Source organism: Glycine max, chromosome 8, assembly GCF_000004515.6.
Source record: "Glycine max cultivar Williams 82 chromosome 8, Glycine_max_v4.0, whole genome shotgun sequence".
Taxonomy (NCBI): Eukaryota; Viridiplantae; Streptophyta; class Magnoliopsida; order Fabales; family Fabaceae; genus Glycine; species Glycine max.
In genome coordinates this window covers 37,092,114-37,164,202 of record NC_038244.2, presented here as the reverse complement: position 1 = coordinate 37,164,202, position 72,089 = coordinate 37,092,114, and the positions used below count along the sequence as shown (strand labels likewise).

Here is a 72,089-nt window from a genome sequence, read left to right as displayed (position 1 = left end):
GTAGGTAATATGATAAGTGGCTCAATAATGAATTTAGGATAGACTCTCTTATCATCTTACAATTTGAGTTTAAATCTAATTTAACCTTAAAAACTAGCTTATAGAGTGAGGGTTGCAACTTATCGAAAACAGATAAATAAGGATTTACAACAATCCGGGCAGCTTGCTCAACCAACTGAGCTATATCACCTTAACGCGAATTTTTTTTTTTCAATTATTATGATTGGATAACAATGTAAAAACAATACTTAAAGTGCATTTTAATTAAATTCTAAATGAAATTACCAGGAACCAATTTTTCTTCGCCTGATCCTATAATACAGTGTGGTGGATAAGGGGGTTCGGGTTTGTCGGGGTGATGGCAATCAAGGAAAGCAAAAATTGGCCACTTTCTCTCAGAGAATGCTTTGGACAGCCTCAGAGATTCTTTTACCATCTGAGAAATTCGTTCATCTGGTTCTTTCGGCGCCTACACAACACCACAAGTGACAAAAACGAAATTGTATCACATCACATAATATGCAATACCAATATAATAATTAATTAAGTACATAAAAAAATGCCAACGAAAACAGACAAAGGGAGAATCGTGGTTTTGGCAAGTTACAAGAAAATAAAAACAAAAAATGAAGTTGTGTATTTACCAAATTGCCAGCTCCAACGGTGCAGAAGCCATTGACAACATCGACGAGTACGAGGCCGGTTATGATGTCTGCAGACAAAGTCAGAGGTTGTTGCTTCACAGGAATCTCCTCTCTCAGCAGCTCGGCAGTGTTGGAAGAAACCATGTTTGTTCTGGGGCCGTGTTGTTTGAGCCTAGATTAGATTCCAAATAAGACCTTGACCACAGAACATTATATAAGATGATAATCTTTAATTAAATATTAATATTTATAAACCCTTGTTAGAAATATAAGTTAAAACGTCAGCTTTAGTTTATTATGTTTTAGTATTTTTTATTTTAATAAAATAAAAAAATCAAAATAAATTTTTTAAAATTTTAAAAATTAAAATAAAACTTTTGAAAACATAAAAAATAAAATATAATTACAATAAAATATTCTCCTATTACATTTATTTTCATGTGAATATTCTCTTCTTAAGCTGTCTCGTGAGATGGTGGTGAGCTTTATTTTCCTATCATGCATTTCATATATCTTTTTGTACTTTTAATATGAACTGTACAGTTTATAGCTACAATAAAATATCATATATTTAATCTTGCTAAACTTGTTTGCAATCGAAACTATTTTCAAACATATAATTCGTCTTTAAAATTCCAACACATAGCATGTACTGATATATTCTCTTATACTTTTAAATAACTTAATTATTTAAATTAACATTTATCTATGTTTAATTTATCATTTTTAATATCGTTAGTTTTAACTTGAGTTTTACTATTTTATATAATATCAATAATTAAAAATATTAATGTTGTTTTATAAAATATTTATCATAAATATAAAATGTAATTTATAAGTACAAAATATTTATTAATTACATATTTTAGTTATAATATAATTTATATATTTAAAATATTTATTTATTATAAATTTTATTTGCACAAAATAATCATTTATCCTGTGAAATGTAGGTGCTAAAATATTAGTTTTATAATATTTTTTAACAAATCAATTTCAAATTAAGTCTTTTGACTCTTAAAATTTCACTTACCTCGAGCCATTTTCCATTGGTACGTTAAGTCTGTATTTTAAAAATCAGGCTGACAATGTTAAATGATTTCAGTATTTCACAACATGGTGTCTGTATTTTAATATGTTGATTTTTTTATTACATAATTATTGCATTTTATAATTTATGAGGTTGTTTAATTGTTTCACAATAGGTTTTTTAGTACCAGGAATATAGGATGGAAAAAAAAAATTCTAGCCTACATTTATTATGAAGTAATGAAATAATTAATCTCGAATATACTTTTTTTACTTGGGTAAATTATAATCTCACCTACAACTAATATTTAATCCAGGTGGGGTATCCAACATTTATTCATATTGAAGAGACTAGAGGTTGTGAAATGCTTGAGTGCTTAACCCACTCAGCTGATTTATATTTATATAGACTTAGGGAGTAAATACAATGTGAAATTTACAAGAATATTAATGAAGTTCTAGTACCTATGTACATGCATGTGAATTCCTAGATACATGAATATGTGATTAACTAGGTACATTAATAACTATTCTTTGTTGGAACAAGTACCCATACAATGTGTGGAACATCTACCCATACAATGTGTGTTGGAACAAGTACCCATACAATGTGTGGAATAACTACCCATACAATGTGTGTAATTCCAACACTCCCCCTCAAGCTGGAGCATATAAGTCAAATGCTCCAAGTTTGGAACAAATATTTTGAATTCTAGGTCCCCTTAGAGATTTTGTAAAGATGTATGCTAGTTGATCATTAGAACTAACAAATTCAATAATAACTTCCTTAGAAATGACTTTCTCCCGGACAAAATGACAATCAATCTCAATACATTTAGTTCTCTCATGGAATACTGGATTAGAAGCTATATGTAGGGCTGCCTGATTATCACAACATAGCTTCATTTGTTGAGTATTTCCAAACTTCAATTCTTGAAGAAGTTGTTTAATCCAAATGAGCTCACATGTGGCTACAGCCATAGCTCTATATTCAGCCTCTGCACTAGACCATGCAACAACATTTTGCTTCTTACTCTTCCATGAGACAAGATTTCCTCAACAGATACATAATATCCTGAAGTGGAACACCTATCAATGGGTGATCCTATGCAATATGTATCGCAAAATCCAACTATTTGAGTGTTTCCTTTGTCTTCATAGAGTAGTCCTTATCCTGGGGTCCTTTTAATGTATCTCAAAATTCGAATTACTGCATCCCAATGATCATTATAAGGAGACTGTATGAATTGACTCACCACTCCAACTGCAAAGGAAATATCTGGCCTTGTAATAGTGAGGTAGATAAGCTTCCCAACCAATCTCTAATATCTTTCAGGATCAGAATAAGGCTCCCCCTGATTGGGTAGCAATTTTTGACTTGGATCCATGGGACTATCAATTGGTCTATAATTTAACATACCAGTTTCTTTAAGTATGTCTAACGCATACTTCCTTTGTGAGATGATAATCCCATCTTTTGACTAAGCAACCTCAATTCCAAGAAAATATTTAATTTTTCCCAAATCCTTAGTCTGAAAATGACTAAATAAATGTTCCTTCAGTTGAGAAATTTTTTCTTGGTCATTTCCTGTGATGGCTATATCATCTACATAGACCACCATGTAAACACATCTACTCAATAAGGTATGACAATAAAAAACTGATTGGTCTGCTTCACTTCATTTCATCCCAAATGTCTGAACAACTAAGCTAAATTTTCCAAACCAAGCTCGGGGGGATTGTTTGAGTCTATAAAGAGACCTTCGAAGTTTGCAAACCAAGCTAGACTCCCCCTAAGCAACAAATCTCGGTGGTTGCTCCATATAAATCTCCTCTTCTAATTCCCCGTGTAGGAATTCATTTTTAATATCCAACTGATACAGTGGCCAATGACAGATGGCAGCTATGGCAAGAAAGAGTCGAACAGAAGTAATTTTAGCCACAGGGGAGAAAGTATCTCCATAATCTGAGTATAACCTTTGGCTACCAATCAAGCTTTGAGGCGATCAATCTATCCATTGGTCCCAACTTTTATAGCATATACCCATCGACAACCAATAGGTTTCTTGCCTGGGGGAAGAGGAACCAGCTCCCAAGTACCATTATGCTCTAAAGCCTGCATTTCATCAGTCATGGCTTGTTGCCATCCCGGATGATCAAGTGCTTCACAAAGATTTTTAGGAAGAGAAACAGAAGATAAAGAGGAAAAAAATAATGGTACAAAGAAGAAAGACGATGATAACTTGTGAAGTTATAAATAGGATAAGGATTACGTGTAGACCGAATATCTTTCCTAAGAGCAATAGGCAAGTCAAGATTCTCTTTGGGTAGGTCCATGGTCGGGTTGTCTACTGGAGTAGGACATGATTCAGCTGGTCTTTCATTACCTTCAAGTTCTGCGTTAGGAATTCGAGGATGACATCGATATACGATGGGCGATCTTTGAGTCTGCTCAAGTGGAAGATTGTCAAAAATATCTATGGTAGAATCTACAGTTGACTCTAATTCTTGCAAAGAAGGTGATGGACCAAGATAGGGAATAGGAAAAACTTCTTGAAGAGTATTGGACTCAACCTTGGAGGGAGCAAAGTATGGCTTTTCTTCAAAAAAAAAAGTTACATCTGCAGAGATATAATAACAATTGTGAATAAGAGAGTAACATTGGTAACCTTTCTATAATCTGGAATATCCAAGGAAAACACATTTGATGGCTTGAGCAGCAAGCTTATCAAGACCTGGAGACAAGTTATGAACAAAACAAGTGCATCCAAAAATACGTGGATCAACATGAAACAATAGTTTTTTAGGAAACAAAATGGAATGTGGTATTTTATTTTTAATAGAGGAAGAAGGCATCCGATTTATCAAAAATTAGGTTGTCAAAACTGCTTCACCCCAATGTCGGATAGGTACATTGGCAAGAAGTAATAATGTCCGAGCAGTCTCAACAAGATGCCTATTATTCCTTTCGACAATGCCATTCTGTTGAGGAGTATGAGGACAAGATGACTGATGGAGAATGCCCTACGCTGACAAAAAAGAAGAAATAGCAGAAGAAAAGTATTCTTTTGCATTATCACTCCTAAGGATGTTAATTGTCTTACCAAACTGAGTTTTAATTTCATTAACAAAAGAAGTGAGAATGGACAAAATTTCAAATCGTTCTTTCATTAAGAAAACCCAAGTACATCGAGAAAATTCATCAATGAAAGTAACGAAATATATATAACCCATAGATGAAACACAACTAAGACCCTATATATCAGAGTGAATAACCGAAAAAGGGGAATCAACATAACTTTCAACATGCCTAAAAGAAGAACGAACATGCTTTCCTAGTTGACATGACTCACAAAATAGGTCCTTTGTTTTTTTAAGACTCGAAACCATTATTTTTAATTTAGATAAATGTGGGTGTCCCAAACATTCATAAAATGAGCTTTGGTGATGTGGCACTGCAAACCCAAGAAATATTAGGCTTGAGGTAGTAAAGACCATGAGATTCATGTCCTACGCCAATCGTCCAACCCGTACCACGTTCCTGTATGACAAAGGAGTTAGCATCAAATGTTACCGAATAATTACGAGAACGAGTAAGCTGACTAAGAGATATTATATTGAAAGGACAACTAGGTATAAGCAAAACAGAGTTTAAAGACAAAGAAGAAGTGGGTGATACATGGCTGATTCTTGTTGCTGCAACTCTAGAATCATCGGCTAAAGTAATGAAATGAGGAATTTTAGGAGGAGAGAGGGATGAAAATAAAGAACTATTACCAACAATGTGATCAGAAGCACCTGAATCAATTATCCATGGACTTTGATTATTACCAGATTAGGAAATGCAGGCAGAGGAGATATGACCACTTATAGTAGATGATGTTAGAGATTCCTTGGTAGCTTTTAGCTGGAGATACTCTTCATAGTCAGCCTTCGAAAACTTTATCTCAGATGTTTCAGACTTTGAAATATTCATCAATTTTTCAAGGAATTCGTGAATAGAATAAAAAGTGTCTTGTGTGTGGCCTACTCTCTTACTATAAGAACATTGAGGGCGACCTCCTCTTCCAGCTCGTCCTCCTCGGTTTCCTCAACCACCTTGTCCCCCTTGATTAGATACCATGGCAGGAGTTTAAATACTGTCAACTGAATTTCCTCCTATTTTTGGTGAGGGGACTCAAAGGAGTCGGGTAATTAAATTCTCTAGAGAAGGAACTTCTTGACCAGTTAAGACTTGGTCACGAATATGATCAAAATTTGGATGCATCCCACGTAGTACCAACACCATATATAGATTATCAAGTTTTGTCTTTATGTCTTCAAGTTTATCGGCTTCCAATGATAATTTTAACTCCTCCACTACAGATTGGGCTTCGAAACATAGGCAACCATGTCATGATCAGTTTGTTTAAGAGTGGCCAATTTCTGAGCAGCATCATACAATTGTTGAATGTCATTAGCAAAAACACTTTGTGCCTTTTTCCAGAAAGAATAACAAGTTTTGAAGGCTCTAAAATTTGTTAGTATAGTTGGCTCAGCAGACTGCCACAAGAGAACATAAAGCTGATAATCAAGTTTCTTCCACTACTCGCGTTTGTCTTCTTAAATCTTTTTTGAGGATTGCTCTAGATGTTCATGATAACCTTGGCCAAGAAACCAAAGTTCAATAGAGGCTGACCATGCTAAATAATTTTTTCCATTCAATTTTTTTGAAGTGAATGTTGGTGTTCCAGAGATAGAGAAGTCAGGACCATCAGTTTTCTGAGAGTCTGAAGTCATTTCAACACTTGTCAAGGAACTGTCTAATCGAAGAACTGATCACCTAGGAAGGAAGAGGAAAGGCCGACGATTTTTGGTGAGGGTGACCAAGGCGGCCTTGGATAATGGGTAGGTCGGTGGAAGAGACTTTTGGATATTGAGGTTGTTGTTTGGACAATGGGACAAAGACGGGACTTTAGGTTCTGCTAACCAGATGCAGAAACTTTTAAAGAATAAACAAGGTGGCTCTAGATATAATATTGAAAAGACTAGAGGTTGTGAAATGCTTGAGTGCTTAACCCACTCAGCTCTTCTATATTTATATAGACTTAGGGAGTAAATACAATGTGAAATTTACAAGAATATTAATGAAGTTCTAGTACCTATGTGCATGCATGTGAATTTCTAGATACATGAATATGTGATTAACTAGGTACATTAATAAGTATTCTTTGTTGGAATAAGTACCCATAAAATGTGTAGATCAACTACCCATACAATGTGTGTAATTCCAACACTTGGAACAAGTACCCATACAATGTGAGGAACAACTACCCATACAATGTGTGTAATTCCAATAATTCACGTGGACAAAAACTCCCTTGTGAGTAAAAATACACATATACCCTCCTCTTACCTACTATCACACTATCCTCTCAATGATTCCTTCATTTATGTTTTCTAATTTTTTTTTTCATTCTCAAAATTTTCATTCATGAGCCAATTTTATATATATAACCAATCGTATGAATTCTACCCACAATAATTTTTTGTTCATGGTTAGTTGTTCCTTGCATGTCTGATATGGTACAAATAGGTATATCTATACTATGGGTTATACTCTAATGAATAGTAAGAAAGATTTTATCATGGAAACGTGAAATGTATAACATTTTCAGTATAATTTATTTGTTATTTGTTGATCTCATAATAAAGTTGTTTATTTTATGAAAAAATATCATCTTTTACATAATAAGAATATTTTAGTAATTATAATATATATTCCCAGGAAAAAATAATTTAACCAACATATGTCTTAATCATTCCCAAAAATATAAAAAATATTTTCAACCAATTTTAGTTAACCAAACACATTTTTTATTAAACATCCAAGAATTCATTGGCCATGGCCTCCATATTAAACATGTTGGTATCAACTTTGCAATTAACAACATGGACAAATTAATATGCCTTCCTCCAAAAATTCAATACTATAGTATTCACGAGAAGTAAAGGTAACGAGACCCACCAAAGGGATCCTTGCGCAAGATTGACATGTTAGCAGCAATGATACACACACTTTAAAACGTTGGTGAAAGATTTGAGCAAGGAACAAAATGAGAAGAAATAACAACATTAAAGAAACACGATGAATTTATCCAACAAAGACTTCGACATAGTTGATATAGAAATGAATCTTCATATTGGTTGATAGTAATGGAGGAAAACATGGCAAAGGTGTTGATGGGCAGCCACAAAGAAACGAGGAAGAAGGTTACATAAAAAAGATGGAGGGAAAAAGGTTACGTCGAAAAGATAGAGGAATATATGTGTTGGAGTATAGATATGAGGTGAAGTCTGTCGCAACCTACCCTTTGATGGAAGTGCAGGCAAAAATCCAAAGCAACATCTCCCAAAAAGGAAAATACGTAGGAGTCGCCACCAACGTTTATTCGAGGAAAATGTTAGAAAAACCAAAAAGAGGTCTGTGAATTTTGAAAATAAGGGTTCGGGAGTTGTTCACGCATGGGGAAGGTATCAGCACCCCACGCGTTCGTCACAAGGGATAGTAGCCTTTAATCAGGTGTGCATAACGTGACTTCAAAATTATGTATTTTCCCTTTTTATATTTTTTTACTTTTTGGGGTTGACAAGGGTGTTGCCCTTGCTCCTATGTATCCTCAAGTGTGATGAGGAATTCAGACCTACGTAGTTCTTTAAGTCTGAATGTTTGTATGTTAAATTGATTTTATGTTTTTGGAAGATTCATTTTAATTGCGAACAAAAAGTCGTTTAAGGCGTTGGACCTTGAAACGATGTTTTAAATTTTGAAAAGCGAAGAGAATCCTTAAGACGTTGGATCTTGAAACGATCTTTTAAATTTGAAAAATGGAGAGAATCGTTAAGGCGTTGGACCTTGAAATGATCTAAAGTGATATCTGATAAAAAGAAGTTAGTTATGAGTTGGTTTTATCTTGGTTTTGTTCATTAACTTTCAATTTTTTTAAAGACAACTTTACAACACTAGTGATCGGTTAAGATTAAACTTTACAAAGAAAAACGAAATCGTCGATGATAGATGGAGAAGATGAATGTGCACATAATAACAAGGGGGAACCCTAAGGATACATAGATCACATTCAAATCTTAAAAACAAAACTAACCGAAGGTCGCACGAAGAACACCGAACAAGTAACAAAGTAGGAATTGATCCCAGTCACGATTCGGTAGCGCCTCGACTTCGTTTCATCTTCTTTCTTCTTCTTTTTTCTCTCTTCTCTCAATTCTCTCCACTTCTGAGCCTTGGAACCCCTTCCTCAACTCCCCTTCATTCCTATTTATAGAAAAAAAAGGGCACTTGGGACCATGGTAACTCGCCCAGGCGAGTTGGAGGCTTACTCCTGAAGTACATGGCTCGCACAGGCGAGCTGGTTCCTTCAGGCTGAAGTAATTTGGGGGCCCAGATGAGCCAGAGGCTAGCCTAGGCAAGCTAGGGTCCAGGAAACTCAATAAAAAGACCCTTTTGCCCCTCCTTTTGGTACCTTTTGCATTCTTGATCATAATATAGAATGATCTTTCGTCTTGTGTGGTAACTGGTGTCGAACAACGCAGTTCGGCTAGCGAGAATCCAAACATTAGTGAATAGTAGTCTCCGAACAAAATTAGGATATGACAGTTGCCTGTCTTTACTTATCTTATATTTCAAATAAAAGGGAAGTAAAGATAAGGACACTAATTTCGTTCGAGTGACCTTGCTATTTGACTGGGCAATTAGCGAAAACCAAAGAAGTAAAACTTGTAAAAAAAAAGGACATTGAAGTCCTATAAAACGTAAAATGGAGGACATTGAATTATTTTTTTTCAAAGCATAGAAATAGAGGACATTGAGTCCTAAGAAGCACAAAGACAAGGACATTGAGTCCTATAAAAGACAGAAGATGTTGAAGTCTTATAAAGTGTAAAAGACAGAAGACATTGAAGTCTTGTAAATGTAAATGAAGACATTGTAGTCTTTTGAAAGCGTAAATGACTGAAGACATTGAAGTCTTTGAAATGTAAATGAAGACATTGTAGTCTTTTGAAAGCGTAAATGACTAAAGACATTGAAGTCTTTGAAATGTAAATAAAGACATTGTAGTCTTTTGAAAGCGTAAATGACTGAAGACATTGAAATCTTTGAAATGTAAATGAAGACATTGTAGTCTTTTGAAAGCATAAAGGTAGAGGACTTTGAGTCATATGAAAGATAAAGGCAAGGACTTTGAATCCTATGAAAGGTAACAGCGAGAACTTTGAGTCCTATGAAAGATAAAAATAAGGACTTTGAGTCCTGTGAAAGATAAAAGCGAGGACCTTGAGTCCTGTGAAAAATAAAAGCGAGGACTTTGAGTCCTGTAAAAGATAAAGGCGAGGACTTCCAGTCCTATGAAAGATAAAAATAAGGACTTTGAGTTCTGTTAAAGATAAAAGCGAGGACTTTGAGTCCTGTGAAAGATAAAAGCGAGGACTTTGAGTCCAGTGAAAGATAAAGGCGAGGACTTTGAGTCCTGTGAAAGATAAAAGTGAGGACTTTAAGTCATGTGAAAGATAAAAAGCAAGGACTTTGATACCTATGAAAGATAAAGGTGAGGACTTTGATTCCTGTGAAAGATAAAAGCGAGGACTTTGAGTCCCATGAAACAAGCCAATAGGTACTAGTACCAAAGGGCTTAACCTTATGAGAAAGCAAGAGGTTGACTCTTTGAGAGGGCCTCTCATCCTAAACTCCAAAGATAGGACATTAAATTTGGGAAATTGGTATATAAAGAGAAATCTATGCACTTATAGCCTAATATGAACATGATTTTTGGATGCAGATGCATGGAACCTTCATCTCGAAATGCATTAAATGTAGGCTTTGTATCTAGTAATGCAAAATGTTTCAAATCATGAAAATTGTGTAATGCTCATGACATTCTTTCCTATTTTGTGATTTTGATTTAGATTTGATTTTTTTTTCTTTTTTTTTTTCTTTTTGTGGAAAACATAGATTGACTGTTTCTTTCTGAAAGACGTGATAACTCATGAGACCTCATCCTATCTTTTTGCTAATCTTTTCAGGGACTCCCTCAGAGTTTATGTTTTGTTTGATTTAGTCACTTGACAATTTTGGAGTGACGACAATGGAGTCGTTTGACATTTAATCAATCAATCGAAATATTGATCCTAGGGTTTTTCCCTTTCTTTTTAAAAAACTTTGATTATTTTGCACAACAATAAAACATAAGGCTTTGGGATCGATCATGTGCCCTATTGAAGGATGGTAATGGATTGTCATACTTTGGTATGTGACCAAGTGAAACTTTCCCGATTTAAGAACGTAGACTGATGCCAAGGGTCTATCGATCCCGCTGAAACTTGATGACATGGGTTGATCCCGAAAGAATTTATACAACAAAGGTCACCCTTGGATTCAAAAGGAATCCTAAGGATTCTGTATGAGCGACTAACATCAAAGGTACCCTACTATCACAATTGTCTTTGAGCATTTTCCATGAGCTCCTGGTCGAATGAGTTTTCTTCTCAAATGTACAAGTGCGAAACCTCGAGGATTCTTTTATATATATATATATATATATATATATATATATATATATATATATATATATATATATATATATATATATATATTCAACAATCACAAGCATGTGTGGGTTTCATTCCAGAATCCTAACTTAAAATCAAATTAGTCATTCCTTGATCCACATGGGCTTTATTGGGCTTGTAACGTGGTCAGGGGTAAGAGGGCTATGAAAGAAAGGATTAGAGAGGCTCAAAGAGTGTTTAAGGGTTATATTGAGTAAGAACCTTGAGGGCGTTGCTTGTACTTTGTTCATTTCAACTCTTGGGTTGGGCTCTACTCCTTTTGTCATATACATTAATCCTTCTTGCACTTTTGTGTCTTTCTTGTAAAATTTGGAGATCTTTTGTCTCTCTCTTTTTTTTCACTTGAGGCTCATGCATGGTGCCCCTCACTGCCCCAGTGTAGGGCACTGAGGTATCTATTACTGTCTTTTGTCATGACCTTGTAGCAAGGAAAAAAAAAAGAAACTGTGCAGGTTCTCGAAAATGAATTTTCAAGGACGAGAAATATTTACAAGATTTTCAATTGACATATTAAGTTGAATGACTCTTGTTCTTGACAACTCACTTTTCTCTCAAAAGAAAACCTTTAAGAATGATAAAATGAGGTCACATGAATATCTGTACTTTTTATTTTTTATTTGAAACATAGTCAATCAAACATGTTTTTTTTTTAACTTTTTACTTTACTCGTCGTTTACGGCACCCTCACCAAATCTGGAGAACAAGCAATTTATGATTGAACAGACTTGGAGATCAACTCAGTATCGCAGGTCACTTGAGCAAATAAACCAACAGCTTACATTCACATTCTAGTGAAAGTTAAGAAAGCAAAGATGTAATTGTGAGAGAATGAGAGATTGAGGAATCTTTGCTAGGATTATGGCTACCATTGCATTATTGAGTAGATATGAGAGTAAGTTAGCGTACGACACTGAAATCGGGGTGAATTCTACAGACTTCTTTTCTGGAAATTCCTTCCCTGGTTGGTGTTTTGGTTCGTGGTAAGGGTGGTGTTTGGTATCGAATGTACGGAAGACGAGCTTTATGGCTGATTTAGGGGTGACCTTTATGGATGATTGAGTGTTCTTGGCTAATAGGGTGATGGGTAATGAAAAGGGCTGATATTGGCTGAGTATTGATATTGTTGAGCTGGTGGGAAATTTGGCCATGTAGGAACGACACTTACAACATGGGTTCCTCCCCCCTTCTTATTCTCTCCATTTGCCCCAGGCTTCATATTCATCAAAGTAGGATAATCAAATTTGCCTCTTCTCAGACCCACTTTGATCATTTCACCGGCAAAAACTAAATCGGAAAAGCTTGAAGGTGTGTAACCCACCATCTTTTCATAGTAGAACACCGGCAATGTGTCTACTATCATTGTTATCATCTCCCTCTCCACCATTGGGCGTACTACGTGAGCTGCTAGATCCCTCCACCTTTGGGCGTATTCTTTGAAAGATTCATGCTTCTTCTTACACATGTTCTGTATATCCGAAGCCATATCAGAATTGTACTGATACTGCCTAATGAAGGCAACCATTATGTCCTTCCAAGAATGGACTCGAGAAGGTTCCAAATTAGTATACCAAGTGACGGTTGCCCTAGTAAGACTTTCTTGAAAGAAATGCATCAACAATTTTTCATTTTTTGAGTATGCCCCCATTTTCCTGTTGTACATCTTCATGTGATTCTTAGGACAAGTAGTCCCCTTGTACTTATCGAAATTTGGCACCTTGAACTTCAGAGAGATAACGACGTCGGGCACTACGCACAGTTCTGCCATGTCAGAAAAGGCATAATCTCTGCCTCCTTCAATAGCCCTCATCTTTTCCTGTATATGATTAAATTTCTCCCTTTCCACCATGGCAGGAGGTAGTCTTTCCAACGCAAAATGGAAGGATTGTGGTTGTGTTCAATACTGAGGTCCCCCCAAAGTGTTTGGTAGGGGTATGCCACCAAATGCTTGCCCCTCAGTGGCATATCCGGGGTGAGGCTCGAAGTCGGCTAGAGTGTGGTCTCAGGGTACTTTATGTGGTTCCCCCATGGGTTGAGGGACCTGTGCATGAACAGATTGGGGTTGTTGGTTCTCAATGGGTATAGGTGCGGAGTTGTCGACATTCTCATAGGGAGTGTGTGCAACATTGAGTGGTGTATAATTGGGAGGAAAGTCATATAGTGGGAAGGAATGCTTGTTCTGAACCTGCACAAAATGGAGGCCGCCTGCACTTCCCAACGCTTTGCCTCCCTAACCTACCATATCCGAGGCTGGATGATTTACTTGATTGAAGCCAGATGGGTGAGTCAGGTCCACTTCTATGGCAGTACTTGCGGCAACAACTGTAGCCGCATTGACCTCCATCATCCTTCTCATACTCATCATGACTTCCATCATTGTGGTCATTTGCTATTTCATGGCCACCATGTCAACATTCATATGCTCTTGCACCTCTTCTATTTCACTCATTACTCTAGCTCTGGCACGCGTTCGGTAAGGGCACCGTAAAGCGCATTCTTTCCTTTTGATTACAATGATTACAGTTTGACTTCAAGGAAAGAATGCAATGAGCAATGCAGCCAATGTGAAAAGAAAAAAAAAACATGGATGTATGTGAATGATACATTGTTGAAGTATTGAAAATTTTACACAGGACATTCAGCAGAACATAAGGTCAAATCAATTCAGATTTTCATTAAAGTAACATGGTTCATCACATCTTGTCAGATTCAAAGTGAAAATGGAAATAAAACATGGACATCAATAGTCCTCAATTTTGTAAATTATTTAGCTCAATCATGTGTTGGCAGCAGCCAAAGAAGCTATGTAAACTCGATCTATCTTCTGCCCCAACTTGTGCAAGCTGGTTACTTCCATACTTGACCTTGACTTGATGAAACCCTTTTTCTTAAAAGCATGTGCTTGGTTCGACTCTATAATCCAAGGAATACAAAATTTTGATTGTCAATACTTTGACAACATATCATAGAGATGAATGACTAGGGCATACTTATGCTACACATGAAAAAATGTAGTTATAAGATCCTCATGAGACGCCCGAAGAACCATCATTTCCTGGTTAACAATGCATTAGGTACCATGTTCACATGATTTTCAATCATTTTTTAAGAGAAATGATTGTATAATCCCGACATGGTTGGTTTATAGCTATCATCATGGTACCCAACACATGTAACTAAGAATGTGGTGTAAACTTTCACGCTTCATTGTGACTTTCTTTTGTTCTTTTTGTTTTTTTTTTTTTTGTTTTTTTTTCATTTTTTTTGCAGAGGAAAATGCAAGGATCATCCATGAGTGAACATAACATGCAAACGATGAAAATAGAATGTATGTAGTTGGCAGAACAAAAGCATGCTAAATGAAGATGTATGGCAATGCAATGACTTATGCAGATGCAATGCATGAATATGATAAATGATAAATCTAGGAATGATATGTCCATTATGATGCCATGAAGAGATGCATGATGCAATCAAGGAACAAGCCAGAGTGAGTTTACTCTGTGCCCCTAATTCATGAACCTAATGCAAATGATCCAAAAGTTCCCTTCTAGTGACAACTCCCAAGGGTGGTTTCATGTAACTTTACTAGCTTCTAGAGATATCATCCTCTTAGGTAATAACATTGTGGCGGTAGGGACTACCAGCGACAATGCATTATCAAAAGAGGTAAACTCTAGATGAGGCTTCATTGTTATCAAGCGAGTCGGAGACCCAGCATGACCACAGATCGACCTCCTCTCCCTATGTCTCACACAAACCCGAGTATAGGGACTAATATCTCAATGTGTATGCAAAGGTGTAAGTTTCATGTGTGCATATAACAAAAATATTTCTAGCTACAAATGTAATAGATAGGCAGACACACACCAACACAATCACATAACAAAGTTTATACACAAATATGGACAAAACAAAAGATAAAAGAGAAGAGGGAGCATAAATAAAGAAGAAATCACGATAAAACATTGTACACTGATCGAATGGCCTAACTCTCTATCAGTCCCCAGTGGAGTCGCCATTTATCGCAACTTACCCTTCAATGGGAGTGCGGGCGAAAAACCAAAGGAGCATCTCCCAAAAAGGAAAACACGTGCGAGTCGCCACCAACGTTTATTCGAGAAAAATGTTAGAAAAACCAAAAAGAGGTATGCGAATTTTGAAAATAAGGGTTCGGGAGTTGTTTACGCATGGTAAAGGTATCAACACCCCAGCCTTTAATCGAGTGTGCATAGCGTGACTTCAAAATTATGTATTTTCTTTTTTTTCTTATATTTTTTTACTTTTTTGGGGTCAACAAGGGTGTTGCCCTTGCTCCTATGTATCCTCAAGTGCGATGAGGAATTCAGACCTATGTAATTCTTTAAGTCTGAATGTTTGTGTGTTACATTGATTTTATGTTTTTGAAATATTCATTTTAATTGCGAACAAAAAGTCGTTTAAGGCGTTGGAACTTGAAACAATGTTTTAAATTTTGAAAAACGGAGAGAATCGTTAAGGCGTTGGGCCTTGAAATGATCTTTTAAATTTGAAAAGTAGAGAGAATCGTTAAGGCGTTGGACCTTGAAACGATTTCAAGTGGTATTTGATAAAAAGAAGTTAGTTATGAGTTGGTTTTATCTTGGTTTTTTTCATTAACTTTCAATCTTTTTAAAGAAAACTTTACAACACTAGTGATTGGTTAAGATTGAACTTTACAAAGAAAAACGAGATCGTCGATGATAGATGGAGAAGATGAATGTGCACATAATTACAAGGGGAACCCCTAAGGGTACATAGATCATATTTAAATCTTAAAAACAAAACTAATCGACGGTCACACGAAGAACACCGAACAAGGAACGAAGTAGGGATTGATCACAATCGCGATTCGGTAGCGCTTTGGCTTCGTTTCCTCTTTTTTCTTCTTCTTCTTTCTCTTTTCTCTCAATTCTCTCCACTTCTGAGCCTTGGAACCCCTTCCTCAACTCCCCTTCACGCCTATTTATAGAAAAAAGGGCACTTGGGACCATGTCAGCTTGCTCAGGCAAGCTGGTTCCTTCAGGCTGAAGTAATTTGGGGGCCTAGGTGAGCTAGAGGTTAGCCTAGGTGAGCTAGGGTCCAAGAAACTCAATAAAAAGACCTCTTTGCCCCTCCCTTTTGGTACCTCTCGCATTCTTGATCAAAACACTGAACGATCTTTCGTCTTGTTCGGCAACTGGTGTCGAGCAACGCAATTCAGCTAGCGAGAATCCAAACATCAGTGAATGGTAGTCCCCATGCAAAATTAAGATATGACAAAGTCGTATATCGAATAAGTTTGACTTGGTGAGTATCTCAAGCAAGTAAGATGACTCGTGGTGTTTACTCTCCTGAATTCCCCAACAATGTGAGTTTGTATTTTTCAAGAAGATATTTGATTAGAAACATATATTTGACTTTTTAAGGTGAATCTTTTTATTTTAATTTGGTGTAAATTTTTTATTGGTTGTGCCATCTGTTCCATAGAAGAATTTTTTGTTATGTAATTAATTAAAAATTTAAATTAATCTTTGAATATTTTCTAAATACAACTCTTTTACAATAAGTTTACTTTGGATTTTATCATTAAAACCTAAATTTTAAAGCTTATTTTAAATTGTTATTTTTATAGTAAATTATACAAATAATACTCCTGAATTTTGGTGAAATTACACAAACATCCACTTCTTTTATCTAATCCTACATAACCTCCATTAGTTATTTAAAAATATACACTGACACCCCATTATACATTACATTAATTCCTCTTAATTTTTTTTGTAAAATATACATTAACCCTTCCTTAAATATTTGAAAAACATTATTTCAAACTCTCTTGAATGAAGATGAGTGTAAATGTTAAAAAAATTAAAAATGTTTGTATAATTTTACAAAACCTCAAAAAAAAAAGTTGTAATTTACTCTATTCTTTAATAAAAAAATAGACATAGATTAAGTGATTTGTTCAGCACGATTATGCTATGGGTCTGTCTACACAAACATTATTTTACTACTTAAACATGTTTTCTTAAGTGTCAATGTGTCATACACAAAAGTTAGTTGCTCCACTTGTTTGATTCATACAAAAGTTTGAGATTGTGTGTAGGGTCATTGGGGCGATGTTAATCGTTTTAGTACTCGAAATCTCATAAACAAGTCTCACCATGTTTATGGTATGATCTAAAACAGTGAAAAAAGTTGTTGACGGGAAAAAAAGATATTGGTACTGATATTAGTTGGTTATCGGTAGTGTTTATTTTCAACTAATTTTAATTTTCTCCTTTTATTCTAAATAATTAATTTTTAAAATATACAATCAACTCTTACAAATATTCTATTTTTGTATTAGATGAACGCTTTACACACACAAAGAGACAACGTAACGTTATCTCACAAAAAGTCCAAATATACCTATTAATGCCCAAGTAACCCTCTTGAAATAGGGTAGTTAAACCATTCAATGATTCAAAACTATATAACTAACAGATATAATAATAATAATAATAATAATAATAATAATAATAATCCACTTGAATGTGATACTGAATTTGGCTTCTTTTTCCAACAACGCCAATTGGATTGGGACCTAATAATTAAATTCCACCTCATAATCATCATTGTAATAATGTAACAAAGCAATTAAATTACTCCACTTCACTCCTTGAGTACTCTCCCCGAAAAAAATACTGCAAAAGAATAAGAAACTTCAATTTGAAGCAAAGTGATTCAATTCACACGCATTTAGTTTTCCTTCGTCATTAATGAGATAAATAGTCACTTTTATCCTTAAATATGTAATTTGCTGACAAATGTATTTTTGTAAGATGAAAATAAAAAATTTAGTCTTCAAAAATGTAAAAAGTGCGATAAATATATCTGATCATTAACTTCTGTCCGTTACCATTAACAAAATAGTCTATGTGGCACAGAAGGATAAATTTGTCATTGAAATGATGATCAACGTGGTCATCTTTAATTGTCAGTATAGGGGTATATTTGTCATATAACATTTTTTACTTTTCATCTTTTCACTCCGCTGACAAATGTATCCCTAAAAAATGAAAATACAAAATTTAGTCCCTGAAAATGTAAAAAGTGCGACAAATATATCTAAACGTTAATAATAGATTGTTGTGACTAATTATTATAATTTTGAAAAATTTATAATTATTACGACAAAATTTTGGGAGAGTTATACCATATCAGTAAGTGTCGGTTTTCGTTATATAATTCTTAAGTTTCATCAACGGTTGAGACATGCATAAAATATTACTAATGGAAGTGAACTTTTATTGCTTTGGCGAATTCTTCTTACTTTTCTTCAACTACAAAAAAAATTAATTTTTTTGTTGTTAACTCTTGAATAAATGCTATCAACATAGGAAAGAAAAGAAATTTTACCATAAAGCGATAAGAAAATCATTGTTTCTATTTAATCAAACACTATTTATTTAATTGTTTTTTTTTATAAATTTTCATAATAAAATATGAATGTCTATTAGTATATACAATGACATCAAATTACAAATTATAATAAAAATTTGTTGATTTTTATTTTTTTTAAATAATACATAATTATATTTTATTGACTGGTCATTTAAAAAATCATAACCTTAAAAAAATCATTCCAAAGGAGATGATTGTTTTTTACAAAGTAAAACATTGCAATTACAATTTTCCCTAAACATTATTCATGGATTTAATTTAACTATAATGCTTTACAATAAGTATTTTTTTACTTGAACCTTTTATCAAGCATGAGTGTGTAAAAAAATTATTTATAGTTTATAAAACGAGTATTCTTTTTTCTTTTAGACTCAATTTAATTTACGAATTTGTTAAAAAAAAATTTTTGCAATCATTATAGTTTTTTTAAATTATAATAATTAGTCACATTCTATTGTTAACATTTGGATATATTTGTTGCACTTTTTACACTTTTGGGGACTAAATTTTGTATTTTCGTTTTTCAGGGACGCATTTGTGAGTGAAGTAGAAAGACGAAAAGTTAAAAAAATATTATGTGACAAATATGCCCTTATGCTGGCAATTAGAGATGATCACCTTGACAATCATTTCACGAATAAATTTGTTCCTTTGTGCCATGTACACTATTTTATTAACAGTGATGGACAAAAGCTAACGGTCAGATATATTTGTCGCACTTTTTACACTTTCGGGGACTAAATTTTGTATTTTCATCCTTCAAGGACGCATTTATCAACAAATTACACATTCAGGGACAAAAGTGACTATTTACCCTTATTAATTCCTTAAATAATATTAGGAGAAAAAAGCACACACAAAAAAATAAAATTAATGAAGGTTCAACTTGCAAGATTGTTATGTAATGTTACCTTTCTTCACATTTGAAAATTCAACTTCAAATTTTGCTGGCTAGGTCCTTTGTTAACATCAAGAAGCCATGCCAGAGAGAAGTTTATGTGATTAAGGTCACACACTCACATTCACGCTTTCTTTTGAAAGCAACTTGCGAGTTGCAATGAGTTAAAGTGAAGATAAGATATGTCTCTCTGAGTCAATGTGTTTCATTGTTCTTCCTTCAACACTAATCGCTAATCACTACACCAATGCACGTTATTGTTGTTGTTGTTGTCGTTGTGATGGTTTTCATTTCTTTCCTTGTCTTTTCGCCATATATTGTTCCTTTGCTTCTATTCTTTCACTCTCTGGAGTTTGGCTCTTTGTTGTGATGTGAAGTGAAGCCTCTATGTTGGTTCCTTCACCTTGCAAAGTTTTCATCTTTTTTCTTTGTACTATATTGCGTTGAATTGAACTTGTTTGGATTGTAAGTGTGGGTGTAGAGGGTGTCCAATTTTGAAAGAAAGCAAAAGAAGAAAAGTGAAAGAAAATGGTTCAATGGAAACCGGGTCGAGTTCGGAGTTCTTAGATAAGGGGAAAGCTATGAGGGGTGGCACTGGCAAGAGACATGATGTTGTTAGTGATACAAAAGTTGAGCCTTTTGTGGCAAGAAGTGATCATAATCCTAAAGAGTTGAAGTCATGGGCAAAGAGAACTGGGTTTGTGTCTAATTACTCTGGGGAAGTTGGGACTAGTGCCAGTGAGAATTTTGATAGTGTTGGGTTTGACGTGAAGAATGTTGATTATTAGAGAGAAGGACGGTCCTCTCCCAAGATAGAGATTGATCCAGTGCTGGGGTTGGTGAGGCCTAATCGAGACAATGAGATTGAACCGATTTTTGTGACCAAGCATGGAGACATGAGGGGTGAGAATGAGAGAGTTTTAAGGTCAAAGGATGCGTGGAATGGTCTAGTGGGGAGCTAAAACTAAAAGAGGAAAATTGGGGATGAGGCTGCTTTGGTTTTGGTTGGTGATGGTGATAAGAAAATTGGGTTAAGAGTGAATGGTGATGCTTATGGAATGACGGTGAGTACAAATCGCAATATTAATAGTCATGGAGTTTCTGCAGTTGCTCCTTTGCCAGAGCAGAAGAAGGAAAAAGAAGGGATAGTTGAAGACGTCAAGGTGAATCATTTTCCAGAGGGGGAGGAACCTGCTAGTAGAGGGTGGCAGGGAGCATCTGGATTGAAGTAGGGATCACAGAAAATCCAAATCTTGGTTAGTTTCAGATTAATTTTATGTTTCTCACATCTAAGTTAGAGTGCTAATTTTGAATAATTCTAAAATAGTCCCATTGGTTTAACGTGAATTTGGTTACTAAAATTCAATGTCTTAATAGTTATGCCTTAGCCTGATGGCAATATAGTATATTCTAATCAATTTCATTAATCATATGATCTTTGAATGGCATAGTATTATTTTTTTTGCATTCTAACTTTCTGGTATGTAGTAATGTTACTAGCTTCTGTGTTTGGGTATTCAAAAATCACAAGATCAATAATAGTCTGTTCAATTATAAGCTGGAGATTGATCCTCAAGTTTAAGTCCATGCATTATGAATTTTATGATGGAAAAACAAGCTACCACAATAACAAACTCAATAACAGAGTAATAGGCAACAAAAATAAATTCTCCAAAACTCGCAAGAACCTGTGAGGAGCACCAATAAAAATAGAACGCAAAATAGAAATAAAAAACACACAAGAGACACAATTTGTTTAACGTGAAAAATCCCTCAATGCAAGTGTAAAAACCATGAATCATCCAGACCAAAAAAATAACTCCACTATAATCAATAAAGATACAAGAGAGTCTCCAGCAAGTGTATTGAAACGTGCTACAAACAGACAAATCAAAACAGAGCCCTAATGCTTATAATAGAGACAAGAAGATCAAACCCTAAAAAGTAGAACAGAGAATGCAAAACACTTATCTTTGTCTCCAGATATCTTTTTGACAATCCAACCGAACAATTTGAAGTATCACGTGTGTAGAACCTGCTGTCAAAAAATCATCTTAATCCAACGATGAAAGAATTCGCAGTTGTAATCTGAAAAACACTCTCTGGTGGGTGTACGAAAATCACAATGATTTTCCCTCTCCTTTTTCTCTCAATGTTTTGTAACTATTTTTTCCTCTCAAATGAGTCTCTCTCACATTCTAATCTGACCTCTCTCCACTTAAATAAGTGAGACAAAATGAATCTTTTCATTTGGACCTTTATTCCAAATAGGAAAGGAGTCTAAAAGACCCAACATTTTAATAATTTAATTTCATTTATTTTGATAAATTAGTTTGTTGACGATGCATAGCATCTGTTATTTGGATTTGAGCATGGATGCCATCAAATTGGTTTGAGTACTTTTCAAAATAACAGGATTAAGACAAGTAGAGTAGTAATTTATGTGGAAGAGGGAGAGAGGACACATCTCAGGCCATTTATCAAGTTTTGTTTGATGAAGGGGCTTTGTGAATCTCCTCCTTCCCCATTTTTATTAACAAATCACCTTCACTGTCACTATATTATCTCATAAGTAGCAAAGTTATCTGGCTAAATTCTGCTTCTATGACTTACTAAAGAAGTTGTTACTTCTTTTGATTTACCTATCTTTAACTGCAGTACCTCTTATCTTTACGGCTTGTAGCACTACCTTTCATTGATTGGCTCGCTAGTATTAATCCCATTAATCATGGTACTAACCATGGGTGGAACAGATGTAAGATATGCCTTTATGCAATGACCCAAGGAAAATTGATATGTTAACTTTTCATATTCATATATATTCACTTTCACTCCAATGATGACAGAACGATACTGCTAATGTAATTTCCACAATGCTGTTTCTTTCCGGTGTCACAACGATACTGCATTGCTACTTTGGCACCCAACTATCTTTAGTTCAAGGGAGCTCGTTCGTGTATTTGGCACCGGCATTGGTTATCATAAATGCTGAAGAATTTCGTAATCTCACACATCATGTAAGTTCAATGACAGACACAAAATGTTCATTCATTGTCCTTAAGCTCTTTATGACTTGTACAATTACATCAAGTAATCTAAATCCTGGTACTGCATTATTTGAATCACCATATTTTTCCTTTTTGCTTCTTTGTGCATTGGGGCCCCTATCAGAGTTCTACCCAGTGAAGGGAATTTTTGGTTCACTAGTCACATTTAACTTAGATTAATCTTCTTCGGGTTGGTAACTATTTCCAGTTTCCATATTAATGCCTGCTTATAACTGCAGAAATGTAGGCACATAATGACGGAACTCCAGGGAGCTATAATTGTTGGCTCAATATTCCAATGTATCCTGGGACTTAGTGGTTTGATGTTTCTTCTTCTCAGGTAACAAGAAATTACATGTTATCTTTCTCGTGTTCATCAGAGCTTGATAAATTTCTGTTTCGAATGAAATATCTTTCATTTTTTCATTTTCTGTTTAAAATATCTTTATCTTTGTTAGTTCTCTAAGTTGCTACATTGTTAAATAATTATATAAAGGTGTATGTCATTTGTTAACATATTAGATAAATAGATGAATAATCTCATTTTTCAATGTTTCTTGTAGAATAATTTGAATTTAAACTTTAAAGCCTTTATGTTAATATTTTCTGTCATGGAATTTATACAGTTGCAGTAAAGTTCAATTAAGATGAAAATATGCATATCTTTAGCTTCTGCAACAATTTTGCATATATTCCAACGGGCTAGAATAGTGACATGACCACCACACTCTGCTTCTCTTCTTCAGAAATCTAGTTACGTAATACACTCCTTGCCTTGGCAATGCATGCAACACTGAAGCCTCATTTTTTGTTATTTAGGTGGCAACCCTTAAATTGCAAATAAATCATATTTTGTGCAACACGATTAGCCAGGCACGTAAAATTGACAAGTAATTAAACTTTCTGTTATTTATTTATTCTCTCTTACATGGCTCTTTGAATATGTAGCACAGTTTAGACATCTAGAAAAGAATAATTAGGAATAGAATATGTCTATGCAATTATAGGGGGCATTTGATAGAGTTTTGTTTGGCTTATAAATGTTTTATATGACATTATAAACTCAATTTAACTTATTTAAATAAATATTAATAAGAAACTTCTTAAAATAATCGCCTTTAAGTTAATTTCAGAAAACATCACAGTCAAGCTTATGAATAAGCCCTCATGTGATGAACTTTTAATAAATGAGTGCTTAATTAATTTGTTTATTCTAATGTGTCCTTAAATCACTTAGTATGGTGTGAGTTTATGCTGGTGAATGAAGTGAACACAAAAGCTACTGAAATTTTATCTGAGGAAAGCTATTAAGACTTGAGTCTAATGTGTTAATTCTTTGCAATTTTATAACAATTTGTTATAACTTCTAGGATAATCAACCCAATTGTGGTGGCTCCAACTGTTGCTGCTGTAGGTTTGGCATTCTTCAGCTATGGCTTTCCACAAGCTGGAACTTGCATGAAAATTAGCATTCCGCAGATAGCATTAGTTCTATTATTCACACTGGTGAGTACTAAGAATTTCAAGCAGCACTAATATAGATTAATCCGATGCATTAAAAGTTTTTGCAATGACTGTAAATTTCTTTCTTGACATATTAAAAAGCCCGTCTGTGTTTGTCTCTTACAAAAAAAGTTATTGGCTTTTGTCCTTAAATGGTTTCAGTTGTTTTCTGGAACTCATATCTTTGTTTTTTATTTCTTATTTGAAGCATCTTCGAGGAATATCTATCTTTGGCCACCACACATTTCGAATTTGTGCTGTAAGTATCTTGAATTTATATGTTCCTTGTTTGATTTTGACTTTGACTTTTTAAGACACGACGTACTACATTATGTGCTTTGTAGTTTAGATGATTCATAAACAATATAACTTGTCGTGCTGGTAGCTTGTATGTTGAATGTAAAATTCTATTTTTCGTAAATAAATTAGAAATGTTTTTAGTAAAAAAATAATAATGAAGTTTTAGAAAATGATGAGATTTTTATAATTAAATAAATAAAGAAAAATAGTTATATTAAAATAATGGTTTGAAGAAAAAAAAAATATATTTAATTTATTCATTTGATAGGAAATAAAATAGAGTTACTTTTTATAAAATAATAAAAATAAATAAATAGAATAAATGATAAGTTATAAGTGTCCTACAGGCGTGTTAGGTCAGTTTCACAACGACGATTCCTCTCAGTTTAGTTTTCCCCTCTCCTCTTCTCAAAACCCTCACATTTCTCGTATATCATCAAACCTGTTCTAGAAAAACGACGATCTTGGACTCATTTACGATTGGATGGTCGTGAAATTTAAGCACCAGGTTCGTAGCTCAATTCTGAGCATTCTCACCGTTGGAAATTATGAAAACATGTCGGAGCTGAGAGAAATATCCATCGCATTGTAACTTTTTCCTTTTCCGTAGAAACCCAAAACTGTCTCGATAAAACTAAGATCCCAAATTCTTTAACCGTTGGATTGTCATGAAATTTTGATATGTGGTTCACGACTCATTTCCGCATGTCTTCACCGTTGGTATTTATCAAATAATGTCTATGAAGGGAGAAAGATGCATCGCACATAGGACCATGGAATGGAGGCTTCAACCCCTTCTCTTTTTCGTTGACGTTTTGGGAACCCTAACAGAACAACCGGAAGAGGAGTTTTAAAGAACACCAGAAACATCCGAATTGATAACGGAGAACGCTTGAGTGACTACATCGAGGTAAGGGATGAATTATTCACAATTGGACATTAGTGAAAACATGTGTAGAGATCCTTAGAGTATCAATTGGAATGGGTTTTGGGGTGTTTCCATAATTTTGATTTTATCCTTATAATTATAACTGTGAATTATATACGTTTGATGAACCAATTAATGTCCCAATGAGAAATTGCTATGAAATTGATGTGTTCTTGTGTTGAGTGTGAACCCTACAAATTGAACCTTTTTCTAATTAGCGTGAATTGATCGATGATGAAATTAAGTAAGGAGAGATTTAGCGTAAGAGGGAGTGAGATATTGATTTTGTATTTTCTCCTTTTCATGCTTTTTAGTTTTTTTTTATAGTTTAAAATTAATATTATATTTGAAATTGACCAAAGATTTCTAGTAGACTTTGTGTTGTATTCTTAGATAATATATATGAATTCTTGTATACTTATATATATGGGAAAGTGTTCATATAATTATTTAGAATTGGTACATTGAAAGCTTACTTTGAAATTCATGATCCAATATGATGTATGTTGCTAGTCTTATATATATATATATATATATATATATTATATATTTAGCTGTATATTTATTTATATTAATAATTTATGTAAATAATATTGTAGTGTTGTTATAATATGATTCCAAAAATTATTCAAGTGTTGGAATTTGAGAATATTATGATTAAATTTGATGTACATGTGTATGTTGTACCTTATGAATATCATTATGAATGTTATGAAGATGCATAAATAAACATGAGGCGCAATGATACACCATTTTGGGATTATGAAACAAGATGTTAAATTGTGGATATGATATTTGGTTGTGAATAAGTGTGTGTATTTAACACTTATGTGACAATAATTATGTTGAGTTGTGAATTATACAATAACCCGACCAGTGTAGATATTGAGAAAATGTTTATGCGCGGTGTTAAAGAGAAAGTGTAGGTTTCCTATTTAGGAACCAGCGTTAAATTGTAACACAATGTGTTGAACGTGTTTAAAATATGAGTGTGAGATCTTGGGTATTGTATAATTCATGAGTAGTGTTTATGAATGAAATATGTGATGAATTGTGAAATAACATGTTATTTTGAGATTATAGTATTGTTATTGAGATTGAGTATAAGTGCAAAGTTGAACATGTGTTAATTTGTGAGATACGTGTAAACATGTGATGGTAGATTGTGACATTATGAGATGTGAAATTGTGAATGAGTTTTGGTTGTGAATAAGTGTGTGGTTAACACTTGATGTGACATTACTTGTGTTGTAAGCTGTGAATTGTACAATAACCCGATCAGTGTTTATCTTGAGAAAAGTGTTGATGCGCAGTGTTAAAAAAAAGTGTAGGTTTCCTATTTAGGAACTAGTGTTAAATTGTAGCCCAACGTGTTGTATGTGTTTAATATACGAGTGTGAGGTCGTGAATATTATATAATTCATGAGTAGTGTTTGTATGCAAAAATTGTTTTAGGGGTTGGACCTGAATTAGGAGGGAGAGGCCCCGACGGACTCTTCGGAGTGTAAGTCTTGGGGGTAAATACACACAGTTTGAATGCTCCTTTAAGCATGTGTCAATCCCACATAGTTAGAGCATTCTTGCAAAACAGCGTGACCCTGACTGGTCTCCCTGTGATTTTACTTAGTGAGAGTAACCTGACATACTCATTTTGTGGTGTGTCCTTGTTATGTAATCCTAAGCGCCTCAGGATGATTTTTTACTGACATGATACCACATTGCATATAGGCTTGAGTCTTAGCATAACTGTTGCATAATGCTTGTTAATTGTTTATTATGAAATTGATGTATTATTATGTCTTGATCAGAGTGTGTGATTCTTGTGTAATGTGATTGATGATTGAAAAGTGAATTTTGAATGACAAAGTGGTTGAATCACATGAGTTATATTTAAGTAAGTTATATCTCATTTATATGGCATGTATATCTAGTTGGCTTGTTTTTCTACTAGTTACGAATGTGATAACTCACTCCCCATGTGTTGTTTGTGTTTGGATCCTGTGATGATCTTGAACTTTGTATTCGAGGGAGCAGATGACTAAGTGAATTGCTTTATGGAACCTTGTGTTGAAGGACATCGGGGTACAATACTCTGATAGGATGTGATTGGGACATAAGTTCCTATATTAATTGCATGATGTTAATCTATTTTATTTTACCTCACTGATTTAATAAAATATTTTTGTAAATTTTGACGGCCTTATTTTGAGCCGAATATATTTTTAATAAGTTTTTTATAATAATAGAGTGAATGTGAACCTTTTACCAATGTGAATTTATTTACTGATATTTTTATATATTTTATTTATTTATATATATATTGGGATAGAGGGTGTCACATTGAAAATCATACACATAAAAAGTAATGTTATAATTTGCTGGTTTCATTGTCTCTGATCATCCTTTCAAAACACACACATTGTGAGGAAAGAAAAGAGAAGAGAAAATTATTTTAGCATAATGACTTGCGTGATCAAACTGGTCAACATCTATGGAGCCAGTTTATATAGAAGTCTAATCCTGAAATCTTATGTAAATATCACGATAAAGTTTTAAAAAGTTAGAACTCTTCAGCAAGGCACCAGATATGTCTTGAGGAAATTGAAGTTATGCACACTCAGATTGACATTCCTTGACCTTGTTTGATTTGTGTAATAAGTGGAGATGAATAAGTTAAATTAGAGGGAAAAAAATAAAAAAATAAATGATTGTATACTTCATCATCATTTGTGTCAATTAGTTGACAACTTGAGATTACAAAGTTTTCCTTAACTAAATGTGCATATACCAACAAATTGTGTTGACAAACTCTTCAATTTTTGCAGGTTCCCTTGACAGTTACATTAACTTGGATATATGCGTCGTTTTTAACAGCTGGGGGAGGATATAACTACAAAGGATGCAATCCCAATATCCCAAGTTCAAACATTTTGATTGGTGCATGCAGAAAGCATGCTTATACCATGAAACATTGCAGGACTGATATATCCAATGCACTGTTAACTTCTGCATGGCTCAGAATACTTTATCCTTTACAATGGGGTTTCCCTATTTTCCATTTCAGGACTTGCATAATGATGGCCATAGTGTCGCTGGCTGCCTCTGTGGATTCAGTAAGTATATTATTTTGAATGCTTGCAAGTGCAAAATATCATTTGCTTGGTATTATGACTCCCACGATTAGCAGAATAGGAGGCTCTATATGGTATTTTAAGGCATGAGACTTTCTCATATAATGAACTAGTCTTTTGGGTTAGTCGATACTTTCTTTGTGAGTTATGTTTGGTGTCAATGTTGTGACTTCTGAATCCCACATTGGATCTCAGAAGAGAAATGTTAACAATACACTCTATTTGTTGATATTACAAATTATAAATTTTGGTAGATTTTATTTTTTATTTAATAACTTTCTCTTTTGATTATGTAATTTTTAAATAAATTTTAACCAATAATAGAATATGTTAAAAGAAGAGTATTAGAGAATGTGTTGCTAGCATTTCTTTTAGGTAGAATAAATAGCTTTTGAGATTCTTAACACATGGGACTGTCTCTTTAGTCTTTAGATTGAGAAATTCATAGAGGGGCAGCAAAACCAGTACAACGATAAAGATATTTTGTATTCTTTTAATTCAATAAGTGCCATACATACACACACAAAAGGGAAAAGAAAGACTATAAAAAAGTTTGTTAGATAAATGCCCGCAATTGGTTGAAGTTTATTAAAAAGGATAAAATTGTGTAAATTCTACTAAAAAGTATATATAGTAGAAGAAATGTGTTAGACATTTGTGTTGTTACTGTTAGCACTTTTAAGTGGTTATCATAAAAGTCTCAAACACCTTTTTTTTTTAAGCTTAGAATTAATTTTCATGCTGAAAGCAAGGATCAAATATGATTTGGAAAGAAACTAAAATTGTACTAAGTGAATGACATGTTCATTTTCCAGGTTGGAACATATTATTCTGCATCTCTGCGAGTCAATTTGAGGCCTCTAAGTCCTGGAGTCGTGAGCCGAGGAATTGCATTGGAGGGTCTCTATAGTATATTGGCTGGTCTTTGGGGTTCGGGAACTGGGTCAACCACCTTGACAGAAAATGTTCAGACAATTGACACAACAAAGGTGGCAAGTCGTAGGGTGGTGGAACTTGGAGCAGCTTTCATGATTCTCTTCTCCTTTATGGGTAAATCAACAAAACTTTTTGACATAAATCACAATTATTTGATACCAAAATTATTAAACAACCTTTCAGTTTGTTATTTATTGGAGATCCTATATCAACTAGTGATATGATCAAATTAAATTATTTAAGACTTATTGTATTTTTTACTCCCAATTTTTTGATTTCTTGCAAATTTTATTTCTAACAAATTAATTTAGCATATTTTACCTATAATTTTTAAGAAACTTGTGGATTTTATCCTCTGTCATTTTACTTCTCCTAATTTTTTTATTTTTGACAAATTTAATCCTCAAATTTTGTTCTTGTTAATTGATAAATGATTGAGGTAAAATTTGTAAGTTTTTTAAAAGTTGAGTATAAAATGTGTCAAATTAAAAAGTTGAGAATAAAATTAGTCAAAAATTAAAAAATTAAGGTTAAAAAATACAATTAAGTCATTATCTAATTGAAGAGCAACTCTCACTTTATAAACTAGTTTTGTAGGATTGATTTAATTGAAAGAAACTTTAATCCAATTTCCCATTTTATTTTGTAGGAAAAGTGGGTGCTCTTATTGCTTCCATTCCTCAGGCCTTGGCTGCTTCGGTACTGTGTTTCATTTGGGCTCTTATAGCAGCTTTAGGCCTTTCAAACTTACAGTATGGTAAATGTGCCAGCTTCAGGAACATGAAAATAGTTGGTGTTTCTTTGTTCCTTGGTCCTTGGTCTATCAATCCTTGCCTATTTTCAACAATACAAGCCTCAAACCAGTCTGATACTACCTGCTTACCTGTTACCTTATGGGGCTGCATCTAGTGGACCATTCCATTTTGGCAATAAACAAGTAAGCACTTTCTCTGTGCAGACACCCCTTGCATTCAGTAGAAATTAAATAGTATAAGAAGGAACAAATTTCATAGGCTATATGTGAATATGCTAATCATCAAGTTGGACTAATTAAAAAGATTGCAGATACCCAATGGGTGTAGTTCAAGTGACAACATCGTCGAGTTTGTGGAAGAGAATCTGAATTTGATCCCCACAAAATATACTTTTAAGAAGGGGTAAGAAGTCTTAAGTGTAACTAAATCTCAAACCGAGTAATTATGATTATTATTAATAAGAAAAAGATTGCAGAATACGGCTACAACTTGCAATTGCGATCAAGATATAGTTACACCTTAAAAACTTTGATGTTGTGATTGAAATTTGAAAGCATACTAATATCACGTAATTATCATCCATAACATTTCTATGAGCTTGTGTACAAATTTGACTTAATTACACTTTTTTTTGTGTTTTTTAGCATCATTTCTCAAGGTTGACTGTCCATTTTCTCCCATAAATTTGATATTCTCATTCTTTTAATAGTCTAATTTTGATTCACTTGTTAACTTGACATTCAATATTTAACAATAATATTGATATGACAAATATGTAGACATAGATATGTGAAAGTATAATAGGATGTAACATTAGCATATATATATTAAATATTGAATGTCAAGTTATCTGATAAATCAAAATTGTACCATTAAATTTAAAAAAAGAATGGGAAGATCAAATTCAAAAAATGACGACGTCAAGAGATCAAGAGTATAATTAAGTCTACAAATTTTCATCAACTACAAATTTTCATCAACTAAAAACTACTAGCTACTTATATTTTTTTGGTGAAGCTGAGCTAACCGTGTCATTTTTATCCCCCCAAATGTTTCAGCTTCATTTTGCCATCAATGCTCTTATGTCCTTAAACATGGTGGTAACACTGTTGGTGGCATTCATACTAGACAACACTATCCCAGGAAGTAAACAAGAACGAGGGGTGTATATATGATCACGAGCAAAAGATATTGCAACTGATCCTTCTCTGCAATCTGCATATTCTTTGCCAAGGAAAATTGCTAGGTGTTTCGGTTGGGCGAAATGTTTGGGAGTCTGAATATTAAGCTATGTCTGATTTCTTCTATTTATGGACTCATGATAACATTGAATTCTCTGATCCCTAGAGCTTAGAAGATATTGAAGCTTCCCTGAAAAAAAAAAATATTGAAGCTCATGAAGAATAAAAACAAATATACTTGGATTTCGTTACAGCAAGGCCAAATAGGAAATAGTTTAAAACTGATTATGCTTGTGAATAGCTGTTTTAGATAGGTCAATTTGTGATCAAAGCAAAACTAAATAGAAATTATTGTACTTGTACTTTGTATTTTTTTTTTAAATCAATTAATGGCTCAATTTTTGTAGTTCCAGTTTGATATTTGGGTTGAAATAAATGACTGACAATTGAAAAAATGCAACAAATCTATATTTGTAGCCTCTGGGCTCAACCTTCCAATGACATGTTAATAGTTGGATATGGAATGGTTCATCAAAGCAAAAGGGAGATGAAATCAAAACCCACAATTAAATTGTTTTCCTTCTGTTTACTTAATGAGGGGATCGTGCTGCCATTTCTTGTGTATATGTATGTTTCATAACAATGAAAAAAGAAAAGAAAAGGAAAGTAAGGCATCACAGAATCGCAATTCAACTGGTAGTAATTGAATTAAGGGTTAATTATGTCGTTAATCCTCTAAGTTTTTGGTAATTTCTATTTGTAATTTCCGAAAAGAGTTGGATTGGTCTTAGACTCTGATAAATCATTTTGTTCCCATTTCTAGTCTCTCCTGTTAGTTTCTTCCATTAAATGTCAATGTGTTGTCCATGGGGTGCGAAAAGGTCAAAATTTGATTCAAAGTTTCCCTCAGTGTATAGCTGCAAAAAATAGTTTTGTCAAAATATAAAAATAACCGAATCCCACCAACAACGGTTGACACAAGTGGTGACAGCTTGTATCCCTTAACCAAGTAGTCCAAAGTTCGAATCCTGGTTGGCCAAGGGTATGGAATAAAAATAAATCTTGTTGGGAGAGAAATATTCACCACCTTGTGTGCACTCAAGGTCTCCGACGAAATTAGTCATCACTTTCGGCGAGACTACTTTGTACCAATACCATGTTCAGCAAAAAAAAAATAATCATTTTCGTTTTTAAAAGTGTGTAACACTCAAGGTATGAATTTGTTAGCGTCACACACTTTTAGGACGAAAACGGTTATTTACCCACAAAAAAATACCTAAATTACAAACCAGTCCCAAATCCAATCACTCACTAGTGCAAACAACAATGTCATAAAACAATAAAGAAGGAAATTGTGAAAAGTGAACAAAAAGAACAGTCATGGTGTCCCTTTTCCCCCAAATCCACCAAACCCTAAATTGTCATCACACTTTGAACAAATCTGCAATGCAACACCAAAAACACATTTCTCACATCAAATTGCCACATCACAAAGCCGCCACCACCTGCAAAAAGAAAACATCAATAGGAGAAAAAAAACAACCATGCATCACCACTGTTGGGGTTGTTCAATTCAAACAGTCATGAACTATTCCAAAATGCAAATATGGTTCGCTCGAACTGAATTAAACTACAAAACAATTCAGGCAAATCGAACCGAACTGTTTATAGGTGCATTGAATCGAATTGTTAAGAACTGCGGTGAACAACTTCGAAGTTCGAACTACAATGAACTATTCTTAGAAGAGGTTTAGTTTTTAAAAACTGAAATAAACCACGGTCAATTCAGTTATTAATAAAAAGAGTTAAATTATTTTTTGAATAGTTCAGTTCGATTTAACATCAATTCAATTCAGTTCAATATTTTGCCCACCCCTAATTATCATAAATATAAGTTTTTTAATAAAATAGAAAGTTAAAATGTTTTAACTTGTTTAATAAATAAGCCTTATGTGAGTGTCGCCTATAATGTGAGTGAGCAATCAAGTCTCAAGTTTTGATTGAATGTTGTTGACTTGTGCTAGGGCGTGAAAATTACCATCGATCAAACCCAAGGTGCTTTCGTTGTCTTTAAAAGTTACCTCCAACAATGGTGACCGATGATGAGTTTATTTTGTGGGGGTAGATTAGACAGAGGAGGGTGGCTAGAGAGAGAAAGAAGAAACGAAGATGGAGAGGGTCAGTGAGAGAAAGAAGAAAAAAGAATCTAATGCAAAGGACACCACATGGTTGTGGGGGTGAGATAAATCCAATGGTCTACAAAAGTGGTACGTAATAAATCACTTATAGAAGTGGACCATGCTAGCCTTCGTCCAAAAAACATCATTAACTCTACCATATAAGGCCAAAGGACATTACAAAAGGTGTTTTAATAACAATATAAAAACATAGCAAACAAGTTAAAAGACTTAATAACATCAACATGATTGAAACCTAAAGAGCTAGAGGCTACTACTTAGACACTAGTACAAGGTCTAAGGTTGGGGCAACTGAGGGTGTCAAATATCATCTAGATCAGGTGCTCCTTTAGCATCTAGCTTCTTAGAAATGGTTTTCAAACACTCTTTTAGCTCATTGCAGTCTTCCTTGTGTACTCTCATCAACTCATCCATCTTAGCCAACATCTCCTCAAATGGGGTCATTTGCTTTTCTTCAACATCTCCAGTTGTGGAGTCTTTGGGCTTCTTAATCCACCCATTACCATTATCAGCTTCCACATACCCTATCTCATTTCAGCATTTTAGTCTTTATCTCAAAATTAGGCTCCACAAAGTCTTTTATCTGGTTAAAGATATCCACCTTGAAGTGATCCAAAATCCATGAGATGACAATTGCATAATTTGAATGACCGTATCCTCTTGTTCTTCAACATGTTTGCCTTGCATCAAACAGATTAAGAGAATATTCTCCTTAATCAATTGTACATGGTTCTGTTGGATCAAGTGGCCTCGGAATAATTAAGAAGGGGGGTTGAATTAATTATGAACGTGTCTTGACTAATTAAAAATTTATCCTTCTTAATGTTACTAGATTCAATTAGGCTTTACTACTAAGTTATGAGAAAGTAAAGAACAAAAACAATAACTTAGACAAAAGTAAAGCGGAAATAAAAAGTACACAGCGGAAAGATAAAGAGTGTAGGGAAGAAGAAGACAAACACAAGATTTATACTGGTTCGACCACAACCCGTGCCTACGTCCAATCCCCAAGCAACCACCGGTTCTTGAGATTTCCAATAACCTTGTAAAATCCTTTACAAGCAAATATCCACAAGGGATGTACCCTCCCTTGTTCTCTTTGAATAACCAAGTGGATGTACCCTCCACTTGAACTGATCCACAAGAGATGTACCATATCTTGTTCTCAGTATTACAACCCAAGTAGATGTACACTCTACTGTGGAAGCAATGTCTTCCAAGGTTATTTTGATGATGCCAAAGAATCAAGAGTTAAGCAAATTCTAAAGATTCAAGAATCAAGATTCAAGAACAATCAAGATCAAGATTCAAGATTCAAGAATCAAGAGAAGACTCAATCAAGATAAGTATTAAAAAAGTTTTCCAAAACATTGAGTAGCACAAGAAGTTTTCACAAAATCATTACCAAAGAGTTTTACTCTCTGGTAATCGATTACAAAAATATAGTAATCGATTACCAGTAATTTAAAACGTTAAGATTTCAAATTTCAAGAGTTACAACTTATGTTTAAACAGTTTTAAATCATTTTAAACTTGTGTAATCGATTACACAATACCTGTAATTGATTACCAGAGCTTCTAAACGTTTTAATTTTCAAAATTCAAAATGAAGAGTTACATCTGTTGATGTGTAATCGATTACACCTTAATGGTAATCGATTACCAGTGACTAATTTCAAAAAATACATTTTCAAAAGTCACAATTCTTCAATTGACTTGTTTCTGAAGATTTTTTCAAAAGTCACAACTTTTTTAAGTGACTAGTTTTAAAGAAATTGCCAAGAGTCACAAACTTTGACTTGAGTCATCAAAAGATTATAAATATGTGACCATGGCAATGAATCTTTCCATCATCCTTCAACATCTTTATAATCAATCATCAATCATCTATCTTTCAATCTTTTTAACCATCATCTCTCAACATCTTTCAATCAATCTTTCAACAATCTTTCAATATCTTTCTACAGAATTTTTCTGATTCATTTCTCTTCATCTTTCTAAAAGTTTTTGATCAACACTTTCTCTTCCAAGAAAATTTCTTTGTTCAAAAACTTGTGTTATTCATCTTTTTCATTCTCTTCTCCCTTTGCCAAAAGAACAGAAGGACTAACCGCCTGAATTCTTTTGTGTCTCTCTTCTCCCTTACAAAAGATTCAAAGGACTAACCGCCTAAGAATTCTTTTGATTCCTCCCTTCCCCTTAAGCAAAAGATTTCAAAAGACTAACCGCCTGAGATATCTTTTGTTTCCCCTTACAAAAATTCAAAGGACTAACCGCCTGAGAATTCTTTGTCCCAACACATTGGAGGATACATCCTTTGTGGTACAAGTAGATGGCATCTACTTGGGGATTGTTATACTGAGAACAAGAGAAGGTACATCTCTTGTGGACCAGTTCAAGTAGAGGGTACATCCACTTGGTTTTTCAAAGAGAACAAAGGAGGGTACATCCCTTGTGGATCTTTGGCTTGTAAAGGATTTTACAAGGTTGAAAGAAATCTCAAGAACCACAGGTTTCTTGGGGACTGGATGTAGGCACGGTTTATGGCCGAACTAGTATAAATCTTGTGTTTGTTTTCTTCTTCCCTACACTCTTTAATTTCCGTTGTATACTTTTAATTATCGCTTTTATTTTTGGTTAAGTTTCTATTTCTGTTCTTTACTTTCTTAACTTTGTAGTAAAAACCTAATTGAATCTAGTAACATTAAGAATGATAGAATTTTAATTAGTCAAGATACGTTCATAATTAATTCAACCCCCTCTTTTTCATTATTCTGAGGTCACTTGATCCAACATCTACTTTTACCACAAAGGATGTACCCTCCAATGTGTTAAGACAAAGAATTCTTAGGCGATTAGTCCTTTGAATCTTTGTAAGGGGAAACAAAAAGATATCTCAAGTGGTTAGTCCTTTGAAATCTTTTGTTTAAAGGGAAGAGGAAGAATCAAAAGAATTCTCAGGTGGTTAGTCCTTTGAATTCTTCTAGCAAGAGAGAGAATGAATGAAGAAGAAGAATAACACAAGTTTTTGGCCAATGAACTTTTCTTGAATAAAGAAAGTTTTGAACAAAAACTCTTAGAAGAATTCTTTGAATGAATGAAAGAAATCTGAAAGTTGTTGCTTTTAAAATTCGTGTCATGGTCACATATTTATAGTCATTTGATGACTCAAGTTAAAAGTTTATGACTTTTAGAAATTTCTTCAAAATTAGTCACTTTTTAAAAGTTGTGACTCTTTTGAAAATTAGTCACTTTAAAAATTGTGACTCTTTTGAAAACTAGCCACTTAAAAGTTGTGACTTTGTGAAAAAATCTTTAGAAACAAGTCACTTTAAGAATTGTGACTTTTGGTAATTTATTTTTCAAAATAAGTCATTGGTAATCGATTACCATTGTAGTGTAATCGATTACACATCAACAGATGTGACTTTTCATGGTTAAATTTGAAAACCAACGTTTAGAAACATTGGTAATCGATTACAAGTATTGTGTAATCGATTACACAAGTTTGAAATGATTTGAAAATGTTTTATCACAAGTTGTGACTCTTCAAATTTGAAATCTAACATTTTAAAACATTGGTAATCGATTACAGCTTTGTAAATCAGTTTGAAAAGAATGTTGGCTACTGGTAATCGATTACTGCCTTCTGGTAATCGATTACCAGAGAGTAAAACTCTTTGGTAAAAGATTTTTCTTTTTGAAAAATTCTCTTGAACAAAATTGTGCTATTCAATATTTTGAAAAACTCTTTTAATACTTATCTTAATGGTTCTTGCATATCTTGAGTCTTCTCTTGATTCTTTTCTTGAATCTTGATTCTTGATTGAACAACTCTTTGATTCTTTGAAACTTGCTTTGATTGAACGACTCTTTGATTCTTAAAACTTGCTTTGATTGAACGAATCTTTGATTCTTGAAACTTACTTGACTCTTGATTCTTGACTTGAGTCTTTGGCATCGTCAAAATAATCTTGGAAAGCATTGCTTCCACAGGTTGCTCCCCCTAGGAGTGATAATCCATGCTACCACATAGGCCAACAACCTTGCTTCCATTTGTAGTGCTCCAGACCTAAATCTTTCCTTTGTTTTCTCCTTTGGTGCCTCTATTGGATTTTTCATCAGACTCTTGTAGGTGGCCAACTTGTTGAATTTCACACCTATATCCTTTATACCCTTCTCATTCGCAATCATTCCCTCACCAGAAAGTCCAGCAATTTCCATCCCCAAATCAAGGGTCATCACAATTGATTTCCCCCTGACAAAAACACACAAATATCTTGTCTCTCCATCCATATGAGCAATGGTATAAAAGACTATCACTAAGTCAAGGTAATAAGTATATTGCATCTGCACAAGCTTCTACAACCTATGGTATTCAAAAATCTAAAGAAAAGCAAAATGTTAGGACTTCAACCAAGAAAGATTTAGAAACTTTAATTGAATTAACTCCTTTGTTGCTTAGTTGAACTAGTATGACACTTCATAGTGCTCCTCTATAAACCATAGAGTGAATTTGGGAGAATGAGAATGCTCAGTAGATTTCCCCTTTACAGATGACGACCCATCAACCTTTTTCCTATTTTTCTTCATTTTCTCCTCTGTGGGCTTCAATTTGTTTTCCTTCTAAGGCTTGGGGTCGGAGGAAGCATACTTGGTGGCTACCCTCTCGATGCATTTTCCTCTGGGTTGGTTAGGCATAGTGAATGGGAAGAAGAAATGAAGGATTAAAGAGGTATATGATGAAGAAAGGGGTTGGTTACTAGTCTTTAGGGTTCGAAAATGGTTTATGATTAGATAAATGAGGTTTATGTTTTGAAAGAAAGTGGATTTATAAAACAAAGCTCATGAATTTTCGTTTTAAAAAACATTTCAAAGCTCTTGTAATCAATTACCATATGTTGTAATCGATTACAACTTATGCAGAAGGGGTCCTAATTCCTCTAGACTTTGTGTAATTGATTACCATTAGGATGTAATCAATTACAACTTACTAGAAATCTAGAATGACAACCTCAAACTTGAATGAATCGATTACATGATTTTTGTAATCGATTACAATGCATACAAATGCAATTTTCTTTTACAGAATTAATATACTAAAAAGATTTTAATGCTTTCTAAATGCATACAAAGCAAATAAACACACAAATATGCACAATGCAAACATACAAATGCTACGTAATATGTCCATTAAAATTAATATTGGTTCCCATATTGGCTCAAGTTAGATTAAACTCACTTAAAATGCTAAAGTTATTATGAAAATGGTAGAATCTATCTCTAGCAAGAGGTTTGTAAAGATATCAACTAGTTGTGAGTTTGTATCAACAAACTCAATATTAGAAAAAATCATTTGGTTGACAGGGAACAAATAGTAATGTCAGGTTCTCCAATCACTTGTGACTAAAGCGAATATGGATGATGAAGATGGGATCCCTCTTTTTTGATCATTTCTTGTATATATATGTAGTGGAAACCAACTTAGGAATATATTATAAATACTTAAGTTTGATGTGATTGTCCTAAGTTTTGTAAGCCATAAAGCTTAATACCTTTATGTTATGTTGTACATTATGTAATGGATTGTAAATGTATATGTTAATTATAAAAAATTCCTAGGTATTTCATAGAACTTTTATGGATGCAATAGTTAGAGTTAAACATGTAATAAAGGTGGGTCATTACATTTTTCACTTCAAACCATTTTATAATTAGGTTAAGATTCTAGAATTTATCTTTTTTTTTTAATTTCAATTGGAACCAACTCGCAGTGCAAAAATTTGAATAAAATGGTGTTTTTAAAATGACGGTTCTTTTAAATCGTCATTATATACGACATATTATGTCATTTTTTACACTGGCCACTACATTTTATGTTTTAAGTCCTATTTTTAGACTTTGGTACTTGAAATTTCTTCTATTTTTGTTATTTCTCTTAATTTATTTTAAAATTCTTATGATTTTATTTGATCATACTCATTATGTTATTTTTTATCATATTTTGAGTAAAGAAATTAATGAGATGTATAAAGTGATAATTTTAAATATTATATAAATAAATGTTTAGTCATTAAAGAACAAGAAATATTTTTATCTTCCATTAGTATAGAATTAGAAAATTTTATAAATAGACAATAATTAGATATAAAAAAAATTGAAGGCCCTTAAAAGAAGATATAAAAAATTGCAAAATATCATACTTTTTTTAATCATAACCAAATAATTTAAATCGAACGAATATGATATTAATCATATTGTTACAGTATGGATTGAACATATAAAAATCATAAAATTCAAATCAAATCAAACCAATTAAATATGATTAGTTCAAATTTAATTTTACCAATCTTAGGATTACTTTTTAAAAAAATACTTGTCATTTATAAAAAAAATTCAATTAACCATTGATGATAACAAATAAGGTGACTTTCTAAATCAGCTTGACATTCTAAAATTAAAAAGTGTTAAAGATCCTTCTCATTGACACTAATGTAAATATTATTACATAGGTAATTAATCCCTAAGAATTACTTAAAATGTGTTAATTATCACATTAAAATTATTTTTTCCACTTCAATCTTTTTACATATAGTATCATATTTTACATTAATATTATTTAATTTTAAACTAATTATTTACTTCGAGTTTAAAAAAACATGTACAATAGTATAATGGTAAAGCACTTTAATTATATATATATAATTTAAAATTAAAACAACTATAAAAGTAAAGTATCAAGTGAATAGTTTAAGCTTAAAATTATTATTACTTTACTAATATTATGGTCCACGACTAATTCATCCAATCAACAGATTACTGAAAGAGTGTAAGCAAAGAGTCGCACCTGCATGCAAGACATGTGGGTGACTAAAAGAAATTATTTTCTCTAATTAATAATTTTCAGAAAAAAGAGAGAGGCCATTTTGGTAATTACAAATGCCCTGCCAAATTCTTCAATTTTCCGCCAGCCCGCATCTTTCGCAACCTTCTTTCTTTTCAGAATTCAGACAGTTTTCGTCTGCCAGAGAGAAAAATGAGTTTAATAAAAAAGTAACTTATCCACATTTTTTTATCAAAATTAAACTACCTTAACTCCCAAATAAACTCAATATTTTATGTTAGTAGTCCACAGTCTTCATGATTTTTCTATGTGACAAATAAACCTGAATCGCTTTCATTGTACGCCGGTTGGCAGCTGAAACCGCTAAACCCACCCCTTGCAACTCAACACCTTGCTCTCCCCACTTAACTCATCTTTCACTTCTATGAAAATTAATTTAAAAATTAATTGAAAATTTAGAAGTTAATTAAAAGTAAATATTTAAAATGTGAAAAATTAATTTGTTAAATTATAAATATTTAATAAAACTAATTGTTAAAATAATAAAATAAATAAAATTATAATTTATTTAAAAATAAAAAAATTATATTATATATTAAAAATAAGAAAATATTATTTTAAGTAAAATTTCAAAATAAATATTAAAAATTATTAAAAAAATTATTTATTAAATCCTCAAATAAGTTTTTTTTTAAAAAAATTGAAAAAAACAGTGAAAATGTGTTCCCAAGTATTACCTTAAATGAAACCGTTTTTTTATTGTCAATCCTCAACAGGTACTGATCTTGCATGCATTCTTGGCCAGTTTATTCCAACCCGTCACCAACCAAAACACTTCACTTTCTTTCATTATTTTTTTGAATAATAATAATAATAATAATAATAATAATAATAATAATAATAATAATAATAATAATAATAATAATAATAATAATAATAATAACACTGATGTTGGTGGGACAGTAGTAGCGCTATCTTTCTCAGTGTAACGCCTTTAGCTAGCTCAGATACTCGAGGGTGGTGATTTTCAGTTTCGTGTTCGTTTCTTGGTTTTTCTGTTCAGTCATTTGTTTGTTTGCACCGAAAACCCATTTCGAAACTGGTCTTACTTATTTTTTTGCTGATCTGGTCGAAGAATACATAGCGACACACACAAACAAACCATGGCTGGTGCCACGAATTGGCTTACGTTTTCGTTGACTCACATGGAAATGCAGCAGTTCGGTCCATACGACACCACCACTCACTCTCACTGCTTCAACGACAGCAATTTTTATGGTAACGCCACTTCTTCAAAAAAAAAAAAAAACTTTTGCTTAATCCCTGGGACACCCTTTTGGAACCACTCTCCTATTTATATTTCACATCCTCCAATTTCATTCCTCACTCCCAAATTCAAAGTCTTAAATTTCTAGCAAATAGTGAGCTTGTGTAACTGTGTTTGTGTTTGTAATTATCTACCATATGCTTAATGCTTTCTTTCTTTCTTTTTCTTTAATTGGTTTTGTTATTTATTTGTAGGGTGGACGAATTCTAAGAGCGTCATGGATTCACAGAGTGAGACCCAACAACTTGCGGTGCCAAAAATGGAAGATTTTTACTTCGGTGATCACCAGCAAGATCTGAAGGCGATGATTGTTCCTGGGTTCAAAGCGTTGTCTGGGACCAACTCGGGGTCCGAGGTGGATGACTCGACCTCCAACAAGACGGTGACTCGGGTTGCACCCGCTGCGTTGGGCGGTGCTCACTCTGGCGAATCTAATTGTAAAGGATCAGCTTTGACTTTATGCGATGTTGCTGCGAATGGTTCTGATGATAGTAATAATAAGGCCGTTGTTGCCGTGGGGTTTGATACTCGGAAGAAGGTTGCTCATACGTTTGGCCAGCGAACTTCAATTTACAGAGGGGTCACAAGGTAGTAGAATCACCCTCATCAAACCTTCAATTTTTGTTTTATTTTTATTATTATTATTATTAGACAAATGCTCATCAATATACTTAAATTATTAGTTATAAAATTAAAACAAGAAAAAATTTAAATGAAATGTGAAAAATTATATCATTCGTGACTTTTACTTTTTATCTTAACCATCCCGTTGATCAGACAAACAAATCATAATTAATTTGAAGTTTATTTGAAAAATAAATAAAATTTAATTAAGAATTATTTTCATCATAAATTGAATTTAAATAATATTTAAATGATTCCACATCAACTGATTTATTCATGATTTTCTTATGAATTTTATAGTCAATATTATTATTTTTTTAATTTCATAATCAATGTTTTAAGCGCACGGGTTATTATTAATTTCAGATCGTTGTTATTATTATGTTTTGTTTTATAATTAATGAACTGATCTTGCTAATGCTAATTGTTGAGGTTGCGGTTCGGTTGTCATTTATCATTTATTGAAATTGAAGTCATGGTCGTCATGAATTTTGGCCAGTTTGAATTGAAAACTCTTTTTTTCTTAATATTTGTTATTTATTTATTTTTTTGTTTATTTTGGGTTTTGTTCACCGCAGGCACCGATGGACGGGAAGATATGAAGCGCATCTATGGGATAACAGCTGTAGGCGAGAGGGTCAGGCCAGGAAAGGGCGTCAAGGTTTTTTTCTTTTCTCTCTACGTGTTTTTTTAGTAGATGAATTAATTTGAACTTTGAAAATAAGAAAATGATAAGTAAGAGTAAATGAGTAAAATACAAAAAGAAATAAATAGGGACACTGACGGTAATGCTGAAAAGAGGGTTGCATGCATTTGAAAGCTCACTTAATTTAATGCTTAGTATTAAAATTGATTCACGGTTTCTTCAGTCTGGCGGGGGATGGATATGGTATGTGTAAATGTACTAATTAATAATGGTGCTAGTACTTCTTGCATGTTCAATTTTTTCAGACTTTGGCTGATTTAAGAAAGAAAGAGAGCGCTTTGACGAGTCAAAATATATTTTTTAAGTTATTTAATTTTTAAAAAAAAGTAAAAAAGTTAATATTTTTTAAAGACGTTTATGTCCCTTAATATATTCTTTCTTTTCTATTTTTCAAATGAAACGGAAGAAATTGGAAATTTGCTTTCTTTTATGGTAATTATTTTCTTTCTTTTCAAATTTTACTGTTCCAACAAAGCATGAGATTTTTTTTTATCCGATGTGCCGCCGTTTTGTCACTGTGACTGTGAGGGGGTCAGCAACTTTTTTCAATTGATTTGATCCCATGTGCCGCCATTTTTCATGTTTAATAATCTCTCTCCTGTTCCGTATCTATGTCGGCGTGCCTCTTTTTATTACTGTTCTCATGTTTTAAAATTAAATTTAGTGAAGTCATTTATTTGACTTAAATGACATTTTAATTTCCTTATTTTGTTTACTTATTTTGTTTAATATGCACATTTGACTTTTTATCGTAAAAAATCCAGAAAATTTTAATCCTTTCATTTTATTATAAAAACATTTAATTTTATTTTTCTTTATAATTTTGATCAAATTTTTAATTTTTTATGTTTTATTTCTTTTCTTTTGATAATATTAAATTCATAATTTAATATATTTATTTAAGATACTATTAAAAGAATTAGTTGATTACAAAGTAAAAAATAAGAAAAATTAAAGATTAAACAAAAATTGTGGATTTTTAAAAATATAATAACCAAATATTTATATTTTGAAATAAAGAAATCATAATTGTGATTTTTAAAAAATAGAAGAATCAAATGTTTCAATTATAAAATAAAGAGATCAAATTATAGATTAAATAAAATAAAAAAATCAAAATTACATTTAAGTTTAGGAATTTTGAACTATTAAAATGCTATGTGTTTAAATTAATTTAAGCTAGATATTTTTTTACATTAAAATTGCGAGAATAGTTTTTTAACTTTAAATTACAAAGAACATTAACTTTGTGTTCCGTACTACTATGTATTCTCCCTCTATCTCCCTCCGAAATCTGAAATCTGAACTCTTTCCATCGTAGGGTATACATTAATGCTGAGTTTGGCTTTAACTTTTGCTTTTGCTTTCCATTCGCCAGGAAAGCTGGGTTTGACTACAACATCATTTCTCACTCTATATATTGAAATTTGCACAATTACATGAATGTGGGGTTTTTCACAGTGTGTCTCTGGCCCCGCAAATAATAATGTCCTCTAGCGTCTGATTCTGAAACAAACTCACGGGATTTATCAGATCCTTGTTTGGATGTTTTTGCTGTCACAAATTACATTTATAATTCTAATTCTTATCATAATAATATCATTAATCCTAATAATAATAATAATCACTTTTGTAAGAAAAGGGAAGAAATAGACATTTTGTCTACCTAATGAGAATTAATAGACAATTTGGCATTTCATTTTGACCTGTTTTTAGTTGGCTCTAGTGAGATTATTAAGCCTTTGCGAAGTCAAAATTTTGAAAATTCACAATCAAATTGACTATTACAACTTTTCTGGTACAATTAAACCGTGATGGGTCCTTCAGTGTTTGTCTACTATTAGAAAAGACGGGAAGATTGATGGCATCTTGTGTATATTATCTTTTGGTAGAATGGGAATAAAAGAAGAGAGCAAAAAGTGGGTAAAAACAATTAAAGCAACTTCTGTGCATGCGCCATTGCATGCATTTGATCACTTTTCCTTTGGTCGTATGCATTTTCAGCTTAGAAAAGTAGTTTTTACCAGAAAATTTTGACCACCCCATATGGTGAAATTTGATTTTTCTTGGCTTTTTCTTTGCATGGAATGTGGCATTGTGCACTTCATGGCTGTCACCGGTATTATGAATGTTCCTACAGTGTACTTGGGTAAGAAATGTTGCTACTTAATTTTATTTTTGGTCGTTTCCCAACTTATTTTTAAACTTGATACTGTTTGAAATTAAATTGTGGTGATTATTAATTTATTATCAGGTGGATATGACAAGGAAGATAAGGCTGCGAGGGCTTATGATTTAGCAGCTCTAAAGTACTGGGGACCAACAGCCACGACTAACTTTCCTGTAATAGTCACTTTTTTAATATTCATTAGTTGGACGTGCAATGTGCATGAAATCTTACATATATAGCTGAGTTGATCAATGCATTGAAATGGGGATAGAGAGTGTGGGAGATTCTGCTGAGGGAAGAATGATTTTAGTTCATACTTGAAGTACGTGAATTATGCTTTTTTTTATACTTGGTTACAGTGTCATATGCTTCACCTAGTACGCAAAAAGTAGAGGCTAAGGGCCCCCAAATAAATGTAGAGTTTGAACAAAGTTGAGCACGTCAACAATGACTAGGATCTAGTATGGACATCAACTAAAGATTTAGTGTGGGCTTTAGTTGGAGTGGTCCTTTCATCAAACAATTTGTTACTGGGGTGGAATCCAAGGGTCTTAAGTTGAAATGTTCTTTCAAGTGGTTGTGTTTATATGTTTCAAATATATAATTTTATAGATTTATAGATTTTAACAGTGTTGAATGATATCCTGTAATCCATGTAATTGATTCACTAGTGGGATAAGTCTTTGTTGTTGTTATATTCATGACACTAGAAATGTAGAAAAAGGAATTGATGATTTTGAATGGACTGTTATTGGACCTTATTGCTTAGCATTTTTTTTTTTTTTATCTTCTAATGTCTCAGATTTCCAATTATACAAAGGAATTGGAGGAGATGGAACATGCAGGAAGGCAAGAATTTATTGCATCACTGCGAAGGTTAATTTGCCTATGGTACCCAGTTATACATATTTAGCACCATATTTCAATGCTGGAACTAAAGTTGTATTTGTTCTTGCAGGAAAAGTAGTGGTTTTTCAAGGGGAGCTTCTGCTTACAGAGGTGTTACAAGGTTTGTACTTTAAAATAATAATTTATCATCATTGATGTGCTACTGTGTAATTTATGATCCCTGTTTCTCATATGGTTTATACTTTTTGATCCTTCAGGCATCACCAACAGGGTAGATGGCAAGCAAGAATTGGCCGAGTTGCGGGAAACAAGGATCTATACTTGGGAACATTTTGTAAGTTTTTAGCATCTGCCATTGTTATCTTGCTTTATACAGTATGATTGTTGGATTTAATTAAGGCTTAAATATGTTAGAGATCCTTAATATATATCCAATTTTTGTTAAGTCTTTGATAAATGTTTTTCTTGTTCTAAGCCCATAATATATTAAAAGTTTTATTCTGGATCACTGGTATTAGTTAAATGGTACTATCCCAACAATTATATCAGGCACCTATAAGTTATTTAAGCCTTTAACTAATGGATTATGGTTAAATGTGACATTTCACAGTTGACATCATAATGTGAGCCTCTGACCTAGTAGTAAGCTTATATAAGTTAAAAAATAAGTCCTCAAAATCTTCACGGTAGCTAGACGAGTGCAATGTTAACAATCTAGAACATTGCTTTGCTGGCATGAGTGCGTGAACTGACTTGAAAGTTGAAACAAGTCTTCTTACTTACATTTTCTATAATGTTTGTTTTATTATTATTTGAACTTGAAGAAATTTTGGTTCTTGCATTGTTTCAGCAACTGAAGAGGAGGCAGCAGAGGCTTATGACATTGCAGCCATAAAGTTCAGAGGTTCGAGCGCCGTAACCAATTTCGAGATGAGTCGATATGACGTCGACACTATATTGAACAACTCGCTTCCAGTTGGTGGCGTAGCAAAGCGCTTGAAAGTTTCCCCAGCAACGGAGAACAAAGCTCTTATCAGCACCATTATTCAACCACCTCAGAACACAAACGCAAGTAGCAGCATCAATTTCTCAGCCATTCAGCCAGTTTCTTCTATACCCTATGATTCTGCAATCACATGTTACCCCCACAACTTCTTCCACCACCATTTCAATCCTACCAACGGTGGAACTAGCTCATCAGATTCTGCTGCTGCTGCAGCAGTGACCGATGCGATTGCACTCAATACCCTTCCACCACCAGCAGTTCCTGGGTTCTTCATATGGCCTCACCAGTCCTACTGAAACGATCAACTAGCTAATTTTCTGTTTTGCTAACAAATAGAAAGTTAGTTTTTGGTGCAATTTAGCTTCACCTGCTGCTTCTGGGTCTGACCCTCTTTAACCCTTTTGCTGAGAAGAAAGAAAGATAGGTCTTTTGCTCGTAACTGTAGGGAATGGATTATGTAAGTAACTTCTCAAAGATGAGGAGTATTGAGTTGCTCTTTTTCAAGCATGAACAAAGCTTTCTAATTGCTTGATAACTTGCTGCAGCATAATAAATGCTTACTTTTTTTTTCTCCAATTAACTTGATTGAGATTTCCTGAATTTATATCCACAAAACATGCATGCAATTGTGGTAGTTTGCCGAGTCCTATTTATAAAATTTAGCGTTAAAACTTTTAAATTTAAATCATTTTCTTTTGTCCTTAAAATTTAAAATTGTTTTTATTAATCCTTGGAATTTACAAAATACTATTTTAGTCCTTTTGCATATTGGGAATTAAACAGAAAATAAGATATTTATAATTTTTAAGAACTTTTGATTGTCAAAATTTAATTTTTTATTTTATATTTTAAAGTATAATTACTTGGATAATGGAGTCTGATCATAGAAAAGATTATTTTCAAGTAAAATCAGCCTACCCTATATGTAAGAGCTTTACTTGGTGTTTGGAAAAAAGACACATTGAATTATAAATTCAAATGTGACATATAAGATAAAGTCATATATTTGCGTGGTCCAATAAGTTAAAATTTATAATAATCAAGTTAGTAAATAAATTGAAAAGTCATAAATTGCATTAAATATTGCTTTAATTTTTATTGATTTGATTATGAGAGTTCTTAATCACTAGAAAATCATATTTTAATATCTCAAATAAAAACTCGATTTTTGATAGTCAATGATTGCCCTAAATTGTGAGTCTCATATTTTTTGCTTGACTCGTATTATGCAAAAAGACTAAAAAAAGTACTTATTGATTTTATGGACTTAAAAAGAAACTCCAAATTTCGAAGACTAAAAACATATTTAAGTCTTTTTAAAAAGATATTACAAAATTGAAGATAAATAAAATGAGTCAATCGTTTTATTTTATTTAGTTCTACTATGAAATAATGGTGGTGACAGAGGTAGCACGGTGAGAGCAGCAGTGATGACAATAGTGACGATAGTGGTGGTGGAATGGTGATGATGTCGGTAGTAGTGGTGGAATGGTGATGACAATGTTTGAAAACTCGAATTGGCCCCGCTAGTCGAACTAGTTTGACCACGACCCAAAGGTCTAATTGGATCAAGTTGCCTATCGAATTGACCATCCATTGAACTTGGTGTAACCCGTAAGTTGATCGAATTTGCAATTAAACTGATGACCCACTGGCCCGACCTGGGTCACATGGGTTAATTTAGGTTGGGTATAAAATTTTATTTTATTTGTTATAAAGGTTGGGTCTTGCGGGTCAATTAGTGACCCATTGGTTCGACCATTGACCCAATGATCCAATACCTTGACTGGGTCAATCATCAATTCCATTTTTAAAATTTTGAGTGGTGGGTGGAATAGTGGCAATGACGATGGAGGCGACAAAATGGTGATGGTAGTAGTGGTGGAACACCGGTGGTGGCAAAGAAAATGTAGTGGTGGTGGCAACTCTAGCGGTAGTAGTGACAATTGTAGAAACAAATAATATAGGTTAATTGAATTATGTTTTTAGAAATTTAGAAGTTTTTCTAAGACTAAAAACACGTTTATCGTCTAATGCAGATAAACCTAAATATAGATAAAAAAAAAAGTTTTGATTCAGACTTTATCAAATAATGAGAAAAACAATTTTCTTTGTAAAACAAAACAAGATGTAAAATCTAAAAACATATTCAAACCCTTTGTCAGTTAAAGCAATAAAAGGAAGTACACAGATAATTATGTTGGTTCGTCTCAAACCCTAGACTACATCTAGTTCTTGGAACCTACTAAGTTCCCACTAACTTATCAAAGTGACAACTATTTTCCAGTGTCACTTCTGGCTCTTACATGTACAAGCCTACCCCAAGCTTAACTTAAATCTAATATTCTTTGTCGTATTAAGTCACTACTAACTCTAAACAAATCAACAAGATTTGTTGAAAGTTTGTGTAACTCCTCAAATTCTTGTTCTAAAATATTGCTTTAAAACCACCTTAATAATAAATATTACGAAATACATGTCATTTAATTAGTTTCTATTTCTAAATTGTTAAAATATATCAATATATGTATTATTTTTCACACACACACACACACACACACACAGATATATATATATATATATATATATATATATTGCGCTTGATTAAAACATGTAAATATAATTAAAATGCGTTCTCTATTAAAAAACATTTTGAAAGTTGTCATTTTTCTCCCACCCTTACACAATGCTATGTTAAGATATAACTTATAAAGAATTAACTTGCACAAAATAAAATGATGATAAACAGGAAGAAATACGTAAACATACATATTGAGCTTCAGTGGCCCTTAAGATTTGAACATAAGTGTACCAAAATCATTACAACTATTAGTAAGAAAATAAAACATCCACCGCCCCTCGAAATATTACATAGTATTGTCAAAAAGGTTTAATACAACAAAATACAACGACATTTGAGTATAGAAATCTTCTTACCCCAAGTATACATAAAAAGGGAAACAAACCTACTCGCAGAGCAGTCACTATCCAAGACCCCCAAGCGACCTAAGGCGAAGTCATATCCTCGGAAGGGTTGTTCTAGTCTCCTGAGGAATCTCATTCCTCATCGGACAAAACCATCTTTTCCTCAAATATCTCTTCACCGCAGACATCCCGGTAGAAAGCGATCTTGAATGGCGTGAGATCCTCATCGCCGCTGAAATCTCACACATTTTCTTGTACTTGAACGGTCGTATACTGAGAAAAGGTAGATCTAGTAGGTCTCCCATTAGCATCATGCCCAAAGAATTGCTACAAGAATCGTAGAGGATTGTCCGACCATTCAGATCCAAAGTAGGCATAATAGGAGATGACATCATTGATGTTGCATTGAGGAATACACTCAAAAGGAAAGTGATATATAGTGTATGTCTCTACGGTGATCAATGGTATCTAGGGCTCATCTAATAGCAAAAATTGGTATCAGATGTAACTAAAGTGGGCATGGAGGCGTGCCTCTTCCTCCACGGTGTAGCTATAGCAGTAGCTATTGAGCCAAGTGAACATCTTTTGTGGATGCTCCATGACCTCCTCTGAAATGGTGGTTGCAAGAGTGAAATCTTTGCTCCTCAAACGCCACAAACAACAGGCAATATCGAAACAAAACTAAAACATGCAATCTACGTAACCACTGTGTGTGATTATCTAAACAAACAACACTCTTACATCCTAAGCACTTAATTATCACGCTTATTTCACAATAGAGCCCACTCACTCCCACCAATCCTCTGAGGTCTTAATGGTCTTACAAAATCATATGGATGATAATCATGAGTGATTGCTATATACAGATATATTGTACACTGAACCCTCATCTCCCAACTCAAAAAACGTAGTCTCAGAACCTGTCAGGAGTAGCAAAGTGAGACCTGTAAGTTACCCGTGCCAAATGAGTGCACCAAATGTCTGTAGTCACCACTTGTTAATTCCTCTAGGTTCTTCGAACCTCTCTACCCATAATACCCTAGCGTATCTTTGTCCATCATCCACTTCCTCAATGTAACATCACCTTCTAACAAAAGGAAATAGAACCACTGGTTCCTTAATCTCTATCCAATCCTCTTGATTGTTACCGCTGCACCGCATGTGTAATCCTCGTGCCACGTGCATCAATGAACACATACAGACAAGCAAGAAAGAGACGAGGCCCAGACCTATGTATTACTCTCAAGGAACCAGTCGTGATCCCTTAAGCGGTAGAACCAATTGTCATACACAAACAATTGGACAACATAACGGATGTAATTATAGTTATCTAACCAAACATAGCAAACAATTTGTTGAGGGTCAAACACCCTTGGACCCAAACCACAACGCGTACAAATAAAAATGATAATATGTAGACATATATATAATAGAAAATAAATTCGCATGCCACAAATATAATTGTCAAAGTTCACACTCTAACGATCTTATCATTCAATAATAATAATAATAAAATACAGACACACATTTTAGTAATTTTATCAGCAGAGAATCATCACAATTTCAGAACATGCATCAGTCATAAGATCTCATAGTTATCTTAGCAAGCTGTCTATTGTCTAAAATCACTCTATCGCTCAGTTTTATAAAGTTTTCACTCCTAAATTATTGTTAGTGCTCTCGATGCTCCGGGAATTGAATTTTCGCTCATCTTACATGTTACCCTACATTTTCAAACCTAACAAACTCATTTTTGAGATAGAAAATTTAATAAAATAGTCCATACTTCTGTAACACTCACTCCAATTTCATGACAAATTTTCATTTTTACAAAAGGTCCTTAAACTTGTTTTATTTATAACTTTTGTTAGGAAACTTCGATTTAAGTGAAATTTAAGGCTAACTTTATGTTTTAACATGCAAATAACTCATTTTTGGTATAAAAAATTCAAGGAAGACAGTTTGACACACAGATCAAGAACATGACAACAAGCACGGAATTTTCAAAACAACATGTTCAAGGAAGTTTGACAACAAACATAGGGTTCAAGAGTTGGAGAGACCCCCCTTACCTCTTGATGAAACTCACAAAATTTTGAAGGAAGAATGAAGAATATTTAGTTTTCAAGGATTCCCTTCATGAGAAAAAATAATCTTTTAAGTTACTGGAAAAGATAGAACAAGAAAATGAAGAGAAATCAAGTCTAAGATGAAGAATGAAACTTATTTACCTAAGCTTGATGGATCAATGACTCAAGAACAAGTTAGGAAGAAGAAGAAAAATTGGACTCTCCTCCCTCAATGTAGAACTCGTGCAAATGAAGGAATGAAGACTTCAGTTTTTTTTCTCACAATGAACAAGAAGATAAGGCATAGGCTTCAAGGTGACAAGGCTTATTGAGACTTGAATGATCCCTTGGTTGGCCATTTTCAATGTGCCACTTCATGCCACAAATGGATAGTTTTGCTTTTTGCAAAACTACCCAAAATGAGTATTTTTGCTTTTTATCAAAACTAGTAAATCTTATTTTAATCGCCTAGGTTATTGTGCAAATGTTCCTAAGAATATGTGTATCCAAAGTGAACCTCACATAGAGATCACTCTGCCACATAGTTAAATTGCACTGCCGCTCAAGGCGCAGTTTCCAAATTTCTGTCATCTAACTAAATAAATTATTTACACTAAAATAAATATGACTAACATGAAACTTATACAATTAATAAAATTATATTGTGCAAAAATTTCTATTTTCTAGTCCTTAACAATGTAATTTTATACGTGTGAAAAAATAAATTGAGAAGAAAATTTAAGGGTGTTAGAATTTGCACATTGATTAAGTTTGTGATCGTCTTATAGATGAATAAATAACTCAACACTTTTAGTTTTTTCTCTCAAAGTATACAAGGTGTTTTTAGAACCTAATATCTATACAAAGAATTACATAAAAGCTTTACAAGAAAGAATAAAAGAATATGTTCGCGTAGATGATTTATGTTTTGTTTTTTCAAAGCTTCTTCTATTATTAGCTTTCATCTTCAAATATTCATTGTCTCACAACGGTTGAATTCTTCACTTTTCTCTCCCTCTGAAGTCTTGAGCTCGTTGGAGCATTTAATGCTTGTATTAAATGCATTTTCCTTTTTTATGCAAAGTTCATGTTGATAGGCTAGCGTGTTTGTACTTCAGCAGAAAAGTCACTATGAACTTCATTTATTATTTATAGGACTTTGACCGATCCTAGAATAATGTTTTCTACATGAAAGAATCTTAAACATAGAATATTAAATGAAAGTCTTAATTGCACTACTTAAATGTTATATCAGATTATCTTATGAATGCATCATCTGAAAATACAAACGCACAAATACATATCATGATCTGATAGTATATCAAATACAACTTTTACATTTGTATTTATTTGCGTCTAACTAAAATAAATAGGAGTTCTAATTCGTTTTTAAGACATAAATATCTTTTGATTTAACAATGATAACAGTGGTGAAATGGTGGTGGTGGCGCGACAACGATGGTGGGGGTGGAATAGTGGTAGCAACGACGATGAAGGCGACAATAATAGTGGTGACCATGATGGTGGTGGAACGGTGATTGTGGTGGTGACGATGGTAGTTACAGTGGTAGTGAAATTTGCGGTAAAATGATGAAGACAATAATAATGGTGGTGAGATTGCAAAGATGGGTGTGGTAGTGGTGGTCATAGTAGTGGCGGTGGTAATCGTGGAATGATAGCGATAGAGGCGGCAACAATACTAGTAGTAGCAAGGGTAATTATGATGATGGTTAGAATATGTAAATGTGTTTTTAAAACTAAAAACTAAAAACCAAATTTACAAAATCTTTTTTCTTGATTTTTATAATAAATGTAAAATTATTTTAAAATTTAATTAAAATCAATTCAACTTTATTTTTGTTGAACATGCTTTATTTTGAAAATTAAATTTTAATATTGAAAACCAAAAACTCATAAATACCCCAAGCAAAACCTTATATAATAAGTTTTATAATTTAGTAATATAAGGAAACAAAAATAATATCCTCTAAAGTATTAGAAATTCTAGTGAGAAAGTATATAAGAAATGTTAATAAAATAATTTAGTTACTGTATATTTATAAATTAATCGGTGTCAATGCTAAAATATGAATTCAATTTAAATTAATGTTTTGTTATTAAGTTTAAAACATTTGATGCAATTAGTTAAAGTAATTAAATTTAAAACATTTGATGCAAAAATAGTAACTGACTACCACTAACCTTTTTCTTCTTAATTGTGATTATTAATATGAAATGAGAGTTACGAATATTAAACGACAATCTTATAAAATTCTCTAATGAAATAAAAGTTTTGATTTAACGATTTAAAAATATTATAATAACACGTCTTTAAATTAAACATCAGTAGATTTCCATAGCACTCCTGTTATTAAAAAAATCAAAACAAACAAATAATACAAATAATAAATATTTAAATATATTTTTATTTCATTTAATTTATCTTTTATTCATTTTTATCATTGTAATTTCATTTTTTAGTCCTTATATATTTTGTTTATTTTATTTTTTCCTTTAAACATTTTAGGTAATACTTATAACATTGTTTTGAAATCTAAATATTTTGACTGGAAACCGATTATGTGTCCTGTTTAATGTTTTCTAAAAACTAATACATTATTAAATCGGTTTAAAACGACTGAATTGGTCAAAAATCAATAAAATTTGATGGATTAACCTATTCCGTTTAAAACTATTGTTTTTTTTTTTTACTTTTAAAATAACATCATTTTGTTTTTTTATAAATATTATAACTTATGACACATAAAATTTAATTTTTATTATTATCAATTTATACATATTATTTTTTATTCAATAAGATATTATATTAAAATATTAAAAAAATATTTTATTAAAATCAATTCGATCAGAACCATTGACAATTGAATTAGTGTATTAAAACCAATGTTATCCTGATTATGAGAACATTGTTTATAACAATAAAAAAACCTAAAATATTATCTAAAAATTTTAAAAAACTAAAAGTAAAAGAAATATAATATGTAAAGATTAAAATAAAAATAAAATAAAATTAAAAAAAACATTAAATTACAAAACTGAAAACATAATTAAATCAAAATAGATATATATTGATGATTTATCTCAAAGAATTCCTAATCGTTCCAACCCACTACGAGCCTCCTCCGAATCGGGCTGAACCTCAAGAACCTTCTGGAACGCATCCTTAGCTTCCTCTTTCATCCCTTTCCATTCGTAACACTTTCCAAGCAAACACAGCGCATCCTCCAAGTCACTCCCTCCACTCAGCCCCACCGCCTCCACCAAGTCCTTCACGGCCGAGTCGACTCGCCGCCGCTGGTTCATGGCGACCTTCAGCTCCGCCCTCTCCACGAGCGCGCGGACGCGCTCCGCGGCGGAGAGCGACCTGGCCGCCGCCGAGGAGAGCGCCGCGTCGAGGGCCTTGATTGCGGCGGCGCGTTGGCCTGTGAGGTGGAGGGCCTGGGCCCGGAGGATGTGGGCCCGCGGGTCCCTGGGCCAGACGGCGAGGGCCTTGTCTGCTTCCGCCAGCGCGTTCTTGGCGTGCTGGGCTCGGTGCGAGGTGGATCTGGCCCGGGCCAGGTGGCGCGATGCTTGGGCCAGGTGGCGGTTCGGTTCGGATTGACTGGTCTTATTGCGGGTTCGAGTTCGGGCTTGAGTTGTTTGGGTGTGGATGTTGTGCATGATGAAGAACAAGGAGAGAGTTAGGATTAAGATTCCCAACTGCAGCATAGCCTCTGTCGCCATAGTTACCCCAAATTTGTGTCTGACCTTGTAATAACGGAGTCGGGTGTTAGGGAAAATAAACAGGAGGATAATGAATTAAAAATATTATTATATCCCTAACTTTGACAAAATATAGTTCGTACAACTTTCTAATCAATTAAGATAGTTTCATTTAATTTGTAATCTAGAGAATATTATATATAATCTGCATTATAATGAAAGTGATAGAAAGGGCTACATTCCTGCCAGTAAAAAACCCAATTTATATAGGAATTTAAAGTAGTTGCTATAAAAAATATTTTCAATTTTTAATAATATGATAATTTATGATTAGCATATTTAACAAAGGGAGTGAGGTCTTTGTCATGAATGTAGATTGATTAGCAACGTTTAATGTTCTTACAAGATCCTTGCCTTGCAATGACTATTATATTATGTTTGGATTGAGAATTTTAAAATTTTAGGACATGTTAATTTGAATTGTTTTGATTTGAATTGTTTTTATTTTTTAAATGTTTTGTTTGGATAAATTAATTTAAATTTCTTCAATTTTAAATTCTTTGTTTGGATAGAATAATTTAATTTTCTTCATATGTAAAATTTTAATTATATTTTAAATAGATGAAATTTTAATACTAAACTTTATAGAAAACAAACACAATCTAATTTTGAAATATTAATTAAAAAATATTTTCAACTTTTAATAATTTGAAAATACAAAATATTGATAATTTTAACTAGGATTGTTTAGTTTGATCACAACAAGTGATGTTTTTAAATCGACATCAACCAAGACTATTTTTCGGTCAACATCAAATAGAGTATTTTTGTCAAAGTATGCAAGAACTATTTTTCGTCTAACGTTGATTGAGTCTATTTTTTAGTCGATGTTGGCTATGTTTTTATTACCAACGTTGGTTAGGACTTGTTTGACCGACATTGACTAGGGTCTGTCGAACGACATTGATCAATACTATTTTTAGCCAACGTCGACCTAAAAGATCCTAGCAAGCGTTGACAAAAAAATCTACCCAATATCAGCTAAAAAATAGCTTGGTCGATGCCAACCAATAGAACCTACCCGATGTCGGCCGAAAAACATCATTGGTAAACGTTGACCAAAAAATTCCTAGTCAAAGTTGGCTAAAAAATAGCCCTGACCAATGTCGGATAAAAAATCCTACCCAACATCGACTATAAACTAGCCTTGGCTGATGTTGGCTAAAAAATAGGTTTGACTGATGTCGACCGAAAAAACTCTAGTGAATGTCGACTGTAAGAACCTAGTCGATGTCGACTAAAAATAGTCATACCCGATGTCAGTCAAAAATACCTAGCTGGTGTTAGCAGAAAAAATCCTAGCCAACATCAGCCAAAAAACCTAGCTAATGTGATTAAGAAATAGCTCTGGTTGATGTCAGCTAGAAAACCATAGTTGATTTCGGCAAAAAGAAATCCTAACCAATGTCGGGTAAGAAAATCTAGTTGACATAAGCCAAAACACCCTAGTTAACATTAGCTGAAAAATAACCCTAGCTGATATTGGCTAAAAAATAACTTTGGTTGATGTTGGCTGGAAAAACCTAGTTGACGTCGGCTGAAAAACCCTAGCAGGTGTCTACTCAAAAGTTAGCCATGACCGATGTCAGTTGAAAAAATCTAGCCAACGTTGGCAAAAAAAAAAATCATTGATCAACACACTACTACAAAAATGTCTTTTTACGTCGTCTTATCTACATCGGCTATAAAAAACCGATGTAGATGGAATTTTTAAAAATAAAATAATTTTTTTAAGCTAACGACAACGGTTTTATAGAATCGCCTTCAATGTGAAGGTTACAAAGGCGGTTTTATAAAAACCGTCTTTGTTAGTCATCAAACTACTGCGGTCTTTTCGAAAACCGCATTTAATTTGAAGTTATAAATTTTTTAATTATTTTTTAGTTCAGTTTTCCCTCTTTATTAATAAAATATATTATACAAAGCGTCTTCATTTATGCGAATTTGGATGGAAGATTCTGGAAACTTTCCCTTCACCTTCATCAAATCGATAACAGAGGAAGAGGAAGAGTCTAAGTCGCTCGTCGTCGCGTGGAACTCAGTCGCCGCAACGGGATGATGATTGTAGCCAAATGCAAAGCCACGTGGACCGCCCATGCCGGCGCATAGGACAACGTCGTAGTACAAAAAAGGGTTTGCCGCAGCACCGCGCCGGTAAAGTGCTGGAAGGGGAATCGAGCGGATGCGACTACGGCGAGGGCAAGGTTGAGGTCTAGAGGCGAGGGATCGGCGGAGACGTCGCAGTCGCGGCTAGAGGACTCGACGATGCTGCTCTAGCTAGGGCTCAAGTTCTTAACATTTTCCAAAGGGAGAGGGAAGTTTGTCTTGGTCTTAGGGCCACAAAACTCTCGTGCTGCGACGTCGTAGGCACGCGTTGTCGCCTCCGCAGTGTCGAAGGTTCCGAGCCAGACACGGCTCTTCTTGCTGGGATCTCTGATCTCTGAGGCGTATCTCCCCCATGGCCTCTTTCTCACTCCACGAAAATGCACCTCCGGTGATATTGATGATACATGCAGGAGCCATCAGCCATGCTTATGTGGGATCTGCATCTGTGTTGGTTGGTGATATTGATGATGCATTGGACTCTGAAAAAGGTAACGTTCTTCACATTACTAACTGATTCAAGTATTATTTGTCATTCTGGCCTTGTTCTTATCGTAATATTGCTACCATTGTATCTGCAAGTTGCATAGCAAGCAATAATTTACTTTGTGCAGTTGTTGAAGAACTACTCTCACATTTTGTTGAAGAACTACTTTCTGCAGAGCATAGGGTGATGAAGATTGAACCACACAGGGGTGAATACAAGTTATATATTCTACACTTTTTAAAATTTAGCTCATAATTAGTTAACAATATATATAGTGCTATATATTTCTTCTCTCAATAAACAATGTAATACTACAATGGAATATGAAACTTGAAATATGTAGAACAATATATAGCTCCATCATTAAACAAGAAAAGGGTTTTTTGATTGGACAAAATTTAAATATAGTTCTTAACATGTTGTTTGTCATGTTCTGTTATTAGAATTGAAATTTATCTCAAGGTTTGTACTAAAAAAAATATGTAGATTGAATTAAACTCCAATAGGAGAAGACTGCATGGCGCAATTCACACTTAGTTGAAGATAAAAATAGGAGAAAATTGATTTTCAGCAATCTCCTTAACTATGGTTTAGAAAGTGAGTTTCATATTGGGAGTGTGTTCTCTGCTCACCTTATCTATGGTTCACAGGTGAATGGTTCAGTGATCCACGCACCATCAGAGTTTGATGCAGCTTTAGTGGCTTTTGAGATCCCTATCCTAACCTATGGTTAAGAGGTTAGTTGATTTTCAACACTTGTGTTTGTTCTTGTCTTAGTTGAGAATACACATATATTGCATAACAAGACGGAACTCTGAAAAAATGACTACTGTTATACACATATTGTCTTTGTCTCCATTCATTTTCACCTACTACATCATATACATCCTTAATCCTTCAATGACTAGTTGTAGTTGTAAGCCCCTAATCTTTGTCTGATTTCTGATTAATCAAATGAGAAAACTAGTTTTTGTTTGCATTTTAACCTGTGTGGTTTGACAGATTTTTTTATTGAATTCAGTGGGACTAATTGTTGAAGATGTGTGCGTTCTCAAGTTAAACGTATGTTTTTGGATTGGTTGAAAAAGGTTTTGATGGAGACTCTGCATAACTATGTGGTATTTATCAAGTTGATTTAAGTGATTATTTAAAAAATTTGATTTCTTAATCTTAGAATTAATTTATGCTAATTCTCATATTCAAATAGATAAATGGCCAGGAAAATTAATAAAAGTTCAAGAAAAACACAAATGAACGATAACTGAAGTTTGTGAAATATTTGGGATAACATTAAAGTTTGAAAAAAATGCCTAGCTGATGGAAAAAGTATCTATGGTGGGAAAAAATGAACCACCCACTTACAGATTGGCTCGTGAATATTACAAAAATCCAAAAGAGTAACTAATTATAAGGATATATTATTATTTAGTCCATTTATTATTTTCTTTATTTATATTTTTTAATTTCTTTCTATCTTCTTCCCTCCATCCCATTTTGGGTGGAGGTCTACCATTTTACTCAAAACCATGAAAAAAATCAACTCTAGTGGATATTTAATTTTATAAGTGATAATAAATCGTGCTTTCTAAAAATGGGGGTGTATTTAGCTGAAAAAAAGACATGGAAGAAGTAATAAAAAAAGAGAAAAAAGATAGAAATGAGGTAGAAGCACATATAGTTTTTATAACCAGATCAAAATGATCAATTCGATTATTATACTATCATGCACATAGTATTTTTATACTATCATGCACATAGTATTTTTTTATCAAATATTATTTGTTAAGTTACCAAATAAACTAATGCATAATTAAAATAATAGGGGAAAAATTCACAAAAACAAAAAATATATAGAAAGCATATATAGAAAAGCTTTGAAGAGAGAACAGTGTAGAGAAAGCATATATAGAAAAGCCCAAGGCCTTTTTGAAGTTTAATATACTTTTCTTAGAGCAGAAAACTAAGAACCAGTGCAAAAATTTTAAATAAGTATTTATAAATTAAAATTAATTCATAGAGAAGTTAATTAAAGAAGTTTTTTCAAAAAAACTGAAGTGCATAAAAAATGTTATCTTCTTAATTTACTGAAATGATTAATTTTGTAAGTTGATCGAAGTTAAGGCCAAAAATATAATTTTAAGGGAATTATTAATTTATGAAAGTTTAAGTGTAACTTAAAAAACTGGGCCATTTTTTATAATGTGAATTTATGTGTGGTATTCGGCAAGTTTTTGTAGTTAATTAGGGGTCTTTAACTTACCTTCTAGAGCCTATATATTATTACCATAACTTTGATTAATCATTATATTATTTGAAGTCAAAGTAATATAATGTGTTGGTAGCGATATAAATTGGAACTCTGCGGTGGACCAATGGTAATATTCCCCCCTTCCTTTATTTTATAACTTTATCTATTCTACATACACCCAATCAAATCCAGCAATGCCACATTTGTGTAAGTACATGATTTGATGACTGAATATAGCATTCTTCTTTCCAGTGCATCTTAGTGTATTATAACTATTATCATTGTGAAGGTCGTTATGTTGTACTTGTTGCCTATATGTATTTGGATACCAAGTAAAATCGAGTTTAGTCTAAAAAATTATGGTGAATAACTGAAAATGGAGAAGCAACGTTACATATGAGTGAGATAAATGAAGGAAAGAGAGTGAAGAAAACCATGGAAGTTGTATGTATACTATAAAGTCAACAAAAAGTACTAATAAAATTGTGGATGCTGAAAGAGTTAGTTAATATAAGCAACGTAGCTTCTTGTATTGTATTACATATTTGTATTGTATTCAGTAACTACTAATTTGATAGCTGAAAATTGACCTGGGTTCATAAATTTCAAAATATAAAAAAAATGTCCCATTCTACATCGGTTCAAATATAACCGATGTAGAAACAATCACTATTCTACATCGATTCTAACATCACAGTCGATGTAAAACACTCCCCTTCTACATTGGTCCTCCCTTCACAACTGATGTAGAACACTCTCCTTCTACATTGGTCACCCATGACAACCGATGTAGAAAATTTTAAAATGGGCAGATTTCTACATTGGTTGTTCTAATAACCGATGTAGAATATCAGAATTCAACATCGGTCACTCAACTGTCGTTGTGTTTCAACGACATCGGGTTACAACAACGTGCGATAACCGATGTAGAAAGGAGTCGATAACCGATGTAAAAAGCCTATTTTCTAGTAGTGACATCAACTAAAAAAACTTGGATGCAACGACCAAAAAAATTCTTGGCCGACGTCAAGAAAAAATTCACATGACTGACGTCAGTGAAAAAACAACCCTAATCAACATCATCTAAAAAAATCTTAGTTGATATCGACAAAAAATAGCTTTGGTGGATATCATACAAAAAAATTTTAACCAAAAAAACCTTAGCCAACATTAAGGAAAAACAACTTATGTCGATGTCGGTCGTAAAAACTTTGGTCACCCATACTTGCGAGTGTTGAGTGAGAAAGAGTTGCGAGTAAGAACGTGAGTTAAAGTAAACATCTCTAAAAAAAGAATTTCAAATTTTAAATTTCTTGAGAGAATTTGAAATCTTATTGTTTTAGTCAATAAAAATGATTCATAAAAATACCAAAAATTAAATTTTCTTTCAAATATTCTATCCAAACAAGGTATTTTATGATAAATCATTTTAAATTCTTTTAAAAAATAAATTCTCCTACTAAAATGTTCAATCTTACCATACTATTAATGACTCAGCGGGGTTTCTAAATGGAATTGTCTGAGGCGAGATTTGTGGCGCTATTGTATTACAAGGGCAGAGAGGCACCTTGATCGAGTAAGTTATCATTGTGGGTGATCTCATCGAGAAAATTAGATTACTTGGTTGATTAGCTAATGGGAGATTCTAGGATGCGCGTTGTACAAAAGATCTTGATACTTAGGGGTGTATTGATGCTAGATGCTTTCTAGTTTCTTCCAAGACAATACACAATCCCACTAGCCACAAGAGCTTATGAGCCAAAGTGACTTGGTATGATCTTGTCCAATTGAGATTATGATATATGATATGATAAGATATGCAAATAGAATAAAAACATGATAAATTTTAATTTTATTTAATGTTTGGTGTGCATAAAAAAATAATGATAGGATATGTACAAATTTAAAAATTATTGTTTCATTAAAGTTATTTATAATTTACTAAAAATTAACTTCTAATTTCTTTTTTAAATTATGAAATTATAAAAAATATTTTTAAATATATTATTCAAAATTATATTTTATTTATGAAATTACTTTTCTTATAATTATAAAAATTATATAAGTTTTTAAAATTAGTCAAATATATTTCTTTGAAAGTAATTATTTAATTTTTCAATATTTTAATTAATAATTTAATTTAAATTTATATGTTGAAATTATTATTATTATATAAAAGATAATATGTTGATTAAAAATATATATTGTATAAATTAATATATTATTGCATATTATATTTAATATATTTTTTTTGTTATTATATATACGTATTTATGTTACATAAATTAATATATTATTATATATAAATCTAATATTTTATTATTATAAAAGTATTATATATAATATATGTTACCTATAACCTATAATTTTCTAAAAAGTAACTTTTAGTTTTTTTTATAAATTGTGAAAATATTAAAAAAATAATTTTAACTAAATTATACAAAATTATATTTTATTATTGCATTACTTTTTTATAATTATAAATATTATACAACTTTTTTAAATTAGTCAAATATTTTCTTTGAAAAGTATTTGATTAATAATTATTGAAATTTAAATATTTTAATTAGTAATTTTATATAAATCTATGTGTTAAGAATATTTATATATATATATATATATATATATATATATATATATATATATTAAATAGAATTAGTGATAAGATAACACTATTATATTTTATTATTACAATAAACAACGGGTTATAATAATATTTTTGATAACTATCCTATCATATCTCCTCCTATCCTAACAACCAAGAGAACCATAAAAGTTACCCTGCTTCTAAGCCAACGTGATTTGATTTTATCTAACGGACAATTTTAAAGGATTTATGACTTCAGAAAAGCAATTGCAAGGTCTTGCCATCATCATCTAACGAACCAAAATTTTTCTAGTTATATTATGTTTTATTATTTTATACATATAATTTAATTTTAATGTCCAGAATTTCAGACAATCACTTTTGTGACTAGAAATATTTTCCATCCAAACTTTACAAGTATGAAACAAGGTAGTCTAATGAAAGTTAAAGTTATACTGTAAAAAAAAAAAAAAACACACTCATAATATATACAACATCCCATAGATTTCCCCCCCTTATAATTAGAATAAATGAGCTCGATAAACTATAAGTTCACCGATGTCTATAAATCATTGATCTATGAAGCTTTTATAGATGACTTCATAAACTAATCCTTGTCCGAAATTTACCCTCACGCTGAAATTCAATACTGAAGTACTTAAAATATTGAGAAAATAAATCAAGAACTATAATATAGAGTATTTTTATACTTTTATTAAATTGTATATGATAAATTTATAAACTTAAAAGTCATACTGACCATAATTTTTTATCGTTTGATAACATAAAAAAACTACATTAATAATTCATAACAAATAAACTTTAAAATATTACATTAAAATATTCATAACGAAGCTTTACTCTTATTTTTTCTTTATATATTTCATACATTTTTTTACATAATGGTAGAAGTTTTCATAATTATACCTCATACCTCATGACATTGCGGGCGAGCAATTCAAATTTGATGATGACGGTTGATGATTATGCAGTTAGATCTAGGGCCTTTTAAATGTTCTGTTTGAGATTAAAATTACGTTTATTTTGTGTATTTTAGAACAAGCTACCTTGTATTCTAATATTTATCTTAAGGTGCTTAGTTGTACTAAAATATATTCTATTGGAATTAATTTGAGATCCCTCTGTAAATGCATTGGTTATGCTTTGGATTTTAATCAAATTACATTGACAAACAAAATTGGAGAAGTGATGGAAGAAAAAAGGACTAATTATATTTTTGGATCTAATTTTTTTTTGAGTTTTCACTTTTGGTCTCTAAATAAAAGATTAGCCCGTCTTAGTTCCTAATATTTTCGTCCGTCCATATTTTTAGAGACTAAGATTGATCAAGTTTTTGTTCTAAGTGGAAACTCAAAAAGTTTAGGGACCAAAGTAATTAAAAAAGAATGAAGAATTGAATCTGACAAAAGTAGTATCGGAGAAATGAAAAGGAGAAGAATTTGAGAGTCAGGCTGATTTTGGTAAGAAATTGTTTGATGGCACTATAGTCACTACAGAATTAAAAAAAAAAAAAGTACAGATGCTCTCTGTTTCAAGATTTTTACATCAGATTGTTTTCTTTAAATATAGTTAGTTGTTCAGAGGCCTTTAGTCCTTAATGTTAGTCAATACAAACTATGATTGCTTCTTGACTAATGATGCACAGTACAAAAGCATGCCAATTTACAACCCTAAGATATTTTGCCATGCCTTAAAATCATACCAACATGCGTCGTGCACACACTAAAACACACCGCTACAAGTATTATTTTTCCATAAGTTTCAATAGATACAGAGACATAACATGCGACCCCAAAATGCAACTTTCAGCACATAGCTCCCACAATGCATCACTCCATGAGTAATTGCTTGTGGCGATTGAGGTCAGTCAAATAATTAGAGCAAGTATAATCTTCCAAGTCACATGCATCTATCAAGTGTGATCTTGGAGCTGATGAATTTTGTGTGAGTTCAATAGGCACCTCTTCCCCTTTCAGTAACTGCACAACCTGAAGTTTCGTGAAATCACAAAGGCAAGTCATTAAGTACCCCAGTTATAAAAACAAGAGTAAATTAAACTAACTACTCCTGAAGTTCCATGAAATCACACAAACTCTATCTGTTTTTTCTATTATTATAATAATCCTCCTTTATTGTTTGCTAAATATACACTGTCATCCTTATTTTCACACTAATTATTCTTAATTATTTGAAAAATATTATACCGTATTTTTCTATAAGGGAGGTAGGTCATTATAAATGTTAAAAAACAAGAAGAATATGCACAATTTCAAAAAATCTCAGTAGTTAATGTAATTTATTTTAAAAATAAAATTTAAATATATTTTTGATCCGGAAAAATATTAAAATTTTGTTATTGTTTCCTGAAACCATTTTTCCTTCGTATTTGATCTCTAAAATTTTAAAAAATTTGTCTTTGCTTCTTATCGCCAGGTTCATCAAATATGGTTGTGCCATGTATGTTAAAAAGACATGTCACATTCCACATGTGAAAAAAGAAGGTTTTACAACTTTTTAAATCGGTTATATTTATAATTAATATAGAAAACATTATTATTCTACACCCTCGTCAATTGATGGAAAGAAATTTCACATTGGTTATATTAAAACAAATATAGAATAATAACATTTTTTACCTCGGTTACAAATACAATCCATTAAAAAGCTGAAAAATCTTATGTATTTTACATTAGCATACACATGGGCAGCTGATTTGTGCCTTTAAAAAACAAATCAACAACCATTTGATGAAACCAGACAGACGATACGGAATAAAAACAAAATTTTTAAAATTGTAGGAAGTAACCATAAAAAAAAATTCAAGAAACAATCATAAAATTTAGATATTTTTTAGAAACTAAAAATATATTTAAACCTAAAAATAACATAAAGTTATTTTCTGACAATAGTGACAGACACAATATGGCAACAGAGACTAAGCTGAATGAGGAAGGATGCTCATTTGTTTACCTGATTCATGTATGGTCGCTTAGAGGACATGTGATGGATACACATGGAAGCCGTTACCATGGCACACTTCATTTCTGCCAGATCATATTTCAGTTCTAATCTGGGGTCTACCATTTGTTCGATCAACTTTGCTTCCAGCAGGGGTTTGGCCTGACCAAAGCACAACATGGTTAGTCTCTCTCTTTCTCAAATAATTAGTATGCAACCTATAATTTTATAAGGTATGAAGTATGAACATCTTGATTTGCATGAAGAATAATGCTAGCAACATACTCCTTTAAACAAATTTTTTTATTAGACTGAATTATTAAAAAATAATTTTTATATGTCTCACTTCTTATTTAATAAAATTTTACTTCTAACATTGTAGTTGTTAATAAATTTTAGCTAACAGTAAGGAGTATTTTATAAAATGTATGTCAAATAGTATGTTATGCTCACATTCTTTTCAACAACATATTATGCCATAAATTCTACATTTTTACAATCCTGTTTTCCTAATAAACTAGGGAAAAAAAATTCTTGTATTAGCAATATTCTTTTTTTATAGTTGGAACTATTTTACTAAGTGCACAAGATTAGAGATAGGGCACGGAAAGTAGGAAACATAGGATTTGAGTAGGGCTTATGAAAACTTACCCAGATCACAAGACTTTCCCTACTATTTGAATCAACTGCACGACGACCTGTTATGAGTTCCAGTAACAAAACCCCAAATGCAAAAACATCAGTTTTCTCATCCACAATTCCATGCATAAAGTATTCTGGAGCCAAATACCTGCAGCCATAAATCAACCAGCTTTTCAGAAAATGGAATTGCAACGAGAAGAAAAAATGTAAAAAAAAAAAGAACAACAAAGATGCTGCAATGCCTACCCAAATGTGCCTTCAATTGGGAAGACAACATGGTGGGCCCACTTATCTGGGAGCCACTTTGCCAATCCAAAATCTGAAATCTGCAGTTTATAACAGAAATAATTGTTTGCCTTTCCCCACAAAAACAAAGATCAAGTTCACAATTTTATATTGTAGGCTCATACAAAGTACCTCAGCTTCATTATTTTGGTTGAGTAAAATATTTGAGGCTTTGATGTCTCTGTGAATGATTCTTCTTGGGCAATCGTGGTGGAGATACTGCAACCCTTTTGCCACCCCAACAGCTACTTTAAACCTTATCTTCCACTCTAAACATTCAGAACCTAAAATATAGAATGTCACTTCCATTAGTCATGTAAGACACCAACCCTCAACATTATTCTTAGTTTAGTGGTAACATATATAACTCTGCCTATGCAACAAAGAAAAATAAAAATGTTAGAAACACACTATTTCTAACACATTTTTTAGATCTCACATTATATTTAATGATTTTCTTTCTTTCTCTTGATTTTATAGTTTTCAATAAATTTTAACTAATTATAAAGTGTGTATGAAAAAGTGTGGTAGAGACTATGCTACAAAATATAGTAAGAGTTGAATTGTTAAGTGAGGTAGATTCAGCAATGTACCAAAGAGCAAAGAGGAAAGGCTGCCATGTGGGGCCAATTGTAGAACAAAGTAGAGACCATTGTCGATCCCAAACCCAATCAAGCGTGTTGCATTGGGATGGTTAATGTGAGCAATGATTCCAAGCTCTGTCAAGAAATCACCAGCTTTGCCCTCAATTTCTTTTTCATTCCTCATTAGCCTCTTTACGGCTACGACTTGACCATCTGCTAAGCATCCTTTGTAGACTTCAGCATGACCACCTTTTCCAAGCAAGTTCACTACAGAAACAGAAATAGAATCAGAAAAAAAGGCTAACAAATTAAACTATGAGATACATTTCGTTACTCATCCTTGGAATAATCTTGAATAGATGTTCATTCATCATTGTTGTTGCAGTTTTGTTAGAGGATGAGATATAACAGCAGCTTGGATTAGGTAATAAAAGTTGCAGTTTTTTCTCATTCTTAAGGTTTGTGTGTAAAATTTTATTAACCCTATGGACAAATCCGGTATTGATTTAAGAAAATTTTATACTATTATTCTCTTAAATAGTTCGTTTCTGAACACAACATAGTCTTATAACACTCTTCCAACCCTTTTAAGTTGAGTGTGTAAAATTAAGAAAAAAATCGTAATAGGTCACAACTTGTTTACCGGTTATTTCTATGAAGTGTATATGTTTTTATATAAAATTAATGTTTTTGATTATTGGTATATTATTATTTGGTCTAAGGTTGAACCACTATTTATACCAAGATGAAAAACATATCAAATTCATCACTAACTAGATCACTCAACAACAATTATTAGAAATTATATATTAGGTGGTCAGTAACCACATGTTCATGGTGCTAATCAAATAGTGTGTGTTTAGTACTGTAAAAATAAGAGAAGAGAAATATAAAAAAGTATGGATTTCACACTCATTTATTTTTCTACAAAACAACAAAGAAATGAATAATAATAAAAAACAATTAATTATGAATTGTTGATAATCAATTTTTTTATTTTTATAAGTGACAACGATTGTCTCAAGAAGATAATCATTTGTTCTATTTTCTTCTATTTATATTTTTACTTTTTATTAAACATTGGGACTATTTCCTACTAATGTTATGATCATCAGAAAAAAATATTGATAACAAGAACAGGAGTGTGTTGAGTTTCGTCTTGATTCGTACCAGGGCTGAAATCGTCTGTGGCAGCGGCAAGGTCAGCATAACTGAAGTTCCTCCAAGAAGGCTTGGTGGAAATGTCATCAATGTCAATTCCAAGATTCAAATCATCGTCTTCTTCATTCGCGGGTAGAATACGCGCCAGCTTGTTCCTTAGGCTCTTCCTCGAGATCTCGTAGCTCGCTGCAAGCAACGGGATCGTTGAGAATCTCCTAACGGACTTGAACCTCAAAACATCGATCATCGCCCTCCACTGCTGGCTATGCTTCTGGCCAAGGCCTGGCGACCCCGGCCCGCCGTAGTTGCTGCTCCCCGTGCTATCTGAATCCATCCCTAAAATAGGAACCCCAAACACATCCCTCGGCGATACCGATACGTCGTCGTCGTCAACCACCTCTTTCTTTTGGTTCTGGCCACCCAACATCAACGTTAACTCAAACTTTCGGCTCTTTTTCTTTTCTTTCACTTCCTCCTTCTTGCTCCTCCTCTCTAATCTCTCCATCTATAATAATAACAAAACAATGAAAAAAAAAGAAAAACAACCAAACATTAACGTGGTACCGCTTGCATGGTTTCCTTTTCTTTAAGAACAAGCCATGTACTTATTTTTCATATGTAAAATTTTGTGGTGATGTGATATGATTAACGTGTGTTATCTGTTATTGAAACACAGGACATCATGGTGAAGGAATATTAATTAGGTTAGGGTGCCTTAAGGGGCATGTTACTATGCATGGTGGTTTTGGTTTGGTTTTCCCCCCTGGAAGGGTTTATTCCAAAGATTCAAATTAGTGCTACAGATCATGCCCACACCAAAAATGTGGAAAGGGGGGGTGAGGATTTTCAACGCTGAAAATTCCTTACCTTCTTTTCCATTCGGTGAGGGTGTGAACCGAGAAGGGTGGTGAATTGGATCAGAGGGGATAAGAGAGAATGTGGATTCAAAATTGGGATATCTTTGAGTGGTGGTTATTCTTAGGACGAGGAGGAGATGAGCACGGCAAAGACCAGCTCAGGATGATTGGAATCTTTACTAAATTTATACACCAGTCTCATTTGCTTCTATCCTTCTTTTTGGTTTTGGTTCCTTCTTATGTTTATTTTTTCTTTTCACTTTTGTAAGGCCTAAACTAAACCCAAAGCTCTAGCTAGGATTGCTATTCTCTCTATGTTTTTGTTGTTTCCACTCCCATGTGCAAATAAACAAAATTGTATTGTTAAGATACCCTATTAACGGAACTATTTTTTCATTATATAAATTAAAGTGTACAATAAAATTATATTTTCATTGCAAGATAGGAGGTACGGAAAAACTTTACAACAAAAACATATTTTAGTAGTTAGATTTTTGGCACCTCATATAATGCAAAACAAACATGATTTTATTGTATACTTTAATTCAATGAAAATGTATTTTCGTTTCATTGCCAAACTTCATCACATAATATTACAGAAACACATTTTTCTTGCCAACATAACAAAACAAAAAATAACATTTCCATTTTGTTTTGTCACATACATGTATCATATTTTTAGGGATAAATATATTTTTAGTTCTTATACTTTCTCTCTTTCTTATTTTTAGTCCCTGAACTCCATATCGTTTAATTTAGTCTATGTACTTTATTAAAAACATGTTTTAGTCACTTTTCACATATTCTTCATAGATGGTGTTAATTCTTGGGGAATGAGTTATTGTTGATTTTCACTTTCAATAACAAATTTTCCCCGCGTGTACTTTCCTTTTGTCCTAGTTATGAAGAACATGCTATGGATTTCAAATCACAATTCCTACATACAAATATCAATGATGAACCGTTCAGATTAATAGATTGGCAACACAAATTGTTGAAGAATAAATATGAAAACGAAGATAAAAATAAAGTAGTTAAAAATTAGGATTCAATGTGTTTAGTGGAGTCATTTGAATAACTTCTTTTTATAAAAAAAATCCATGTCATTGTATTTAATTTTAAAAAAATAAAAAGTCCTCATAGTCAATTCTAACATACAAAAGTAACGTCGTATGTGAAGAATATGTGCAGAGGGACTAAAAATAAGTTTTTAATAAAGTATAAAGACTAAATTGAATGATATGAAATTTCAAGAACTAAAAAAAAAGTGAAAGTATAAGGACTAAAAATATTTTTTTTTCATACTTTCAAACAAAAAATGACATCCATTTACATAACAACATACAAAATGAGCAATGATTAACAAACATTCCAATCGATACACAACATGAAAATAGAAAACAATAGCATTACATTGCACTAAATAAAATCTTCTAATTCTAAGACACAGATATTGAATGATCAATTATGAAAATTTATAATAAATTTAGACTTATTTTAATCATTTATACTTTGTTCATAATTAATGTTTGTCTGATACTCAAGTTAGTCACCTTAGTGGATTCCCTCTCTATCATGTTTTTTATTCACAAAAGTCAATTCCAAGACTTTGCATAAGAAACATGAGGTTAATCTCACTTGAATAAATGATCTGTATTGTATATTGTTCTTACCAAAATTCAAAGCAATGGCATGTCAGGGTGAACGTGGCTAGAGTGAGTTCCAGGACTTCACACGTTGATTTTGAGAATGACCTTTGTTGAGAGGATAGGAGGGGGACATGCAAAATAAAGGATTTTGATGCTTAAGTAAGAATACGAGTTAGGAAATAAAATAAGTATATGCTTAAATAAATGCGTGTTGCTTGTGTGCTGAAGTGAGTGAAGGATATGTAGAGAGTTCGATGGAATCTAATATTTATAGGAGTGGAGTGTAGATGCGGGTCCTTGTATGTAGGGGCAGTTGTAACCTTTGTAAATAATTCTCGACTTATAATTAAGAGTCGGTAGCTTATAGATAATGTTAGAGATAATACATAGCTTAAAGATAAAGGCTAGTAAATAATTGTACCTTATAGATAATTAATGTGTGGTTTGTAGATAATTAAATACTTGCCAAGCGATAAGGAGATTCAAATATTAAGAGGTTAGAGATAACGATTGCTAAGGGTGGGACGTTCGTGCTCCTGTGCTAGGACTGACAAGAAGGGTTGACACGTGTTTCGGAGTGTCACGTA

General features: G+C 32.8%; 4 protein-coding genes and 2 pseudogenes across 4 annotated transcripts in view; 2 read left to right on the top strand and 4 right to left on the bottom strand.

Annotated features, from left to right (window-relative positions):
- LOC100796282 (nicotinamidase 1) overlaps positions 1 to 840 on the bottom strand; it is a 4,055-nt gene extending 3,215 nt beyond the window's left edge. Inside the window, exons 1-2 of the mRNA XM_003531933.5 lie at positions 645 to 840; positions 286 to 469 (exon numbers count right to left, since the gene is read on the bottom strand). Coding sequence (XP_003531981.1) covers positions 286 to 469; positions 645 to 788 — 328 coding nt within the window. The 5' untranslated portion in view covers positions 789 to 840. The remainder of the gene's footprint in view (positions 1 to 285; positions 470 to 644) is intronic.
- A 19,334-nt stretch (positions 841 to 20,174) lies between these two features.
- Positions 20,175 to 31,518, top strand: LOC100814938 (nucleobase-ascorbate transporter 11-like; annotated as a pseudogene).
- A 9,899-nt stretch (positions 31,519 to 41,417) lies between these two features.
- On the top strand, positions 41,418 to 47,719 carry LOC100814405 (AP2-like ethylene-responsive transcription factor AIL6). The gene is made up of 9 exons (XM_006585860.4): positions 41,418 to 41,739; positions 41,983 to 42,376; positions 42,991 to 43,073; positions 45,259 to 45,267; positions 45,373 to 45,461; positions 46,091 to 46,164; positions 46,247 to 46,297; positions 46,395 to 46,471; positions 46,988 to 47,719. The coding sequence occupies exons 1-9, from the start codon at positions 41,625 to 41,627 to the stop codon at positions 47,437 to 47,439; spliced, it is 1,344 nt and encodes a 447-aa protein (XP_006585923.1). The 5' UTR covers positions 41,418 to 41,624; the 3' UTR covers positions 47,440 to 47,719.
- A 7,427-nt stretch (positions 47,720 to 55,146) lies between these two features.
- On the bottom strand, positions 55,147 to 56,202 carry LOC100813867 (uncharacterized). The gene has a single exon (XM_003530559.4). It carries the CDS (start codon positions 55,879 to 55,881, stop codon positions 55,240 to 55,242), a length of 642 nt encoding a protein of 213 aa, XP_003530607.1. The 5' UTR covers positions 55,882 to 56,202; the 3' UTR covers positions 55,147 to 55,239.
- Positions 56,203 to 57,822: 1,620 nt separating this feature from the next.
- On the bottom strand, positions 57,823 to 58,611 carry LOC100813329 (ethylene-responsive transcription factor 4-like; annotated as a pseudogene).
- Positions 58,612 to 64,819: 6,208 nt separating this feature from the next.
- LOC100812793 (receptor-like cytosolic serine/threonine-protein kinase RBK1) lies at positions 64,820 to 69,925 on the bottom strand. The gene is made up of 7 exons (XM_041017799.1): positions 69,006 to 69,925; positions 67,845 to 68,102; positions 67,384 to 67,535; positions 67,213 to 67,292; positions 66,976 to 67,114; positions 66,337 to 66,486; positions 64,820 to 65,354 (listed from the first exon to the last, which is right to left on the bottom strand). Exons 1-7 carry the CDS (start codon positions 69,499 to 69,501, stop codon positions 65,196 to 65,198), a joined length of 1,434 nt encoding a protein of 477 aa, XP_040873733.1. The 5' UTR covers positions 69,502 to 69,925; the 3' UTR covers positions 64,820 to 65,195.
- Between the last annotated feature and the right edge of the window lie 2,164 nt (positions 69,926 to 72,089).

Excerpts from the sequence above, each read along its gene's own strand:
- LOC100814405 (XM_006585860.4), top strand. The coding sequence starts at position 41,625 with ATGGCTGGTGCCACGAATTGGCTTACGTTTTCGTTGACTCACATGGAA. Across the intron at positions 42,377-42,990 it reads ATTTACAGAGGGGTCACAAG|GCACCGATGGACGGGAAGAT; the intron begins GTAGTAGAATCA and ends TGTTCACCGCAG. Across the intron at positions 46,298-46,394 it reads GCTTACAGAGGTGTTACAAG|GCATCACCAACAGGGTAGAT; the intron begins GTTTGTACTTTA and ends TTGATCCTTCAG.
- LOC100813867 (XM_003530559.4), bottom strand. The coding sequence starts at position 55,881 with ATGGCGACAGAGGCTATGCTGCAGTTGGGAATCTTAATCCTAACTCTC.
- LOC100812793 (XM_041017799.1), bottom strand. The coding sequence starts at position 69,501 with ATGGAGAGATTAGAGAGGAGGAGCAAGAAGGAGGAAGTGAAAGAAAAG. Across the intron at positions 67,293-67,383 it reads ACCAAAATAATGAAGCTGAG|ATTTCAGATTTTGGATTGGC; the intron begins GTACTTTGTATG and ends TATAAACTGCAG. Across the intron at positions 66,487-66,975 it reads GGGAAAGTCTTGTGATCTGG|GCCAAACCCCTGCTGGAAGC; the intron begins GTAAGTTTTCAT and ends TGCTTTGGTCAG.